The sequence below is a fragment of the Cornus florida genome, unplaced genomic scaffold (assembly GCF_030987335.1).
Source record: "Cornus florida cultivar Cherokee Brave unplaced genomic scaffold, ASM3098733v1 CherokeeBrave_3.0.0_Hap2_Chr02, whole genome shotgun sequence".
NCBI classification, from domain to species: domain Eukaryota; kingdom Viridiplantae; phylum Streptophyta; class Magnoliopsida; order Cornales; family Cornaceae; genus Cornus; species Cornus florida.
Genome location: NW_026775572.1, coordinates 12,165,408 through 12,223,034, shown reverse-complemented (window position 1 = coordinate 12,223,034; position 57,627 = coordinate 12,165,408). Strand labels below are relative to the sequence as shown.

General features: G+C 34.1%; 4 protein-coding genes across 5 annotated transcripts; 3 read left to right on the top strand and 1 right to left on the bottom strand.

The window, feature by feature from the left end:
• The first annotated feature begins 6,243 nt into the window (after nucleotides 1–6,243).
• LOC132285405 (transcription factor MYB54) lies at nucleotides 6,244–8,490 on the top strand. The gene is made up of 3 exons (XM_059787590.1): nucleotides 6,244–6,768; nucleotides 7,090–7,518; nucleotides 7,634–8,490. The coding sequence occupies exons 1-3, from the start codon at nucleotides 6,654–6,656 to the stop codon at nucleotides 7,816–7,818; spliced, it is 729 nt and encodes a 242-aa protein (XP_059643573.1). The 5' UTR covers nucleotides 6,244–6,653; the 3' UTR covers nucleotides 7,819–8,490.
• A 3,623-nt stretch (nucleotides 8,491–12,113) lies between these two features.
• On the bottom strand, nucleotides 12,114–26,126 carry LOC132293636 (uncharacterized). Of its 2 annotated transcripts, XM_059791188.1 has the most exons (9): nucleotides 25,773–26,126; nucleotides 24,809–25,204; nucleotides 23,951–24,667; nucleotides 21,669–23,034; nucleotides 20,764–21,043; nucleotides 20,188–20,295; nucleotides 19,821–20,099; nucleotides 15,726–15,869; nucleotides 12,114–12,779 (listed from the first exon to the last, which is right to left on the bottom strand). In XM_059791188.1, the coding sequence occupies exons 2-9, from the start codon at nucleotides 25,152–25,154 to the stop codon at nucleotides 12,591–12,593; spliced, it is 3,429 nt and encodes a 1,142-aa protein (XP_059647171.1). In that variant the 5' UTR covers nucleotides 25,155–25,204; nucleotides 25,773–26,126; the 3' UTR covers nucleotides 12,114–12,590. The 2 variants fall into 2 exon arrangements, with proteins under 2 accessions (XP_059647171.1, XP_059647170.1); XM_059791187.1 differs by having other exon boundaries at nucleotides 23,951–25,204.
• Nucleotides 26,127–29,000: 2,874 nt separating this feature from the next.
• On the top strand, nucleotides 29,001–37,109 carry LOC132293635 (uncharacterized). Its single transcript, XM_059791186.1, has 11 exons — nucleotides 29,001–29,198; nucleotides 29,285–29,363; nucleotides 29,674–29,761; nucleotides 29,857–30,009; nucleotides 30,252–30,383; nucleotides 31,831–31,963; nucleotides 32,070–32,108; nucleotides 32,188–32,262; nucleotides 33,091–33,155; nucleotides 35,613–35,703; nucleotides 36,832–37,109. The coding sequence occupies exons 1-11, from the start codon at nucleotides 29,091–29,093 to the stop codon at nucleotides 36,883–36,885; spliced, it is 1,017 nt and encodes a 338-aa protein (XP_059647169.1). The 5' UTR covers nucleotides 29,001–29,090; the 3' UTR covers nucleotides 36,886–37,109.
• Nucleotides 37,110–51,689: 14,580 nt separating this feature from the next.
• Nucleotides 51,690–54,716, top strand: LOC132293634 (zinc finger protein SHOOT GRAVITROPISM 5-like). The gene is made up of 3 exons (XM_059791185.1): nucleotides 51,690–52,204; nucleotides 52,300–52,699; nucleotides 53,609–54,716. Exons 1-3 carry the CDS (start codon nucleotides 52,096–52,098, stop codon nucleotides 54,462–54,464), a joined length of 1,365 nt encoding a protein of 454 aa, XP_059647168.1. The 5' UTR covers nucleotides 51,690–52,095; the 3' UTR covers nucleotides 54,465–54,716.
• The last annotated feature ends 2,911 nt before the right edge of the window (nucleotides 54,717–57,627 follow it).

The following is a 57,627-nucleotide window of genomic DNA, read 5'->3' as shown; positions in this document are numbered from 1 at the left end:
TGAAAACAAAGAGCGCGAGGAATAGTACACTTGGATATTCCTTCAATTACACGGAGATGATGCATGATAATTTCTAGCTTTGTGGGATACACCGTGGCATGGTCGTACTTGAACAATTCAAACTCTATCATGGAACTTTGCGATTGGGAAGTAAATGTGTCGCCATTTTACTGGCCTTCTTCAAGTGATTGTCGCGACGCTTTTGAGTAATGTTGAAGAATCCAACTTTTTCCCTGAGTTTCTCTCAATGACGGTTGTTATGAAGGAAAATGCGCTCCATCAATCAAATTTGAATGCGACAAAGTGTTGCAATCATCTTGGACTAGTGAGTTTGTGTTGCGCTAATCAACACTTGAGCCGAAAGAAATGGCTTTCATCAGTGGATTTGTTCTTCATGCTATTGATAGAAATTCCTACATATAACCATAAAGTAAGTGATTTCTTCATTTCTACATCAAATAGGGTTTGTGGAAGTATTATATATTATATGATAAATTACTTGTTGATGGTTGTTGCAAATTTCTTTTTCACATTAAAGAGATAGTTTATTCTTAACATACCATTCACATATTTACTAGATTAAATCTGTTCTTCTAGTTTCATATATAGAGAGAGATCATATCATTTTAAATTCTACGTTCAGACAAAGAGAGAAATTAAGGCATCAAAATTTTAGTAGAGAATGTAAAGGTGTTATATTCCATCAAGGTTAGTATAAAAAATCCATTTGAAGTAATGTATCCATGCCAACAATGACATTTACATCCCTGTCTTCTACCTAATACCCTCCACAAGCTCAAAAGTGAGTTACACTCAAAAGAGCATTTTCATTCTATTTTTTTTTTTTTTCCCTTTTTTCCACAACTTCATAAGCTTTGAAACGAACTTTATTACTATTATTATTCTAAATAAGGCAAGAAAACTGTGGTGGAAAACATGGAATTGAAATTTATGTATAAGCAATGATGACCAAAATAAGATAAATTAAAGGTACTAAAACAGTGAGGCATTAGTACTAGTAATAGACAAATTAGGTGTGGTAGGTGTACACATGAATTGAGCTTAAGAAACATAAGTAATCTCTTTGAATGGTTCGGATGTTGGCTTTCGTTGGTTTTACAGTTGAGAAGTTTAGATAACTTCCATAACCAGAAATCCTTTATCTGATATCAGTGAATGAATGTGTGTCAATTCATATTAACTAATTAAATAGTAGAATCTGATGGCTTTAATCTAATTTCTTCCAAAGTTTTACGCGCTGCATAAGAAAGATTTGCTCAAGTATAGCAGTTGCTGTAATATTCAGAAACAACACTCTCACCAATTCTAATAATTAATTTGTCATGGGATTGTTTCATTTTGAATTCAGATAAAGAATGGATGGTTAAATATATTTGTGAAAAACTGCATTTTTTATGTTGAAACGTGCAGCATACTTCATCCTTTGAGAGCAGTATATAGGTGAGTATGAAAATTTTGTTGTGAATATTCTTTGATTATTATTAATATTATTCATGTTTACATATATATATACACGCATGTAGTACAAGATTTCAAATTCTGGTATAGCAACTGCAGTGGCACAAACAAAACTAACTCTTAGGGCATTGGGAAAATCAACCAAGGTTCAGAAGAAAGTAGGTAAAACTGGTGAACAGTCCATAGATGACACAGTTGTAATTTGGAGAGACTAATTTTGACCATGAGAGTGTTGTTATAAAGGAGAAGAAACGCATAATTAGTTTGGACTAATTAACACCACAGTGCCCTTCATTTAAAATTTTGTTTGTGATGAAAATTATAGAATTCAAGATGATCCCATTATGTCTCCAAGGTCAGAATTCACGTGTGTGTAGTGTGTGTGTGTGTGTGTAACAGAAAAAAGAAGGCAATAATGTAGAGAGAGAGAGTAGAGGGAGGTTTGTTAGTTGAAGAAAACGGCTAAGTTAGTAGTGACAGTTACCAATCTTATGGACTGCGGGCTGTTTTTATCTTGGGACAAATGGTGGGTGAAAGATGGGAGAGGCCTCTGCCTCCCTTTTCCGACAAGCAATTTCTCCAAACTATGAGAATGGTAGGCCAACGGTCAAAAAGATTTTTAAAATAATAATACTTAAAAAATAGAAATGGTCAAAAGAAGACTCATGTCCCCTATTATAACTATTTGCAAAAGGTTTTCTTAATAAGGTTTGTTTGTACTTGGATGTTGGATCCGAACCAGTTTTGGTTATCCAAAGTTATCAATTTAACAATCAACGGAGTTACAAGTGAAAATTTGTCCGACATCGAAATCAGATGAAAAAATATATAAGTATAAATAGATAAGTATGCAACATTACTTGATCGTTTAAACTTTTAGATAAATAATCAAGCGATAACCCATTATAGTTGGTATCAAAGTCGAATTCAGTTTTTGATCTGATATCATGCCATACGCCCGACCCAAAAGGCGTCCGTGTGAGCAGCCCAAGTAGTTAAGGTAGCCCGACCGCAACGAGGGAGTTGCGAGTTCGGATGGTTACAAGTGGGAACTTGTCCCACATCGAATCCGAAAGGAAAAATGTATGAGTATAAATGGGTGGGTATGTAACACTATCTAATAATTTACTATTTTAGGTAAATAAACAAGCGTCCACCAGTTGCACAGGGTAGGGTTATTTATTTTATTTTTATTGTTCTTCTTTTACACATCCCGCTTTATTCCGTTTAGAACATTACGGAGTTTTGAAGTGAGACGGAATTTTAGATTGAAAATCTGCGTACTTGTGTAATGGGATGGGAAAATGTCATCCCACCCCATAAACAAAAATTTTGTTTTTATAATTTATTTAATATTAAAAAATATTAAGTATATAATTAATAAACCCTAGATTCTTTTATACCAATCACTAGATTTCTTTTTGTATTTTTCTTATTGAATTCTAATGTTCTTATAATAAAATATTAAATCTCAAGTTGAATTGAGAATTTAAAACTTATTATTTATATTTGTTAATATTTTTTATACTTATAAAAGTACTATCCTAACCTCGTCCCACCACCCCACCCCACCCCATTTAATAAATAATTTTGTACGAACAGGGATGGGTTGGGGTCCCCACGCCAAACCAGCGTCGTCTTCATTCCTAAGAGGCTATAATGAACCATCTATGTGTTCTAGGTTCTAGCTAAGGGAAGTTTATGCACAATTTTTTCTTACACACAATGAGCAAAAAGGTGAAACTAATACAATCAATCACTTGAATATTCACTTACCATTTAAATTTGGATTATCATTCACCTATTTTGGAGGGGGAAAACAGCGACCTTCAATGCGATTAGTCTAAAGTTGTAATTAGGGCCAAATTTGGGGTAACCCAAATCCAAGTCTGTTCTAACAGTTGAAATTCACCTCCAAGATTCGAGTTATTTTAGTAAACAAATCATATTAAGGGATAAACTAAAATCTAATTAATGGATTAACCAAGTTGTACAACTTTTTACCCCTTCAAATGGAAGGTTGAGGATTTGAGTTCTCAAATGATACAATAATGGGTGTGTGAGCCTGGACAAATAATCATCGTTATTATTTTTGTTTTAATCTTATATGAATATCACTCTCCTTCCAAAATTTTCTATTTGGTGTCATTCACCTTATATATTTAACTTTTTAAAATCAGTTCTAATCATGGTTCACAGTTGCGGCGTAACGGACTCAAAAAAATATCAGTGTAAACTAGTCTAACCGACCAGTTCATGGAGGTGTATAACAGTATCGGACGTATCGACTGATACGGCGAATTTAATAAATCGTTACGTATTAGTTTTGGTCGGCGTCTCTGTCTTCTACATTCTATCACAACTAGTTCTCCTTGTTTGACCGGAACTTTTCTAGGACTCGATATATGTGTTCAAACCATTTAAGTCTACACTTTCGAAATTTCTGACTAATGAGTATTACTCTTAATTTTTCTTTCACATTTTCATTAGCGACCATAGAAGATCTTCTAGGCACTCTAATCATTCATCTTTAACATTTTTTTTTTTTGGTTTCACAGGTGTTGATCTTATTATTATTTAAAGATTTAAAACTCTGCCCAATACAAGTATACAACATAGTTGGTTTAATAAATAGCTATAGGGGACGAAGAATGATCCTAAACTTGGATTGTTTTATAAATCACGAGGATTCTAAGTAACTGTATCCAAAAATCAAAATGTCATTTGTTCCTATATTTTTCAAAGGAAAATGCTGTTATTTCTTTTCTAAAATTCCGTCTTGCAATAATTAAAATCCTTCAGACTAGAATTGAAATTTCAAATTCTCTTTTTCAAGTTTTTCAAAATCTAACCGAAGAAAAGCTGGTCCACTACAACTCTTTGACAGGATGAATTACGCGTCACGTATCCCAATAAAAATAACGGAAAGAACGAAAAAGTTAAGTCAGATTTGGAATATGACCAAAAAAGCCATTGGTCAGTGGACTTATTAAATACTCCTAGTTCGAATGGATTAAGTATGAATTTAAAAATCGACATCTTATTTTCAAGATTTTTATTGTGTAGTGTATTTCCTTCATCTTTAAAAGTTAAATGTGAATCTTGAATATTCAAAGAAATAAAGTGAGTATGTAAGTGGTGTTAGTGTGTTATTGCCAACGAATAATAATAATAATAAAAAGAGCAACCATTCTACAACTCCACGAACGATCTTTTAAACAAAAAAGGTCAATGTGCAGTTTTCATTACTTAATAATTTAAGTTTTTGAGTGAAATAATAAGTGTTCGACCTATTAAATATGTAATTAGAATAGGTCTAGTCTTTGATCCAACCGAATTCTTCCTACCTAGCTAGGCTGTAAACGGATTGGATCAGGCTTGATTTGATTTGAATGAGTTATATTAATTTCATCTAATTTGATAACCATGTAGATTATTTATGATTGAATCCATTCCTGATTTCTTTCTAATTGGATATTAAATTCAAATGATATAATTTCAAATAGGAGAAAAGTAGGTATTTGACTTTTTATTAAAGAAAAAATAAATAAAGAGAGACAAAATAGAGATATATTATAACATTAAATAATTTATTTATAGCATATATACATACATATATATATATATATATATGATATTATATCATATCGGATTATATATTATAGGATCAAATCAACCATAATTCATATTTGATTTGTCTAACTAATGAATTATTGGATTTGGATCGCTAACAGTTTACCAGATTGAATTTTTTTTTTTTTTTTTTCCGATAAGTAATGATTGAATGTTCTAATTCATATTTTTATTTATTGACTCAAATTCGGATCAAAATCCAATCCGTTTTGACAAGTCTACCTCCACCATCAAGCTGGACAGGCTCATTGAGTCGAAAACTTTCAACTCTTTAAAATTTGAGCCAAGGCTCATTGTCTGTTCATGGAAGATCTTGCAAACGTTTTCAAGAAAGGAGGCAATTAAGTTGGGTTGTACCAAGTATATATAATGTTGAACCAAGAAATAGTACTATAGAGTGCATGGGAACTAAACTGTAGAGAGGTATTATGAAGAATGATGAATTGATTAAGGTTATAATTAAGGTAGTTTTGTAATTCTGTACCCTTTTTTTTAACAGCAACTTCACACCTAGAAGAGAGATCAGTTGTTTGACTGATAAAAGAAGCAGGTTAATGATGGGTGTCCCAATCTCCACGTGCACTTCTAAGGTTTTAAGCTAATTTGTTAGTTAGGTCTGAAAGTTGATCAAAGACCTAAAAACGCATTACATACGTACTTCATCACTAAGGTCTAACAATAATACCAACCTTTGCTAATATCATATCATTTCATATATATTTATATATATACTAGTTAATTATTATATATTAAATATATATCAATCCACTTAATTTAGATTAGGGTTACTGTTAGATTTTATTTAGGTTAGACATTATACTATTCAAATCCAAACATGCAGTTTATGGATCTAAATTAGTTTCACAATTAACTTTACATACACCAGTTTTATCTCTAATACAAATATAATAGTATGTATACATAAATGTTTATACAGAGAAATTAAAATGCTTTGGTGGGTTATAAGTAGGTTAGAAACTTGGAAAGACGTTGAAAGGAGAACGAAAATCACCCCACCAAGCAACCTTTCTCTCTCTCTCATATAGATATATATATATATATATATATATATATATATATATATATATAAGTACTTATAGGGTGTGTTTGTTAGCCTAGACGTTGCATCAATCGCTGGTAGAGGTCTGTCCAAACCCTCCCACTCCCTAACGGAAAACACTTCTCATCTCACCCTTATATTCTGTTGGGATCTATCTGCCTTTCGAAAACATATCACCACCATAGATTAACACACACACATATTCAATATCATGAATATATATATATATATATATATATATTCTAAATTACTAATAGATTATCATCGATCCTAGCTTCTCTCTCTTCCTGCAACCACTAGATCCATATATCTCTTTGATTTTGTCTTTCAGAATCATATTGTTGTTGATGAAGACTTGTTTTGTTGTGATAGCTAATGATCAAAAAGACAGTTAGAACACAAGGAAATAGGACAATTTAGGGTTTTCAGTTTGTAGTATCTATTTATATATATTTTTATCAAGAAGATCTCATCAGATCAGATGTGCACCAGAGGCCATTGGAGGCCTGCTGAGGATGAGAAGCTCAGGGAATTGGTGGAGCGTTACGGACCTCATAACTGGAACGCCATAGCCGAAAAGCTACAAGGAAGATCAGGTAATCATCAACATATATCACAGTACTGATTTTATATAACCTAGCTAGAGATATTGCCTTTTCATTTCTTATTGATTGTCACTGAATATTGATATTTACTAGTATATATATATATATATATATATATATATATATATATATATATATCAACTGTAAATACAATTCATATTTCTTACTATATACCAAGTTTTTAGTATCAACAATATTAAGCAAGTAGAGATCAGGATCTTAGAACAAATATAATTCATTAAATAAAATAACTAACCTTAACTTAATTTCTCAATATTTAACTAACACATGCACAAACATTCTTTTTTTTAGGGAAGAGTTGTAGGTTGAGATGGTTCAATCAGTTGGATCCAAGAATCAATCGAAGCCCTTTCACGGAGGAGGAGGAAGAAAGGCTTCTTGCTTCTCACCGGATTCATGGGAATCGATGGGCTATTATCGCAAGACTATTCCCTGGTCGGACTGATAACGCAGTGAAGAATCACTGGCATGTCATCATGGCAAGAAGATGCAGGGAAAGGTCGAGGTTGTTCGCGAAGAGGGCTGCTCAAACATTAGTAAGTGGGCCAAAATCCCCATCACAACAACATCTGCAGATGAGCTGTGAAGCCAGGAATTTTGTTTCTTTTGTTGATAATTACCCTAAAAGATTTGAATACCCTATCTCAGTTGATAATTATTATTCAAATTTTAAGGAGCTCAACTCGGACAATCTGATTCATCATGTGAAGATGCAAGAAGGTAACAATTAATTTATAGTAGAATAATTCACTCCGAAATGTGTTATATATAGTTTCATTTGTTTTTTTTGCCGTAGTTCTTTTGAAGAATTTAACTTTGTTTTCTATTGTTTCAGATAGTAGTCACCCTGCGGAGTTTTATGATTTTCTCCAAGTAAATACCGACTGTAATAGAAGTGAAGTGATTGATCATGGCATAAGAGATGAGGAGGAGGTGGAACAGGAAGCGGCGACACAGCAGAGCAGTTCCAGTGCCGGGGTCTCATTCATAGATTTCTTGTCAGTTGGAAGCTCTTCGTAACTCTAGTGCTAGATCTTGATGCATGGTATATGATAAATCATTATACAAGATTCACCTGCATATGCATATACTTCTACACATTTAGTGTGACTAACTAGAACTCTGCGTAGTTGTTATACATCACTTTAGTGAGAGAGAACTTATATATATATATATATATATGCATGAAGAGGCATATGTTGTATGTAAACTCAAATGAGGGATCGAGAAATTAATAGCAGCAGGAGAAGTTGTTGTAAAACCATGAGTATAACATCTCTATCTCTTCCTTTTTTGTTGGTTTGTTTTTAAAACCACAAGTATTGCAGCTAAGAAGTAACATCTAGGAAATTATTGATTGATGGTTTTCTTTTTTTTTTTGTTTTTTTTTGGGTAGGGAAAGAAAGTTTAATTTATAAATGTGAGAAAGCTAATACACTCAAGGCTTCGCATAGGGAAGTCGAGCATTTGCTGAAAGAGCTACAACAATGATTCATATGGGTTTTTTTTTCCTTATTTTTTTTCAGAACATTCAAGCAAATATGATTCATGGTTGTTGATCCATATGAACTATAATACTCTATACAGTAATGCGCGCGCGCGCGCACACATATGATACAGTGAGTGGCATTGGATAAGTTTGTTCCATGTAATCTGCTTTTAAAATACTTCTGTTGCTTGTAATATCATATCATTTTGATAGCATTTAACCAAGATTGAAACAAACAAAAAAATATTATTAAAGCTAGGTAATCCAATATTATTATCGATCAAATTTCAATTGCTTTAATTACCGAAAAAAAAATTCAATTGCTTTTTCTTTTCTTCTTTTTTAATTTTTATTTTACTTCTCTATTTCAAGGACGACCACATGTATGTCCCAAAATAATAATAATTAAAAATGGAAGATTCTCTCTCTCTCTCTCTCTCTCTCTCTCTCTCGTAATTAAGCTAGGACTTGTGATCTCCGGCATCTCTTCATGTGTACAAATTTTTTTCTTTTTCCTGCTAAGTTTTGCATGTAGAAAACAGAGTATAAGAACTACGTACATGGCTATGGTTGTAATGGTTCGCAGTATGATATCAGTCGCGATCACAGTGTAACGGACTCGATATGAGTCGAACTTGAAAAAAGATATGGCGAACCATTGTAGGAATCCATTTTTCCATTTTCTGGCTATATATATACCAGATTGTGCAAGCATTCATTCATTTTATATAGTAGTGCCTCAGTTGCCCACTACTTGCCCTTGACATTGTAGACAGTTAGGTTCTCATTGAGTTTTGCTTTTCTACCCATATGACACATCCATTTTTTTTTTTTTTTTGAAAATTATTTAATAGGAATTCATTTTGTGCTTCACTTGGTTCCTTCAAACCCTAAGTACTTCTCAGTGAACTCACTTTCCAGATACAAACAAAGTACTTGTTTTTGTTTCTAGTTCTGAAACTGTTAGATGTTGATGCATGAGATTCTAACCATCCACATAATTTTCAACCATGCATATATTTTCTGGGATCTCATTATGAAATTGAGCATTATAATTTTATATACTCCATATATATATCCTTACTAATTCTGACTTGGGATTAATTTCAAGATACAAGATAATGAAGCCCTGACCTAGTCATCAGTATAGACAATAGACTTAGACTATACACTATAGACTAATAGTTGTTCCGTACATGTCACCCTCTGAATTGTTCATGGAGCATTGAAGTGGTGTGAAACAACTTATACGTCATTTTGTCGCACATTTAATTAAATTCATCATGACCTTTCTTAGTGACATGGATACTGAATCCAATTTTCAGATGTTGATATATCTAATATATTGATATATACCTGTTGCTACAAACACCTGTGCTAATTATAACTCTATAAAAATTCCAAAACTCAATATTTGAATAGTCCAAATTTCGGGGCTCGAATTGTTCTAGATCTTTTCTTTCGAGAGGAAGAACTTGTACCATCTAGGTTAGAAGTTATGCTTCTTGACAGTAATTCTTCTTAGGACAAGGTGCTGATGATACTTCTTCATAGTACATGATTCTATAAAAATACGTCCTTCAAAGTTAGAACTAAAAACTGTGAAATATATTCTCACCTTCTTAAAAGTGTTTTCCTAATATATGAACACGAATGTTGGAAGGACGAATCTAATCCATTTTACCCATGCCATACCTAGTGAGTCCATCTTTTTCTTTTTCGTTTTTTTTTTTTATTTTTTCCTAGCAAATTAGAAGGAGAACTCAAATACGGGCACACTCGCACAGGACGTTAGACAATCTACCATCATATATATAGGTACCAAGTTTCAAACCTTGGTCCAATGGTTTAGGATTTTAGTAATAAACCAACAGGCTAGGTGAGTTGGCATTGGACGATCTACCAACTAAACCACATGGTAATAATCCTTAGAAAATCAATCATAGGTTGTTAATTTTACCTATATATATATATATATATATATATATATAGAACATTTGTCCACTTGATTCAATTACTAAGAATTTCAGAACATTTGATTAGATGCATGAAGCTTCGCATGATGATGATAAGAAGTTCTGACAGGGATCAATTCAGGCTAGGCCCAATGGGCACGCGAATGTTTGGCCCGAAGAGCTTTGGAGTTGGGTAGGCCTACGGGCCTCTTTCACGCACCTGGTTGTACAATACTCTGACAATATGTCTTGGGCCTCTTGGCCAACCCAAGCACAATTGAGCTCCGATTTGACAGGTTCCAACGGAACCTCGCCAAATCCAGCTTAATAATGTACTATGTTCCTGGTCCATGCAAACTGTTATGTCATATCTATTGTTTGCTTGTGTAGCATAACCTCTCGGGTCAATAACATCAAGCTTAGAGCATGGTTGTCTATATATATATATATATATATATATATATTTGTGTAAATTTGATGTCTTAGTAGATTTATACAAAAAAATTGGACTAATTATTTTTAACTCGAGTCATTGCTTGCCCAAGACCCCACACAACTTTTACAAACCTACTTAACATATGATTCACCCCACATAACTTTTACAAACCTACTTAATATATGATTAATTTGTTAATGAAATAAGAAAAAAGGGTGAAAGAGAAAATATGTTGATGTAACTATGTAAAAGGATTGTGCAAAATACACAACAATTTTACATATTGATAAGGGGACAATATATTAGAGGGGGAAAAAAAAAGTTTAAACATTGTATTTTCACACAAAAATAATTTTTAACACACTGTTGAAGATGCTCTTAGTATTTAGAGTAGGCAGCCACCGACCCCCAAAGGGCAGTCCTATTGAACGCTCCATTTGTATCAATTAAACGTAAAATACATTTTTATTTAATTTTAAAGTGTTTCACTTGCATCTTGAAAACATTTTCAAAATGCATAATATGGTGGCATAAGAAATGAATTACATTCACATACATGTATGCATATGTATATAATACATAGAAAGAGAGTAGTAAAAGTGACCTGTGGATTTATATTGACGATTAAGAAATTGAGGAAGCTCCTGCAGCAGAGGAAATAAGGGAATGACCACAATTTTTGTCTGTCTTTATATGTATATGTGTGTGTATTTATTTGTCTTGGTGAGAGTTCCGCAAGGTACAGGACGATGGCCAAGACAGCCACAACTGCTATTAAGTATAATGATCTAGGGATTTTAGATTAGCAAGTCATTTTTGCTCCAAAAGGTGTAAAATCTTATACAACTTTTCGTTCAAACGAACACTGGAAAATGAAAGGGATAATTTTTTTAAAAAAATATCCCACTTCTCTTTATTCCAATGATGTCCAAAAATACTGAAAAGAGTGCCAATTTCATCCTACTTGGGGTATCATGAAGCCCATGTAAAAAGTGAACCTCTCGCTTAGCTTTGAACATTTGAAGTAATCAATTATTGAAAAATAAATTAAAAAAATTAAAAAAAAAAAAAAAAAAATGAAGGGGACAAAAACATCTAAGGTGCGAACCAGTTTTCTGATATACGTACCTAATGGTTTCAAAACTTTATTTTATCCTTCACCTTTAGCGTCCATTACTACTACTGCAACAAGAAAACATACCAGCTCATGCCTTACCCTACTACATTAAAGCAACAAACATTTCAAGCTTCAACGCTCGGCCTTTCCACCGGGGAGGAAAAGCAACAAACATTTCAAATCAGTTGAGTTTACCCTACTACATTAAAGCAACAAACATTTCAAGCTTCAACACTCGGCCCTTCCACCGGGGAAGAAAAGCAACAAACATTTTAGATCACTTGAGTCAGGGACAGGGACAGGGCATGCTCCTGAATGTAGAGAAAGACCAAGAGCCCAGTTAAACAGGACAGCACTTCAAAACCATTAAATACCCAATAATGTTCTCACTGGGCTTGCTCCAAGCTTGAAAAAAAAAAAACTATTTCACAAGCTATTACTAAATAAACCTAAAGGAATTATCGCACATCATGTACAACAAGATTGATTCCCCTTTCCACCAGACCAAACAAATGAAAGAATCCTAGAATTACACGACGCTTGCAAGATCACATTCTTGATTACGGTAAATTGAAATACAACTCGATAATGGGGAAGGAAAGATAGATATCACCAATAAAATCAAACACACCTTTCAATGCAATTCTGCAGGCACTCCAAGGGGTAATCTGTAGACGATCGATTTAAATACAGAGCCAATTCTGATCAGGAATCAAGTGGGACAGCTTTCCTCAACAGTCAAATCCAAGGAAGGGGGAAATAGCAGCAGGTTGTTTCCACCACGGAAATCTTGGTTCAAGATGATATGGGTTCGTATGGGTAAGATAGCCATGGATGTTTTAGAGCCTCCAATGCAGAAGGGCGCTTCTTTGGGTTTATTTCAAGCAGATGACCAACAAAATCAATGAAACCCTGGTCCCCCATTGGCAATCGGTGCCTTAAGGATGTCTTTTTGGGAATTAGGTATTCCAATCTGTTGGTGTCCTGAAAAAAATCAGTAAAATGCCATCACTTTTAATAAATGAAAGAAAATTCCATCACCGCTTGAAATATTATCAATCTTGTATTTAGATTAATATTGATTTTTTTTTTTGTCCACATATCTGACCCACGCAATGGAATCAATGAAACCACCAACGTAACAACAGCAAGACTGAGGAAATATTATATCCTCTAAAAGGTCAAACAGCTACATTTATTCAATTAGATCCACATTCAAGGGATAATGTTTCCTCCAATGCCACCATCAAAATTACTATATGAATTATACATGAGGTTGGTTATGAAAAACTAAAAAAATCTTGTTCGCAAAATATCCAGAATTGATTTCTGATCCAAAACACGTGAAGATTTTAGACAATATTAGATAGGATACAGCCTTGAGTCTGACAATGAAATGTACTCATTGGAGAACTTATAAGAGAAGTGGACTCAGATGCTCATAGAAAAGGGGGCTGCATAATCTGGCTCTGTTAAATGGACTCTCCTATTTCCTTCACTTACTCGTGTCTACACGACACAACATTGGCATGGCCGCATGCGTACGGATAGATATGTATCAGACACACAAACCCAAATCGGACGCCCTATCCTTCACATGACATGATTGGAAAAGAAGAAAAATCTCAAATAATAGTAGAGATGACTTTCCCATCTATGAGAGATGGAAACCGTTTTCTTTTACTACATCCCATTTAATTTGGGTATGTTTTTATAAAACAATAACAAGACAAATAATATATTTACATCTGTAGTATTCCCCTGTCCAACTTTTGGACACATATCCTGTATCCTAAATTTGAGAATCAAGGAGGTCTGACACTGAAGACACACACCCACACCCAATACACATACCCGAGTCCAGGTAACATAGCTCTTTGGTGTTCGAAATGCTAACATGCCACAGTGCAGCTATTAAAAAGGATAGTGTTAAGTGCACTTATCACCCATCTACTATCCTTACAGTGCATCCCCTGATGTTCAATAAACTCCCTCAAGTTTAAAAGGCATGCAAATAAGGACCTCCTAACACATTAACTCGTGTTAATACCTAAATACCCTTACAACAATATTTCTTACATTATTTTAAAAAATATCCAAATGAGAAAGGACCAAATTGGACATTTGTCCATTTGATGTGGTTTTGGGTATCTGATCCCCATACACCAAAGCAGCTTTCAAAGTTCTATCTATATGGTTCCTCTTGTTTAGCCATTTTGCTCTTTTACGTTAGTCTTCCATTACCAGACCCCTCTCCTATATTTTATTCAATTTCTCAGTCCCTTCCCTCTATATTCTAGTCTTTCTAGAAGCCATCACAGTACACACCCAAGGACGCTCTCTCTCTCTCTCTCTCTCTCTCTCTCTATATATATATATATATATATATATTACAGTATATGTATACTTCTAGCAGAATTACATGCCCAAGGACGCATCCTCTCTCTCTCTCCCGGATGTATATAATCCACTAGACAAACTCTCTTCCCACACTTTCCTCGCCCATCTTTCTCTTTCATCTCTCTCCCCAACTCACTCCTCTAAAAGACTGAAACAATGGAAGAAGACAAGACCAACTCCACTTTCCAAAAATCTGAAGAAGACGAAGACATTCTCTCCGCAACCTCCCAATCCACGACCATCATGATCAAGACCAGAGTACTACTCCACGAGCCTCCATAGATCAAGATCTATTCGAATTTTTCGGTAACCTAACCTCCCAAAGCAACCACTCCGACAACATCATCTTCTGTGGAATAATCATCCCTTACGACGAAGACGAACTCAACGCGTACCTACCTAAGCGTCCAATCGGCATCTTTTCATAAATCTCAGACTGATCAGAGCTATGATAAATTGAGCAGTGAACCGGACCGGTTCGTTTGCAAGAACCGTTCCAACTCGTTCAGGTTTTGAGTTTGGAGGCGTACCAGAACAGGTCATACGGTGTCAAGTGTGAGCCGTCGCCGATTTGGAAGGTGAATATCATGACGATCACGTCGATGTCAGCAAAGTCTTGGCAGCAGGTGTTCCATGTTCGGACCGGTGAAGTTTACGCTGGAGCTGGAGATGAGTGCAATCAAGAAGAGGCAGAGCTGACGCGCTCCGGTTCCGATGTCTTTGGTGGAGCACTGGCGGTGGTCAGCGGTGAGGTAGTGAGCAGTGGAGGGAGTGGAAGGAAGAGTCAGTGGGGATTGGTCAAGCAGTTGAGATGTGGCGCCCACCTAAGCAAACGGGTTAGCAAGGTTGTTTGGTTGCATTTCGGCTTCGATGGTATAGAAACGACGGTGTTGCGTGGCAAAAATATATATTAAACTAGCTAGGGGTATTTTCAGAATGTTAAACGTGCAAAAAGAGCATAATACAATTACTATATGTCACATGTCACAAAAAGTGGTTTGAGGGGGATATTTGCACCTTTTTTCAAAATTAGGGGGTGATATGGATCATTTTAAAAAGTAGGGGGTGATCGTGTAATGTGGCGTATACTCAAGGGGTGTTAAGTGCACTTAAACCCAAAAGGATAATACTTAGTGTGCCAGCCATATTCTATTACATACTTCACCAAAAAAAACAGCTTTTTCAAGAAAAGAACACATTTCTTGCCGAGAAGTGGACCAAATAATGCAGTTGACACCATTGCAAAATCAATCATTGGCATGGGTGAATGTATACATATGAAAAGTGCATAAACGAATTTTAATGAGCTTTAAAAATGCAAGAAAAGAGAAATAAGACACTTGCTATTCAATCAGGTTTATGGTCCCCTTGTTGGATACCAAATCCCGAGGAATATCCTTCTTGTGCATACTCATAATATATCACAAAGCATTAAAATTAAATGCGATGGAGAAAGCTGACCAGTTAGATTTCCAAAAGTTAAAAAGAAAATTAATAAATAAAAACATAACAAGAAAGAAGGATTATTACCTGGTTCCGTTCATATAGCATGTGATTTTTGGAGAAATATTTGTATGTGTCTCGTCCTTTGGCAAGCATGTCTTGGTCAATGGAACCTATTATTCCAATTACCCGAGCAAGTAATGTAGCAGGTGAATCATTTTGGAAAAGGACCTGCACCATAGTAGACTTCAATTAATGTTTGAACCGTTGTGTCATAAATACTAACAGCAGGGAAATTTATCTCAAAACAAATTCAATTAAGATGAGTCTGAAGATGCTCTATATATTCATCTACATTCGGATATGAGAAACTATGTTATATTAAGACGATCCATTTCGGTATAATCCTCATTATTCTAAGAGTCAAAACATGCCAGTTACTTTCACGGTTCATATATTTGCCGATGTGAGTAGTCATAACACTAAATGTACCGTAAAATTGGCACGATATGAAAGGAATTTGTTTTACAACACATAATAAAATAGAACTCAGTACATCAAAAATTGAACATTTTCTTGGTGCTTGTTTACGTATTGCCTGTCAGCTTTTTAAACTTTTTACAAACAGGAAAGACGATGTAACAGTAGTTCTAATTTTTGACAATATATAGAACTTTAGGGGTAGGGGTCACCCAATGCACGAGTATCCCGCCATTGCAGCATCTGGGGAGGGTCAGATGTGCACAGCCCTACCTCTGCATGGAGAGGCTGTCTCCGGTTTCGAACCCATGACCTCTAGGTCACAATGGAGCAACATTCCTATTGCACCAAGGCCCACCCCTCACAGAATTTAGAACTTATGAAGTAAAATCTAAGATTTCTTAGTTTAGCAATCAATAAAAACTTTAACCACTCCAAAATTATTACCAAGCATTGGTGCCCATCAAATAAGGATACAAATATAAAAACAATTTTTTGCATTATTTTGCAAGTGACTCTCTTTAGACTCGAACCAGCAATCTTAAGCTTGGCACCATGAGGTTTAAACACTCCATAATCAATTTTTAAATTTTTTTTTTTTTTTGATAAGTCATAATCAATTTTAAAATTAATGTTCACTTCTTCTTTTCTTTTCTTTTTCTTTTTCTTTTCCTCCTTTTTTTTTTTTTTTAACTTTCTCATTCTGTTTTGATATTTTGGTGAGACAATTTCATAGAAGTTGAAAAAGAAAGCTCAAAGAAGAAAACAATCATGGAAATTGGTTGGATTTCAAAGGTAGACTCACTTGGAACCTTGCTTAGCCCAGTGCTAGTTTGATTTGAGTTGTTTTTTATGTTTTTTCTTTTTCCTTTTCTTTTTCTTTTTCTTTTTCTTTTTCGTTTTTTCGTTTTTTATTTTTTCCTAGTTAGTTAGCTGTTGGTTTAAATTTACTCAAGTGTATAATCAGTTTTAAGAGCCAATGATAATTTGGTAAGCCAAGATTTTCTTATTCCAGTAAATAAGCATAAGTATGTCAAGATTTGCTGATGTGGGTCGTAGTAGTACTAGTTTCCTTGGCTCATATTCTGGATGAATTCTGATATTGGGTTTTCATATATGCTTTTAGTAGGTATGTATAGGTTTTACCAGTCAAATTAATTCAACATCGAATTTTGAGAAGGTTTTTTGGGATTGTTTGATACATTTCTAACCCCATATGTGATGCCCTATGAAATCAAAGTGTGATACCTGACTTCTTTCTTCTTATTTTCTTTAATTTTTCTGATCTTTTTAACCCTTAAAAATCCCACAACCCAATCTGTATTAACCCCTTTCCTACCCTTAAAAATCATCTCACAAGCCCAACCTCTTCCACCTCATCATCGAACCACAGCATAATGCTATAAGAACCCAAAACTACTCTGAACTGCTATTGTTACAACACCAAGAACGGTCCCCAAACTTCTCCAGTCTAATTAAAACCTCAAAACATCGCTATTTTTTGAATTAAAGCCTCAATACCTCCACCAGCATTTAGTCAAAAAAACCAATAGAAAGTAACCCCAGAAAGCCCGTTATAATGATATCCTGATTCAAATTTTGATAGTATGCCTGAGAGAATTGCTATGCACTTGTTCTACATTAGTTTGGTATCACAGCAGATTCTGGAATCATGTTTACGTGTTTAAAAAGATTTGATTAAAGGGAAATTGACTTTTAGCCATAAAGATGAGATTCTTTTTTGAATTATAGAGCAGCTTAAGGTTATAACATGAGAGAAAAAATCTTATGTCAAATTCTTTAACCCATTGATGACGATGCAGCAGCATTCAATGCGCAAGGAGAAAATCCCAAGTAACAACAATGGTAAGAAAATTAAAATCAAAAGGACCAAGAAATCAACTACCATGCACATCCTTCTCACAGGAAACAATTCGAGGCTGCTCAAGGCAGTAAAATAAAAGAATTCCATGCTTGGACAAGAGACTTTGAAAAGGACATATACTGGAAATAATATCACACACACACACACATATATATAAAATAATAAATGAGGAGTGAGAGTTAAGAGAGAGAGAGAGATTCTAGATTTAAAGTGTTGATTGTTACTCCAGGTCGCTTGCTTCCATTGGGTATATTGGTTTGAACAATATAACGGATGAGTGTAGAATGTGGTTTGTTAAATTGAAACTAGTGGGATCAGCAAAGATGGTGGTTTGACGTTGATGAATAAGAAGATCAGGACAGTCCCGTTGAGCATGTGGCAAAAGATGAAAGCTAAGCTCCATAGAAGTACATATCCATGAATTATCACGATAACTTCTGTGAAATTTTAAACTAAAAACAGGACAGCAAGTGGATAATGGAGCATATTAAAAATATATATATGTTGTACCAAAGACTCTAAGTCAAGTTGTGCAGGACCCCTGGCAAACACCGGTTCGATTCGAAGCTGATTTAATATAAGGTGAGAGTTTCTTTGGCTGCCATTATAGAGTATGGTGTACATTCTTGGTGGTGTTTGGCATTGAGAAATATTTGAGATTGCCAATTATTAGAATATTTAGTGTCTCAATTTGGAAAAGGTCACCTAAAGTTAAAAGGCTTGATGATGCAAACTGAGGTACAAGGGTTTCATTTCTGCAACCACTAAATCAATCAAATGGATCAAATGATTCTTCTTCTAGTGTAAATTGAAACCCAAAATTACACACGTTAGGTGTTAAAATTGAAGGAAACTATTTAAAACCATTCTAAAATGAAAAGATCAAGCTACCAAGGATCAACACGGCTTAGATGATGAACCAAAAGCATCTTCAGCTACCAGCTACTATTAGAAGGAAGGTCGAAGTTGAATCACTACATTGTTACAAAATAAGTGCTAAAGGAGGCTCAATCCAAGATTGTTGATGCAAGTAGAAATATTCAAAAGGAACATGAATACAAACCAAAACCCTAACCATACTCCCTCTGTTTCCTTTTCTTCTTTTCTTTTTTCCCTTTCCTTTCTCTTCTTCTCCTTTTCTAATCTGCCCAAACCACTTTAATTGTAGAAGTAGGAAAAATAAAATGAACAAGCATACAAATAGTGTGCAGACACAGTGGGACCCATGTGGTTTAACTCTAAATCCTATGTTTCATCCCCCTGCTAAGATAGTTTTTATGGTGTTCGATGTGCCAAAATCCTAATTTCGTAGGCTCAACCTGGTTATGTTGGCAATCACAGTTCTTTGCTACTGTTAATGGAATTTCAGTTGCTCCAATGAGTTCCACAAAACATGCTCAATTTTTTTAATGTTCAAATTTCCATATCACAGATGTTTTGAAATAATCGGTGAGTTATCCAATGTTCTCATCGCAATTTTGTATGCTCTTCTTATTAAATCAGCTCTGTACGGCTTGAAAAATGCTTTTAATTCTGGTTGTGTATGTTTAGTTTGAGGCGATCATGATTCGATGTCATATCTTTATGTGGTGTAATGAGGTTATCCGGTGTATACCTATTATCATATTTCTTTTCTTATATGTGAGATGCGAATTTTTACACTGATAAGTTGCATTATAGTTCACAAGATTATTAATATAAGAAAAGAAAATCAAAGCAACAATAATAACTATATCTAATAGATCTTACAGCTCAAACTTCACGGAGAGACATAAATAAAATGCCTAAGTAAATAATTTTGGATGGAAAGAACTTACATTGCCAGTGCAAAGTTCTGCCAAGATGCAGCCAAGTGACCAAATATCTATCTTTTTATCATACGGAAGTCCCAAAATAACCTCTGGTGCACGGTAGGACCTAGATTGAACGTATGAGCAGAGATGATCTGTTTCAAAACAACTACTTCCAAGATCAATGACCTTCACCTCACATCTACTGTAGCTTTTCACCAAAATATTTTCAGGCTTCAGATCACAATGTATAAGGCCTAGACCATGCAAGAATTGAAGTGCCTCCAGACACTGCCTCGTAATCGACTGCACAGATCAATTCAAAATGAAGCTAACCACATCAATGGGGAAAAAAGATAAAGAAAACCCTCAGAAAAATTAGCACCCAACAAACCTGTAATCTTGGCATTGTGAAGTAAACCTCCCCTCCAGATTCTCTATTAAATTTATGAAATTCATATAAATTTGCCTTTAAAAGTTCACATACAATTAATAAATGCTCCTGCACATATAAAGGAAGTTAAGTAAGACAAATTTGCCATGCAATAAACATTTATAATATACTTGGAACTGATAAACAAATAAAATCATGCAGCTAAAATGCACTAGCATGAGAGGCATATCCAAACAACGTCACATGAATTGTGATTTCAAAAGGCAAATGCATTCAGAAGAAAGCAGTCAAAATTGCAATTCTTTAGTGAGCAAAGATAAAATGTGTTTGCCTCTGAGAAGCAAAATTAGCAGTAAATCGAATAGGTCAACCCTATTGGAGGTGGATGACAATACAAGTATAATATGCACCTCACCCTCACATTAAGTGCCTACTAAAAGAGGAAAAGGGATGGATCTAATACATACAGCACAAGGAGTGCATGGACAAGTACACTTACATACAGTACAAAAAAAAACATTAATGAGTAAAATAACCAAGAAGTTGTAATGGTTAATATACTAAATCTCAACTTACTCTATAATAAAAGTAATCATACAATCGGAGAATATGGTACTTGTCACCAGGATCATGCTTGTTGACAAACTTGAGGAGCTTTATCTCATCAAGGCTCTGATCAAAAAAATCTTTGTTGTTCTTTATAATCTTCACACAAACATCCATGCCAGTGTGAAGGTCGTGTGCTTGAATAGCTTTGCTGAATGCAGCGGATCCAAGATACTCAGTAACATGATAACGCCCAGCTATGACTGAATTTAAAACAACATGGAAATTTTTGTCCTCCTCGAAGCCAGTTCTGAACATCAAATAGAAGAAAACCTTGAGTTCCCGACAGAAAAATCAGTGGAAAAGAAGACAGTTAAAAGTGAGTAGCTTCTTCATTTGACAGTGTGAGAAAATCAATATAGGAGAGACGAGTGGGCAAGCAAGTATTTAGCACACACTGGAGGCACTTGAAGAGCCACATTGGTTGCAAATGTAATTTGTCCCATTCTGCTGAGAGTAGTGGACCAAGTGGTAAATCTAATCCTCACAAAAAAAAAGGTTATAATTTCGGAAGCCCTCACAAACTACTTTCAGTTTTCAGTAAATGATTTGTGAACGTAGCAGCAGCCTTAAGCCTAATATGCAAAATTATCCAATATGTAACCACAATTGTTACCTTCAGAGTTTCGACGACTTTTATAAATTTTTTATGCATGTTTTAACATGATTTACACGCACAAAAAGAAAGAAAAGAAAATGAAATTAAGATCACAATTTCAAAATCGATGAAGAGATCGTTTTGCAAATTTATGTAGATGGGGTTCAGTTCTTGTAAATGGTAGACGTTCTACGCCTAGTATGGAAAATTTCCCAGCAGATAACAAGGATTAATTAATTTATAATTCAGATGAATTTGTAGGTTAAGGAAGCCATGCCTGTTTTTCCTATGCACAATCTTAAGATTGAAGGTTTCAAATTCCTCCTCCTGAGCCTTTATCTGCTTTACTTGCTCTTGCACAGCAGTTGCCTCTTCATCCTCCAAAACCCCAGGATCTTCTTCTATTGCACCAGTAATTTTTTCATCCACTTCAATCTTGATATGCTCTCTTTCAGCATAACCATAATTTGAAAGTGTTGAGGAGGTAGAGTTTGCTGATACAACAGCATTGGCATTGTTTTCATCCCTTGAACTCCTGACAGGTGAAGAATCATTGCTTTTTCGCTTCCATGGAGCAAGCATGTCATCAGTCCCAATCAAAGTATTCAAACAGTCATCAGTTTCCTCGCTTATAACAACAGCATTGCACTTGTTTGTCCATAAAGATTTACCAGAGCCTGTCTGCACCAACTGCCCATCTCTGGGAGGCGGAAATGAAAACCCCCCATCTGTATGATTTTTTGTCTGGGTGCATGCACCCTTATCATTCCCCATTATATACTTATCAGAATCATGGCTAGTTATTCTCTGTTTATCCTTGTTTGATCTGTCAAGATATAACTTCTCTGAGTCATTTTGTGAATGTCTGGACCCACCAACACCAACATTGTGATCGTGAAAGTACTCTAAGTCTCTCTCACTACTACCTCCAACCAAACTATCCCGTGCTTCACTGCCAACATCAGCAGCGTCACTGTTAATCCCCACACCAATAGATCGAACTGAACCGTGGTGATCATCGTCCAAACAAACATCATCACGTCGAGGCCTTCCATACTCATTCAGAACTTTCCCATCTCCTAACATGATGAATTCATTTGTCTGAGTGACAAAGCCCTGCCAGACAGGTTCTGCACGCATCAAATTCAGTTCCTCTTCATCCATCAACTGTCCATCATACTGAGCTATTAAATCATTTTCATCAGTCCTCCCATACATTTCAGTCACTGACAACCCAATAGCATCATCAGAAGCATTTACTGGATCGACATTTTTGGGCTGGCTATATCGCTCACCAGAGAAGTAGGAATCCTCCTCTGCAAATGATTGATCATCATCCTCATCTTTAGTTGGACCTCTTTCTAGAGGGTCGGGAACACTCCCATGTCCCATTCCTTTTTCATTGTCACTTGGGTAATCAATTTCATGAGCCAGAAACCAGGTCTCATCTTCAATAGGTTGTCTCATGTAGCCAACATCATCGTCATCCTCATATTCATCAGAGTCCCAATACTCATTTGCATAGTCAACAGATTCGCTCAATCCATCACCAATAGTTGCAAACCCAGAAACAAGATCCGAAGCATCCTCCGCAATGCCCTGACTTACAGATAGCCAACTGCCTCCTCCAAGCCTTTTTCCACCTGGATCATCATTTCATGAATCAATACTTATTTCTTCAAATAAGGAAGGATGCAAAAATTACAATAAATAAAAATAATAAAATAAAATAAAAAACTACTGAGGACAGGAAATCTGAAAAAGGTTTATTATAAACTCTAGCACCCAATCATCGACTTTAAAAGAACATGTAACCCTTCCGGATGGAACCCAACTCGTCCCAAACAGAAATAATCTAGAATGATTTTGATTCAAAAATCAATCACAAACCTGCAACTTTATTTATCTATTTATTCTTTTGGTTTTTTTTATTGATAACAAACATCATATATTGTATGAAATCCCACCATTTTAAGTAGCCAAGCACCAATACTGATTAAAAAACATGTATTTACCAACTGACACTTAAGCTTTGTGGTTATAATTTGTTATGTAGCACAATAGATGCACACAATAAGAATGCAGAAATGAGTAAACAATTAAAATAGAAAATAAAAAATGCGGGATATGCTTATACTTCAAGTTGCACTATGAGCTATCAGGAAACTTAGACTGGTGTGAGATTCAGCATTCATAACATCTTCCACAGATTTTAACATATGATGATACCTCACACTCGTAGAAATATCAATTGTCCGGCAAGACAAAACTGCAACATAAAAGAAGTAAAACAAGAAGCAAGCACGAGCAAGTAAAGATGAAATTTTAAGTGATTTGTTTATACAGTTATACTACAAACTGCAACACAAGCTATCAGGAAGCATAACAACTCAGAGGTAAAAAAAATCATATCGCAATTACTAAAACCTAATATGTTATGACTAGAATCAAGAAGCCCGTGTAACCAAAAGACAACTGCTGTTGCTAGGTTAGAATGCAGTTCGAGGACCTCTAAGTAAGCAATAATTATGGCTGATAATATTTATCATGCGAGTAAACCTGCAGAGTTAACTTCTTGTCCGACAGGAACATCTAGAAATGACCCCATAAGGAATGTGTTGTCAGCAATGGTGAGCTTTGAACCAGGTCCATCACGCTCAAAAGTTTCCTCCCAATTAATATTCAATGGCTTGTCATCCGACTTGAGTTTAACAGGTGGCAACCTAGGTAACTCTTCTTTCTGATTCTCAGATGCAACTGTAAATCCTAAGCTGCTGATAGTCTTTTGCTCATAACTTCCTTGAGTCTTCCCAAAGTACAAAGCTCTTCCAACCTGATCCACTTGCTCTTTGATTGCAGACCTTATGTCACTGATCTCAGCTTTCTTCTTTCCTTCTTTCTTGTTACCAGTACCAAGGGCAAGGTCATAACTAGTTGATGCATCTCCTTCGGAAAATGGGAAGACGGTTTTGACCGAACAATCTTTCCATGGGTCTGCTGATGGATGTGCAGGTTCATCGCTTCTTGACCACGGGTTATCCACAAAATCATCTTTAGAACATGCACCACTGGTCTTATGTTGCTGATCAAGTTCCTTAAGCTCACTAATTTCAATTCTCTCACGCTTTTGTTCCAGATTGACTTTGAGAGTACTTCCAAGCCATGATGTTCTCCTTTCACCAGAAAATTTTATTTCTTCTCCAGATTTTGCATTGACTTTACCCATATCAGAAACCTCAGCTGGAAGAATCCTTGATTTTCCAGAAACCTGAAACTCTGAAAAATTGTTTATGTTAGTGTCACCATCATTCGGGTAAGGATTAACCGAACCATTGCTGGGATTGAACTTCCATGAATACAAATCAATCACAGTATCCTCTAAACCTTTAGAAAATACAAAGTTCTTCTCACTCGTACCATCAAATTCATTAGGTTTAATTCTGTCCCCAACAGAGGCAACATTTTTCCATTTGGTCTCGGACCCATTTCTCTCAGTCTTACATTCTATCTCTTTAACAATAAGTTCCTTCGAAACTTCACTACCGCTTCGAGAACTTTTTCCTTGGTTTTCCGCAGCTGGTTTGTCACCATTCTCTTCTCCCAACAACTTAACCGAGTCCTCTTCTTCAAGGGCAAGTTTTCGAAGGGATTCGTTTATATCAGGGCGGTCACTGAGCTCACTGCGCAAAACAGCCTCAGCCTTCGTAAACTTGTTCCTTCGCAGAAAGTCTAGGATGTGGTCAACCGAGCTAGAGTCTGTCATAGTGAACTGTTAGAAGCCTTTGAGCAGGTACTAGGAAAAGTCCAGCAAATCTGAAATGAACCAATAATAAGCTAACTGTATTACAAACCCAACTCAATTTCAAATTGTATGTTACAGTAACAGAACCATAAATAAATAGGATAAAATCAACTCATTGTTGAAGAAGCCACAAACCCCTACTAATCAATCAATATATATTTTTGCTTACATTGCAAAATAGATGGTACAATTGGTCCACTAAACTGTCACTATTTCCCTACTATAAGTTGTTTGTCCAGAAAATGGGAGAAAATCAAAAAAATCAAAATCAAAAAATCAAAAGAAGCGAGCCTCACCGAATAGCCTAGAGATTTGGATTCCAGATTTTAAAAAGCTAAACTTCAAGCTGTGTGGAGCGACGGTGAGTGATATTTTGGAATAATAATAATAAAATCCAATATCGTACTTCAATTCTCTTTTTCAGACATTTTCTAGGTAACAGACGGAAAACCCTAGAAAATTTTCCGAGCAATAAACACAAGCAGCAACACAAATCCATTAGATTTCAAAGATCTACAAAGAATAAGCAAAACCCTAGAAATTTAAAACTCAGACAATAAATTTGATCAGAAATCTTACAGATCGATGGAGATGTATGTGGAGTGCGAAAATCGAGGAGGGTACAGAAAGATTTCTCTGATGCCAAACAGGGAGGAGTCTCGTCGGCTATTGATTCGGATTCCATCGCCAGCACAAACCAACAATGTCTCCAAACATTGATTTTAGTGACAATGTCTCAAACCACTTCAGACTACGAACGCAATACAATAAAAAATGAGGGTTTGGTTGTCTTGATTTTCACCTTCTTGGTTATGAGTTTGTTTGGTTTGTGTTTGGTTTGGTTTGGCTTCTCTTTCCTTCGGCCTGCAATTCTCAGGCCTAGCATGGCATTGGAGCCAAAGAAAATAATTATTAAACAATTAAAAAAAATTGAGAATTATGAAAACAAACTGTGATAGAATAGTTAACAGGTGGTTGTATTCCTTGGATTATTACCGTTGGATTTCTCATTGTGATCCACAACTGATGATGGTAGTCTCATCCAACGGCGGATTATGTTTGAACTTTATTTTCCTTTTCTCTTTTTCTGTTTTTAACTATTCTTATGGATTAATTAACAAGTACTAGTAAAAGATACTAGGATATAAATAAGTCCACCATCCGTATATTCCACTATCCTGCTACATTTAGAATGAGAAATAAGTCGGATGCCATTATGTCACCAAATTTTTTCTTTTCTTTTTCTTTTCCTTTTTTTTTTTTTTTTTTTTTTTGTGGCCATTTTCACTCATCTTTTGTTATTTTCTTTTTTCTTTCCTTTTCTTTTAAGGATTAAATTATGATGATAATTTTAACTACTGAGAGGTAACACTTTAATAAATGCGTCTCATTGCTTAATACAATAAAGCTTCATAACATTGAAGGATATTAAATAATGTGAGGTTGGGGTTGTTGAATTTAAATTAGAATAAATTGCACTAACCTTTTATGAGTTTTAAACAAACCTATATATTTTAACATTATTATTTAGACCAAAAAAAATAAAATAAAATAAATTACTGAGAGTTTAAAAAGTCAATTATATATTTATATTTATTTTGTTATTTTGTTATAAAATATAAAATTATTATTGTCTTTTTATACAAGTGATGAGCAATTTGTCATTTTATAAAATTTTAGAGGTGAAATCTTATGGGAGGTCAAAGTAAAAAATGTTGAACACTCTCCATGTGTGTAAGGTTTTGTAACTCGAATTCGATGTGCAAGTAGTGTTATAGGATAAGTGAATAAGTTTAGAAATATTTGGAACTAGTTCAATTATTTCTTTAATAAGTTAGACGTGAAAGTTGAAAACTTGTATAGTAACTCGTTGTAAGTAAGTGAATAATTGCTGTCTAATAAGGAATCGGGTATGAAAACTCTATAAATAGATGTGGTGTTGAGAAGAAAAAATAGTAGTGATAAATAATTGCAAGTGGAGTAAGTGATTTGAATTTGTGAGATGAGAAAGAGTATGTAACCAACTTATTGAAATAAAAATTATTGTATGTGTTTTTATCTTTTATATTGGTCAACATCTCATAGTCATTTACCATTAAATGACCATATTGTAAAAAGTGCAACCATAGTAGATAAATATAGAAGTATGATATTAATACAATACTCCGAGCTATTTTTATCCATTTTGAAATTACTTAGATAAAATTTTAAAGGAAAAATTTATTATTTGTTTATGCTTTTTGCCTTGTTGTAAGTTTTAAGTAAAACTAAAATCAAAATGATATATTTATTTGTGAACTAAATCAGCGTGCAACAATTTCATCATTGATCTGAAAATGATACAAATATACAAATATAATAATGCATATAGTTGTGTATAGAGTGTTAAAGCTGGCTTAACCTATTCCACCAACATCCCATTTTTTTTCTTAGAATGAAATAAATTCCTCCCAATCTTATCTTTTGATAGCTCCAGTCAAACTTATTTTTGAATAAAAGCGATATATATATATATATATATATATATATATATATATTTCATTTATTTTAAATATAATCCTCACCCGATTCATGTTTTTATCTTATTCATTTTAATGGAATACTTTATAATATTATTATAAATTTTTAAGGTTGTTCTCGCCATAAACCTGCATCGTTAATGCTACAATTCAAAATACTCCAGGAGTATATATTCAATGAATAAGTATGAATGCTAACAATGTGAATATCCTAGTGATAGCTTATTTCTTGATTGATTTGTCAAATTGCATTATGAATTAATTTCAAAATAAGTTTTTATAATACTTCATTTAAAAGTTTTTTCAAGTAACATTTTTCCATTTTGTAATGACATAGTTTACAATCTCACCCCTTGCCTTTTCTTATATTTAACTTATATGACATGTTAAAATTTTGTAAGTTAAGTAACAATGGAACTAATGTTTATATAAAATATAGACAAGGCCGGGACGAATTCACCGCCATATGATTGATCAGCGATTATTAACAATTTTATTCAGTTTTAGCCAATTCATCAATTATTTTGTACTTTTAGACCCGTTTGACATGTGGTTTGATATTGATTTTGGTGTTTTGTTATTTTAAATACATTAAACAATAGAAAGTCACATGAATTTTTTTTTTTTATAATTTTACAATAAGATTCAAAATTATAAAACTTTAAATATCTATGATTTAATATAGATTTTCATTATATAAATATCTATGATTTTTCCCACACTTTAGTAAGGGTAAAGTGCAAAAAATAAATCACCGGTATTAAAAAAAAAAAAAAATCTATATTAAGTAAATAAGAGCATTTTATTTTATTTTATCAATTTGAAGACTAAAATGCCTAAGATCCCCTTAAGTAAAAAATAATAAAATAAAATAAATAATTATTAATTATTAATGGTATTTTTGAGTTTTAATAAATCAATTTTTTGATCAAAATTGATAGTAAGAGATAATTTTTACATATTTTCAAATGTTATTAATTTACATGCACATAGTTTTTTTTTTTTCCCAAATTTTTACACAACAGATTTTATTTATTTATTTATTTTTGCACTTTACACTTTTAATAATGCATATTTCAGGAAATTATTGTGTTTTTGGCCTCTCAGAAGGTTTAAGGCGCCCTCTGGCATTGTGTTCTTTTGTTTATTTGCGTTTCGCTCCCTTTTTTAGCGTTTTTAATAAAATCTTACTTATAAAAAAAAAAAATAATAATGCATATTTCTTTCAGTCCATAAAACAAATTACTATATTTTACATAACTCACGTAGCAGAAATATATTTTTCGCTAATAATGCGGATTCATCCTGGGCCTATTGTTGGCGTTGTGGACTCTAGTGAGTCGCAGGCTCACTCTCACTTCCAGTTCCAGGTTTGAAGATGGCCGCTGCTACAGCACCGCCCCTATGCGCCCTTCAATTCCATCATCATCATCACCGTCCCCTCTACTCCCTGGCTCCCCCAACCCCCAAATTCATCTACCACCCAGTACTATTCACTAACCTCTTTCTTTCTTCTTATTTTCATGGAATATATTGTCTCAATCTAAAGAAACAATGCTTAAAATATTGCAGATTTTAAGGTCACCTTGGCGTTATAGTGGTCTTGGGCTTCTGGGTTGTCCTCAGGCCGCCATTTCAGCACAAGCACAAGGTTATTGCATTCTTTACCGTTCCTTATCTCTCACACATTTCTTCTACTTTCGGCTTTTGGGTTTAATTTCCCCTCCGTTTGTTTGCCAAGATAGTGGAGGAAAAGGAAAGAAAACACAAGTTTTGAGTCTCTTAACGATTTTCTGTTATGTCTGTTTACTTGAAATCAGGTTAAAAAAAATAAAAATAAAAAAAATAACCCTTAATCAAGTCAAATTGTGTATTAGCCTAGTTGGTTATTGCGAATTAAAATTTTAACATTTCAATGCAAATAAGATAATCCCATAGAGCTTTACAAATAAAGTTTACAGGTACTTTTGATCCTGAGCTTCGGTCAGTGCTTCAACTTGCAACAGACTCCGAGTTGTATGAGCTTGAAAGAATCCTTTTTGGTCCAAGGTTGATATGTGTGTATATTTGTATTGTTTTCCGTCAGAATATACCAATAATGTTGTTTCATATCATCTTATAATGACATTATTTACCAATTTCAGTTACTTCAGTCCTTTGTTAAAGTCGATAACACAACAACAAGCAGATGTTGACTACCACATGATCAAAGAAGACCCTGAAGAGCGAGATGATTTCATTGCAATTCTTGAATCACGATTCCTGTTCCTCGCAGCTGATGCCCGCTCTACATTAAGGTTATTGAATTACCAAGCTAATGATAGGCTAGTTTTGGGCTATTTAATGACTAACTACCAAATTTAGTTTAGTCAATGCCAACTTGTATTTTTCTTGGGTGAATTTGTACATAAATACGAATCTAAAGTTAATTTTCAAGTTTATTTTAAATTAATTGTTGAAAATTTTGGTGATTGTTTGTGGAATTTTATTCTGAATTTTTTTTTCTTAGTAAACTAGATACATTTGGTATTCTTGATAGGGGTTGGAGGCCATCATATAGAAATGTCTTGCTTGGTGTGAGGAAAAAATTAAACATTCCCTGTTCAAGCAAATTATCAACGGAAGACTTAGAAGTAGAGATTTTTCTTCATCTGTTGCAGGACAACTCAAGGTACTTTTCGTCATCGGGTCTAATTTATTTTTATCATGATATTTGTTTCAAGTGTTTGTTCTGGTGATTTTTAATGACGGAGAGCTTGAACCGTAAGTGGCCTTGTTTTTCTTTATTTCTTTCTCTCTCTCTTTTTTTTTTGATAAGTGAAGTTGCCCAAAGATTTTCATTCAGAATTATAGCAGGCCAATGAACATGTTAATAGCATGGGCAGAATTGAGACAGGGATGTTCATTAGATAAAATAACAGACTGTAGTATCAGCCAAATTAGAATAAAATGACAGTGAGTCATTCAAAGGACTGCAAGTGAGATTGTGATAAAAGATATGATGCCTAATGTTCCAACACGATATGTGATCCCACATATGATGACTTCTTGTAAAAGAATTCTTGGAGCTGACTACTAAAAGTTTTAAAAAGTGTTCATTTATTTATGCCTTATCTTGACTTATATAGGTTGACATTTTGGTTGATTTAGGTTTCTACAACATAGGCTTGTCAAAATTGATCTTGTAATTGCATGTCACATGTTAAAAGATTTAGGTTTGAGTAGTTTAAGTAATCAAACCAAAGTCATTCCAGTAGAATCAGAGAACTATGTTATGCATTTCATATTGATGTAATTGTTCTAAATTGGTCCCCGAGCTTTGAATATGCAATATATACAGGCAATAACTAGATCACACTGCATAATAGGCACACGATGACTAGTTTCATCAGAATTAGTTCTTTTGGATCATCGGTTCTCCTTATTATTGTATCCCAATCTAAATCACACATAAAACTGTAGTGATTTTAATTTTAATGCATCGATATACTAATTGGCTGCCAATTTAATTACATAAACTGTAGCCACTCATGTGTTTGTTCTAATGGGTATACATTGGATTTATCCTTTCTCTTTTGCTTCCTTGTTCTAATAACAAAACATTATTTTTCATAAATGAAAAACATATATTGAAAGATAAAGAATCGGACACTTGTTTGGAATTTGAGAGTGTTTTGACTAGAAAGGGAGAAGAATGAAAGAGATGGGGGCTGTGACCTTCTATTATTATTATTTTCTTCTTATTCCTTTTAACTGAATAAGTTATAGTGTCTCAATTTTGCATAGAAACTGATATTTGGCATCATGGCATGGTACTGGTCATACCAACTTGCTTCTAGCTGACAGTGAGATGCATTGGTCATTACATTTTGGCATTTTCAAAACTCAGCCAATATCCTAATAATTTGCAAATAACTGTTTAGAACGTGCTATTATATTGTGAACCTCTTCTTTTGTCACTTTCCCTCTTTTGTGAATGCCAGAGTTAATCTTTGTTTTCCCCAGCTACTGTGATATTTTAATGTGCTAGCTTCGCTATCACTTCCTAAAAATGCTTATCAGCAATTTTGTTATGTATAACCTCTTTATGATTCAGCGCATGTTATTGCCTCATGTAGGGAAGAATCAGGAACCTTCCCGAAGTCTCGGGAAAGCTACAAGACTTCTAGCAATCATAGTAGCTTAGAATTTGGACTTAGTCAGTCAAAGGTACAATCTGTTGCTGAGGAGTTCCGTTCAATTATTTTGAAGGTATGGCCACGCACGCTATAATGATTTGGTTTAGTTTATGATTTTTTGTGACTCTCTCTTGTTTAACTTCTTTTGGTCTCCGTTTAACTGGATCTGTGTATTCTAGGGTGGTGGGATACTTACACTAGGGAAAATATATCAGTTGGTAAGAGAATGATCCACACGATTTTACTATAGTTTGGTTCCTTAATTGCAATTATAAGCTTGTTTCCTTGCTGTGGTAGTTTGCAAGGAGATTGTCCGGAAAGATGGTCTTAGAAGCTGCTAACTATCGGATAAAGAATGAAGTTATCAAAAAGGTATGTGATTGACATTGTAGCTATTTGAAGTATAGATGAGAGTCATGTTCTGGTAAAGTTAAGTGGGTGTTCAACCACTATTCTATTTATCATGGTCCTAAACTATATTCAAATGCAATTTTTTTTTTACTACATAAATATCCACATTCTATGCAATGGATTGATTAGGGTTCTGCAGCACACATGAGATTTATTTATTTTTTCTTTTCTCATTTGTTTGTGTCAAGTACATGCAACAAGTAATGGATTCGGGCAGCATTCTTCATAATGCGATTATTAGAATTTTCTGAAACCCTGAAAGTTTGTGGATCTCTTAATAGTTCTAGACAAACTATAATATAAATTCATTACGACTTAATTGTTTGCGAAGGATTTTTCCTCCCTCCCTCTCTTTGTTATTTCTTATTTTTTAATAGGAGTTCCTGAAGGATTTTGTTAGTACATAGAATACGAAGTTCTATGGCTTGACCAGAAAAGATAAAACGAACAAAAGGTCTATGGTTAACCATATATTAATAATACAAGGCTACAAGCTAATGGATGGTTGTAAGTTTTTATCAATTTTTGCTGATATTGTTAACAAGAACTTGTTCTAATGTTGTAAATTTTTTTTGTATTTCAGTGATCATTATAATATTATTTTAGCAGCTCCACAAGAGGAAATCTAACCGTAGCATAATACGTGCATATTTTTGGTTACATACTTCAGAGGCAATTAATTTCCAAAATAAATAAATAATAATAATAACAGAACTGTAGAGACAATTTTTTTAGATGTCTGATTGCATTTTTTATACTCAGATTTCTTATGCTTTTCATTATGAACAGGGTGCTGCAGGTGCTGCATCACGATATCTGGGGCTTAGGAGCATGATGGTGTTACTTGGCCCGATGTATTGGCTCTTCTGTGCTGCTATTATTGTGATAAATTTCTGTGTCCTGAAGTTAATTTTTTGTTTTCTCATGCCTTCCCTGTCTTTTAGTTTGTCAATGCATCATATCGGCTATTTTCTCTAGACTCTACATATTAAAAACTAGGTGAAGTTCTTGTTAACAAAGAGGATTCTTTTTTAACGAAGAGGATATCATAATGATGCAAATCCATGTGCTGAACAAATTGTTCTCACAGGGACAATAATTAATGTGTTTGTAACTCTTTTTTTTCATTGTCTTGACAAAGAACTCCCACAATGCTCTTGGAGAGACTCGACCCGCTGCCTTTCACTTTGAAAGGAGAGGGGTTACAACTAGGTAACCACCAGGCCACAGACCTTGGTATATAGTAACTTACCTAACAAAAGTTAGTGCTGGACTATAGTAGGATATAAAGCTTCTAGAATCCGTTGTTGGAAATTGGAACCTTCTAAATTCTTCTCCCCTTTTAGTGCTTTCAACATAGTTCTTTGAACTTTTGGACTTAATGTGGATGATGGAGGCTGTTTTTAGTTATGGTGTGGCTTTACAAGTTGACCTATAAACTGATGTAATATGATTTGCGGTGGTGGTATGACACCACCATACCATGATGCAGGAAAGTACTTAAATATTTTTTAAAAAAATGTTTCTTATTTATTTATTTATTTTTATGGTGGATTAAGGTTAGGTTAAGCTGCTAAAGATGTTATAGCACAGTAGTAAAATTGTAGGCATAATATCTAAATGGGATTTGGTGTAGGTTAGGGGTTCAATTCTTATCAGGGTCTATGGTTCTGGAAAGCTTGTTGAGTCGGCATTTGAAAACGCTGAAGAAAGCTTGCAGATTTTACAGATAAAAATAATTAAAATAGGATTTTTGATTTGAAGGTGATAGTTATTGGATCTATAGAGCACAACTAATTATCAATTTGAGTACTAAGGCTTAGATGGTTGGGAAACAGTTCGATTATGGAACTAGGATTTTGGGACAAAAAGCACTGAATGGTGCATTTGAAAATTCTATGAATGATATGCTCGTGTGCTGTAATGGGAGCTGATATTTGCGTGCATATAAAGTTGGGGATTATGTTTGTACCATTCCATCCATCCTAACACTTTGCACCAATGGCACCAACACATGATAATGTCTCTTGTGCATGGTTGTCTGTGTAGATACATTTGATCCTCGAATAATTAATAAGTGATCTTTAGTAATTCTAATAATTGATGATTTTTGGGGGAACCAAATTGGTTCAACAGTGTAATTTCTTTTTATTACCTAATAAAATTTAATTACATATCAATTATTGAAATGTAAATATACAATAATGTGAAAAGACACAAAAAATTCTACTAATCAAACACATAATATGAGTTGCCTAGTTGATTACTAGATAATGTTGATTTTTCTTTCTTTTGTTTTTTGCCTTTGAATTTGCTAGAGTTAGTGAATATGAAAATGTTAGAAATTTTGTGGAGAAGATACGTAATATTTTATTCATTTATGTCTTGTAAGAAGTTAAAAGTGTTTTTGGCTAATCATAATTGGAAAAAAATTAATACTTAATAATTCTACAAATTTTATGATTTAGTTTCCTATTATTAATTGTCAGAGATGGCACAAACGCTTGCACAAGTACACATGGCTGAATGTAACATAAATGACTTTAGTGAACATGCATTCTAGATCATGTCAAATCTTACTTCAGCATTTTTTTCTGGTAAACCCCACCCCACTTCCCCCTCAAAAAAAAAAAAAATAATAAATAATAATAATAATAATAATAATAATAATAATTCAAATCATGGGTCAACCCTGTTGTCCTTCTCGTGTTTGACCTATTTTTTCATCATAGGGATGACTGGAGGATGTACTAGACTTTTAACCACCGAAGAGTCCTTTTACTCTGCTGAAATCTTTTTAATGCCATGCACACTGCTTAAAACGGAATCCATATTGACTTGTTCTCCGCCTCAAGCTGTGTTCTTATTGGCTTCACCATGATAGCCTTGGACTAATATGGTATTACTCTTTCATCATGTCTGCATCACCAGTGACAACTTTGGTCTTCATTGTGATGCTTGACGTTTTGTTTGTTGAAAATCTAATGTGGTTTGATACTCAATTGGATATAATGGCATTGGACCTGAACTAGCATCAATTGCCCTTTGTATTTAATTTATGTATGATTTTTGTGTGAAGATGCTCATTTGACATCATTTACTAAACTTTATCCTTATCTAGTTCACAATAGGTATGCAATAGCCAATTTGAAGATATAATTTTAGTGTTTTCTTGCACCTTTTGTTATCCTTTTGAGTTTAGTTACTTGAGCCTAATGTTTCAAAAACCAAAAACATACATTAATTTTTTATTCAATATCATGGAAGAAAAACAAGAAAGGCGCTGACAGCCTACTGGTTGGCTCCTGCAGGCTATGGGGTACATTTCTGGCAGATGTTGTCATTCAAATGCTTGGAACCGATTATGCTAGAATCCTGCGAGCAATTTATGCATTTGCACAGGTAATCAATTATCGTCATACTTATATAGTTATATGCTCTTAGATTTGTCAGCATGTGCGAGTTGAGGTTTGGTTCTAGTAGAGGTATAGAGCCTACACTGATCTGATAATAATTGAGGATGATGTAGCTGTAAGCCCTCACATTGTTGGACATATGATCCTCAATTTTGGGCCATGGGTCCAGCTGTGTGGTTTCCAGTGTGATCTAGGTGTATCCTGATAGATCTACTCTTGTCTAACCCTGACTTCAATTTCAATGCAGGGTGACTAGACCTTATATAAGTTTTAATTCAGTTATTAACTTGGGGTGTGTTTGGTTGTGCAGAATTGGGACTGATTTGGAATTCCAAATATGTAGAATTGCAATTCATGGATCAAGTTTGGAATTCATTTGGAATTAAATCCTAAACCCAACTTTCTTATTTGAAGAAACTGTTCATTTGAAATTGAAAATCAAAAGTTTATTACTAATCCAACACACACACACACACCCCTACCTCTTATATACAGATGCAGCTCGCACACGCATACAAGTACATTTACACAATAAATTTTTTTGTTCTCTTCTTTCAGAGCTGTTGACCAACTTAATGTCTAACACCATATAAATAAATAAAGATCCTAATTCTTAATACAGATACAAACAAGATTCATTTTGTCAAAGAACACCCGTCAATTAAATTGTTTCACTTTTACCCATCAAGGAGTACTAGTTACTTTTACCCATCAAAGATCCTATATGTGTATATGTATATGTATGTATGAACGTATACCTTAGCACTATATATGTATTTCATTTTGTGTTCAAATAATTTTATGCATGTAAAACTTATTATTATTTGAGTTCTAAGTGGGTTTAAAATTAAAACATCTGCCTTAGGAATTGGGACGTGTGCGTTTCAAATTGAATTCCAATTCCATACCTAATTCTATAAACACCAAACAACATATTGAAATTAGGATCTCTGGTTCCAATTCTAAAGCCCCAATTCTATGCAACTGGATGCACCACAATACATATTGTCATTTTTTAGATGTGGTTAGGACTAGTTCCAAATCAAAATCCTTATATGCTTGTAGATATATTGTTTTCTTTTTCTGCTACTGAATTAGTTCTTTTTTGCTTCAGATTCGTATCACTCGCACATATAGGTTACCATCTGACTTCAACGGAGGAAATTAGTCTTTGAAGGTCGGATTCTAAACCTCTTCCACTATTGAATTGAGAGCTTCATTTGATTCTTGAGCTGCAACAGTGAGTAGAATAGTTTTAGGGTTCTGTGAAAATCCTTTTTGTCAATATTGTATATATTGTTAAAATTAAGAGAGGCTGATGACCATATAATGAATTGTACAAGTTACTAATCTTGTTTTTAGAATAATATTGGAGGATTGTTGGTGTACAAATATATGAATAATGTCTTTCCCGTCTTCGTGGACTCTTAGCAGAGAAAAAAGAAAAAGAAAAAAGGGAGGACCACGCTTCACTTTAAGCCAACAATGGGAGTGTTATAAGGCATTTTAGCACTTACTTGCCTAAACCAAGCAGGAATAATCAATCCATTCTTAGACATAACCTTACCTTTAATTTGAGCGGTTAGGACTAGTTTAATTGGAAAAGGCTTAGCTTAACTTACCAAAAAAAATAAAAAAAATAAAGGCTTGGCTTAGCTTAGCTAACAACCAATCTTTATAAAGCACTAATATGGTTTACTAATAATAATCATAGCATATAAAGGTTTATTCATGCTTGTTTTGTAAAGTCAAGCTTTCTTCTCATCCATCCATTAATGCTTACATTTCATCTTCATTATTATCCTTCTTGTACATTTAGGTTTTGATCTTCAGTCATTTATTTAGTCCTTACCATTCAAATATTATTCTTTAATAATTCCTTTGAAATATGCAAGGTGTGTGCTTTATTTTTTTTATAATTTTTTTTCCTTAATGGGACATATGCAAAGACATTTTGATGCGTCTTCTTTACCTTAGTACACCCATCATTGTTGGTATGAAAAAGTTCTCAATTCAAATTTATGATACGTCATATGTGTGTGTGTGTTTTGTGTGTAGGTAAGACATATTTGTTATGTAATAATGAAGACTAACATGTTCCCTAACAAAAATCTGAATCACTAAAAACAAAGCTAAAAGAACACACAGGTGGAGTGGGGAGGCCAAGAGATAAGGAAAAGGAGCCAAAACAGAAAAAATCAAAACCTCTCACAATCGGAATCAAAGAGGTGGGGAACACAAAATCAAAGCACAAATAATCAAATATCAATCTGTCAATCTATATATTATTTTGATAAGGATGATTACTTCAATTATGATACATTATAGTTCCACGTCTATAAATATCCTATTATTATTATTATAAAGAGCTAAATGAAATCTTATTATTGGTCCGCCGTCTATAAATATCCTGTATTATTGCACCCTCCTCGGTATGTTAAAACTCTTTTTTTTTTTCTTTTTTTTTCTTTTTTTTTTTTGTCTCTGACTTCATTATTGAGCCAAAACTTTGAGGGATATAATAAAATTACAAAACTATTATTTACTACTACTATATCATACATGGGCTGGAAAATAATCAGGATATTTTCTAAAGAATCTGGGCCAGCGCCACAATACACTACTATGCTAGACCAAGATTTGTGGGTTGGGCTAATTGAAATTGGGTTCAAGATTTGTGGGTTGGACTAAAATTTCAAAATTCGGGCTTGAGTACACACTATTGTCAATGAACATACGACCAGTTGCGTGATTCATATTAAATGTATCGCACAATTGTGTAATTCGTATAAGATGTAGCAGCACAGTATATGGGAAAAATATGACAAACATTAAAAAAAAAAAAAGTGCATGAATTAAGTGTCATGTAATTTTTTACTAGTATTAGGTGGACTTGCTCACAACATGATATAATTGGTTGGTGATGGGCAAAATGAAAGTGCTTTACCATGGTATTGAGAATTTGAGAATTTTTGACTTCTTTTTACTTATGTTAGTTAGTTTAACAGTTAGGTGTTTGTCCAGTTATTTAAAAATTTAAGTCATTAGATAGTGTTGCATATTCACCAATTTATATCAATTTTACTTTTTATTCGGATCTGATATGAGACAAGTACCCCTCCCACCCAAACTCGCAACGTTTTCGTTGCGGTTGGACCACTTGCCTACTAGGGTGGGCTCACCCAGACGCCTCCGGACCGGACGCTTGGAGTGATACCGGATCAAGAACTGAATTTGGTTCTGATACTAACTGTAATAGGTGGACGCTTGCCCATTTAAGCTTTTAGATAGATAGGTAAGTCTTCACTCGTTACAATTAGCTAGCACGATAGAGGGGGAACTCAGTGAAATGGTAAGGTTGCTTAACCCCAAGGATTGACTCAGTGGGAAGGTCACTTGGCTCTAGTACATCATAAAACATTAGGTTTAAGGTTTAACTCCCATTGACTTTAAATAATTCCTTGGGGTTACGCCTCTGTAGCTATACTTCACGATTTACCCGACTCAGGATGGGGAGGCACCTTTCATAGATCTTTGGGAATTAGTTGGGGCAAAGCCCCGGATACCTCATACGCCAAGCTAATCTAAAAAAACAATGGCCTCTTTGCATGTGAAGTTAAGAGTGCGTACATTTAATCCTTCTCAGACCTTACAATAATAGGAGCCTCACGTGCAACCCTCCAATGATGAGAGTCTCATGCATTTGATTTGCTCTTCATGTGTCTTTAGGAATTAGTCGGGGCAAAGTCTCAAATATTCCATACCCCAGATTAATCTTAAAAAAATTGTCTATTGGCGAGTGACGTTAAGAGTGCATATATCTAATCATTCTTAAACGTTACAATAGTGGAACCTTATATACGACCCTCCAATGATGAGAGCCTCATGCATTGAATTTGCCCTTTACCCTATTAGCACAATGGTGGGTTTCAGCCTAAAAAGGTTAGGGCCTTAGTGTGTGTGTGTGTGTGTGTGTAATGTTTGGTTGTTGATGTAGTTTTGGTTTGTGCTTGAAAATGTTGTTGCTTTTGAGTCTCTCTCTTCTTTCTCTCACTCATGATTCCTTCATTCTTCTCCATTGAGGAAAACTAAAAAATATGGGTTGAAAGTACATTTACCTATTGGGACAGGGAGCATGGGTTGTTCTCCTTTTTCTCCCTTTATTTTCTTTTTATTTTTCTCTCTTCTTTTCATCTCCTTTCTCTTTTTCTTTTTGGTTGTAATGTGTACCCTTTTCTGGGAAGATGACCTTTTTAGTCTCCATGTGCCTCCATCAACTTCACCAATGCTAGTGGATCATCTCATATGAAAGACAAACACCCAAAAAGTATGCGCTTACAACCACCACCCGGTGCACCATAATCTCCCACACACTCATGTCCCAGCGCTCGACACGCGTCCCTTTCCACGTTCTCACTCCACGTGTCTCAAATCTAAACCAAGTAGCATGGAAGTCCCATGCCCTTGTTGGTGTTGGAGCGTTTTTGGAACAAAAAAAAAACAAAAAGTAGGGTGAAAAAGGATTTCAAATTGGTAACATGTCACATACTGGAAAGAATAAAGATAAAAAAGTGATTTATTTACAACCAAAAAGCTTGAATGGAATTGACATATGCTTTGCAAGGAAGGATCTAAAGAGAGCTACTATGGGGGGTTACTACATTATATATATATATATATGTATGTATATACATATATATATATAATGAGAAAAAAAGTTAGACCAACAAACCCTAATCATCGAATTGAGTAGTTGGGTCCCTCTAAATTTCGGGGAATCTTTTTGATATATAAACCCTAAGATAGTTATCTTACAGAGTTGGATTTGTGATAAGTCAAGAAACAAACCATGTGAGTGGGGGTGACTTACCTTTAAATCCAAAAAGAGAAGTTTGCCTGCGCTAGTCCAAAAGTCAAAGCATCAAATCTTATAGATTAAAAATTAAAATAAAAAAAAGCCTACTGCTTTACAAAAAGAACACCAACGTGCAGTTATACGTTTAATATTGGCTCATTTTCACGTACAAAGTAAAACTATATATATATACACACACACACATTTGTACAAAGGGTGGGTCAGATATAAGATATACGTAATATATCTACATTTTTTTTTTTTTGGATCTTGGTGGATCAAGGGGTTGGTTAAATGTGACTTCAATACTAGAATTAGGAGGACATTGATTGACAGCAATAAGAAGACAGTTTACAAAACAAGGCTAAACATGCCCTCTTTAGCTCTGTAATTTTATGTCTAATCAAATTCTTACTTTTTACCAAAAAACAAAACAATGCTAAACATATACAGTATTTCTATACATGTATAGATTTCGCATAGTGTGTTTTTTAGCTTGGTTGTTGATTAAAATTGTTGGAGTTTAGTACTGCTATTATGGACAAGAATATATATATATATATATATATATATATATATATATATAATATATGGTACTATATGAATTTACTTTTAATTATTCGAGAGATGGTGGCAGTGCAATATGCTTTTGAATTTCTTTAGGATTTTAATTTAACAACAGTATATATCCTTTTCGCTGTCATATTGATAGCCTTTGCTGGGCTTTTTCATGACTCTTACTAGGCTTTGCTTTCTTTTAGCTTCTTCCAAGCGTTGAATACAGTGGCTAACTGTACCAACCTTTTTTGTAGCTGCTCCGGGAAGAATTAAAAGATTATATTTTATCATTGATCAACCTTGAAAACATTAAAATCTAGACCATAAATTTTATGAAATTTGTAGTGATAATACATGTAGACTCGGAATAAATTTTCATAATAACTTTTTTTTTTTTAATTTAAAAGATGATGGCACAGTGATAAGTTACTTTTCTATCTAGGTGAATATTTTCATGAACAAATTTTCCACCATCATCTCTGGTGCTCTATAAGAGGGTGAACCTTGGCGCAACAATAAGGTTGCTCTATTGTGATGTAGAGGTCACAAGTTCGAATTAAGAAAACAACTTCTTTGCTTGTGAAAGCAAAATTGCGTATATTTGACTCTCTTCAGAATCTGCAATGACGAGAACCTCGTGCATTGGACTAAGCCTTTTTCTCATTTTCTCTATAGACTCTCAATCTTCTCATCTTGAACTATGGCTATCACTTTGAAGTGTTCGAATACTATATTCTTTTCTTCTTCTTCTTCTTCTTCAATACCATCTTCATCTACTAAGGTTCCCTACTGTGATGTAAATGTCATAGGTTCGAATTAAGGAAACAACATGTAGAAGCAAGATTGCGTATATCTGACCCTCTCCAGAATTCGCAATGACGAGAACCTTGTGTACTGGACTAGGCCCTTTTTCTTTGTTTCTCTATAGACTCTCAAATCTTCTCATCTTGAACTATGGCTATCACTTTGAAGCGTTTAAATACTATCTTCTCTTCTTCTTATTATTCAATACCATCTTCATCTCCTTACATTTAATAGTGTTAAAAACAAGAACAAAAAAAATGAATCAATCCATACATGAGTGTTGATTCCCACGGACAATTACTAGAATAGAAACAAGGACTACCCCACAAATTCTCTCCACCATGCCTTCATAATGAGTTGTTTGATAAAATTCTGAACAAGTTGTATTTGTCCCATACAAAGCTGTCAAGAGAGCTTGACAAGTTCAAGATATAAATATATATATATATACCCACTGAGAAGGAAACCCAAAAAAAAAAAAAAATAAAGGAAAAAAATAAAAAAAACAAAGGAAAATGAGGAGGAGAGGAGACAGTAGAGGGAATTATGAAGATGGAGTAAGAAAGACAATGGGGGCACCAATGAGAACATACTTCCAAGAGAATACAATGGGGGGTATCATATACAGGAAAAATTAATGATGAAATAAGCCGGGGGTGCTCTGAGACAAGACAATCTCAGAATATTATGTTTGGAATCATTTCATTTCTACAATTTTTTCCTGCCAAACCAGTCCCCACCTCCCTACTCTCCCATCTCTTTTCTGTCCGCATCTTTCACTGGAGATCATGACTCCTTAGAACCAGATATATTCCCCAATAAGAGAGAGAGAGAGAGAGAGAGAGAGAGAACAATCCACAACCATTCTATTTCTTTTCTACTCATCTATCTATATATATATACATATATACAATTCTTTAGTTTTATTTCTTTGGCACTAGCTTCTTCAATCATTAACCTAACATCATTGATTTTCTTGGTTGATCATTCTTCATGACTGTTTGGACACTTACTTAGTTATATGAACAATTTTCTATTTTTTAAAAATAAAAAAGTAAAAAATTATTATGGTACGAACACTTGCTGAATTTTTTTTTTTTCTTTCTGAAAACTCAATTTTTTAAAAATATTTGTTTTCAGACAATTATAGAAGTCAGTGTTCTGAAAATTGATTTCTGTTTGCCGACCTAGAATTTCACTGTTAATTTTCTTGATTTTTGGATTATAAATGAATATATGGAAAATATATTTTAATTTTAAGCCTTCAGATAATTTTTGGTCTTATTCATCAAACTGTTCAGGGAAGAAATTGTGTGTTGATACTTATCCAAATCCCTCATTATTGAATTATTGATGTGATTCAAGTCGATCTTCATATGTTTCCTCGTGGCTGTTTGGCTACTTTTTATAGTGGCACGGACAAGATTAGTACTTTAAGGGAGATCTTTTTTTCAATTTATCTACTTTTTGGACGCATGATCGAATGCATTTATACATACACACATGTATAATACAAATAATAATTTTCGTATATTCTTATTTATCAAATTCCTCCTGAAAAAATTAATTTCATACTGCTCAATCACACTTATGTTATAGGTGAAAAGCCAATCAACTCGATGACCAAAAAAAAAAAAAAATGTTTTATATTTATATTATTTATTTTTTGGGGCGAAACGCCCATCCTTCAACATAATGGATTTGTGGGCCTCTCAATATGCATTATATATTACAGGCATGTGACAAAACATTCTTGCAGTACAGATATTTTATTTAATTTCATATTACTATGTATCTTTTTGGATATTCTCCATGAACTTATAATCAATAATTACACAAAGTTTTAAATCGTTTCAGGTGATCTCTCACATCAGCTGGACAAATGATGGATTAATATGCCAGAATGCGAATAATTTAATGATTATATCCTTAACTATCTTATTCTCATTAGTCCGGACATATACTATATATAATAATATATGTATACCAGACTACTCCAACACGTATATCTCAGATGTAGAATTATATTTAAATGGCCAAAACAATTTCTCCCCATGCATGCAATGTTAGTATAGATACTTATTGTATTTAGCTAACAATAAATAAAATAAAAACATTAGTATACACACTAGATACGAGTTGAAATCTTGTCTCACATCATGAGTTTTAGATTTCTGAAGAGTGAATAGGGTTACCACCTTATACATCAAGAAGTTTAATTATCGAAGTTTTTGTACTATTTACATGGGAAAAAAGGGCATGTCATGCACATGGGAGATGACTCTATTACAAGCTGTAATTGCTACGACAATCGATTGTTGCAACATGCATTATTATTCTTTTTTAGAAGAAAATTATATTTGTTGTGATAGCATATCCGCTATCACAACACTCAAAAAATCAATATAGGGACTTACCATGAGTGATAGACTTCATTAAGAATTGTAAGCGTTGCGACAATCGATTATTGCATAGATGTATCATTGTTGTTTGTTAGATTGACTGGCGGAAATAACATCATAATTAAGAAAAGCTACATTATAAACCATCTTCAAACTCGTTTTTGTTTCTTCACTTTTTGGGCTTCTTGTTTGGTTTTGGTTTTAAAGAACAATCATGAAGGTGAGATAAAACACGACCATAATGTGTCACCTTTGAGGTACATTGGAGGATGCTTAAAGTACTCTGCGTATGATAGCACGTGATTATGCATAATATGTATATGTATATATATATATATAGTATAGTAGACAAAGTAAAAAAACTTGGTTCACTTTCATGAGTCATGACACACGACACATGTTACTCTTTTGAGTAATGCCAGGCATCTTTATTTTTTTATTTACTTATTTATTTATTTTTTATTAGTTAACAATTTCAAAATTTTGTTAATAACTCATATCACTTTTATCTCCTCGAATAAGTTTAATAAACTTAAAGAAGATTCCATAGATTAGAAATTGTCCAAATTTCATCTAAATTTATGCAATAAATACCCTTCTTCAATCGACTTTAATTTTAGCCGTTCAATATTACTAGTAAAATTTAGGTGCACTAATGATCAAACACCTCAATAAAAATCATATAAAAATTGGTGGGGCCTGAATTTATGAGCCTTCTTTGAATCCATATAATTTATCTTTATGTAATAGAATGAAATTAAATGGAATCATTTAAATATTTGTGTATGCTTCACAAAATGTTTTCATGATAAGTAATTGTTGATGCTTGCTGGTGATGAGATGACGAGATCCTTCCAAGATCAATATTCGAGGGAGAATTTAAGTTACATAAAGGATTCCCCTTTTATGAGGAGATTAAGAAAGAGAAGACGGTTGTTTAGTCCTTTATGTTTCGTTCGGTAAGAAGGAAAAAAATTAAATGGTAGAGAGAGAAGAAAGGATGACTCAGACATCCCTAGGGATGATTAAACGTTTCCTCTTTTTATTCAGTTGAATGGAAGAGAATTAGAAAAAAACTGATAATTTAATTTGTTCGGTAAAATAAAAGGAAAGATAAATTTTTAAGTTATTTTTACCATTAAACCCATCATTTACTTTATTTATTAAATATTTTTGAAGGGTGATATAGTAATTTAAAACTTCTATAATAGACTCACTTGTTTCTCTCCTATTTTCCGCCCAAATTTGGGCGGATGAAAATTTGTGAAGGAGGAAATCCTTCCTATCATCATTTCTTTTCTTATATCATCTCTATCAAACGAAGGAAATTTGTTCCTTCCTTCCTATTTTCCTTTCACCCTTCTTATTTCCTTCCTACCGAACATAACATTAGGTAGTTCGAGCTCAAAAGTTTTTAAGTATGCCAGTTGTTTGGTCTTGTTTTAATGGCTAATTACCGTATTTATTTATACTATTTATTAGCATGGTCAAAGACCTCTAGTCACGAAGGTCAGCTTTCTCTTGACCAGTGGACTAATGACTTTACATCCTGACATATGTGACACCGGTAGGTGGCCCGAGGCAACTCGTGCCCTTTTTCGAGGTGGTAATGATGTGCCCTGCATTTAATGTGGGTCCTGTCACTGAATCAACGCATAATGCATCGCCTATCCGTTCTATGAGTTTGAGCATGGGTTAGGAACATTCTGTCCCCCTTGTGAAGACCTCGAAGTGAGGTGATTCCTTAGATTCCAATTGCCTATCCACTGTTCCTTAGATCCCCGAGACTAGAGAGGGGAAAGGAAAACTTCTCGAGGGTTTGCCTTATGTAGGCCCGAGGCTTCATCTTTCCTTTATGCCTCGAGCTCCTTTGCAGTGGATCTCGAGGTGGATGGTCTTCCTAGTAAAGTTTTTAAGACTGGAGTGGGGTATCTTCATCAAGAGAGTGAAGGGTGGTGACCCCTTCTTCGTACAGTGTTCGCATTTTCGGCCTAGTAGCTCGAGATCACTAGTCTTTTTAGAGAAATGTCAGGCTGGTCCTGACATGGTCCAATCAACACCGACCAAGTGTATTTTTGGTAATAAATAATACCAGATGGAGTTTCGCGTGGCGTGATCCTCTACAGTAATTTTTCTGGTTTTTTTCTTTCACTAGTATATGACTCTTAACCTCATAAAATTAGGTTGTTTTGGGACTGTTTTTTGATTGAATCCCTTACATAATTATGATTTTTTTTTTCCTCGAAAACTAAGGGGAGAGGACTCGAAGTCTCTAACACGGGCATACTCACTCAGGGAGTTAGACGCTCTACCAACTAGACCACTAGGTAATTCCCAAATGGGTATATATGATTCTCTTACAACAATAGAACAAGTAATGAATATCAGGATTAATGAAAAACTAGGTGCCATAATGCATATAGAAATTTAATGTGGTTCGACTTATAGTCTACGTCCACAAAGAAGATTACGGGGAGATTTCAGTATTTCTCTGTGCCAGTAAGAAATTAGTTACAGATTTGTCAACTTCTAACCTCAATACACCCTTTGTCTCTCTATCAAAAGTTTCAATAGCGTATGAAAAAAAAAAAAAAAAAATCCTTGTACTCTTATTTATTGAGTTATAGGTAAAAGAAATTAATGTCAAAATCTACGCACAACTCAACAAATCACTACCTTGACTTAACTTTCGATAATAGAGCCTGGGATTCGAGTTAAAATTTAATGTAGGTCAAGACTCGTGATTCTAAAACAAAATTGAATCATGACATGATGAAAAGAAATTTCAAATACTCAGCAAATTCTTAATTTATCCAAGTACATCTGGTGGAAGAGAAAATAAGAAAATAATCTAATCTAACTGACCTAGCTAGAAAAAATTTTAGCTTCTCAATGGTCTAGCCATCCAGTACTATCACTATTCATTGCAAAAAGTATATCCAAAATGCAAAGTCATTTACAATAGTGCAGTTTCGTGCGCCTCAAACGGAGTGGCTTGTTTTCTAATTCCTCTTATTATAGGAATACATTGTTAAGACCCAAATAAAAATATATAAAAAAAAGTCAAGCAACTAATTTTTCCTTTTTTTTAAAAAAAAAAAAAACAAAACATATTAAATATTTATGATGATAGTGATACTCACATAAACGTGTTTTTTTTCTCTCAAATTGAGTTTCGTATGAGTTGTTTTGAAGAATATGAACTCACGTCTTGAAGTTTAATTTGAATAAAATTTAGATCAATGCGATCTCAAACATGGTGTTACTTTTTATTTATTTATTAATTATTATTTTTTAAGCTTAAATAGAAAATTTGGGTTTGAAATAGTTTCCAGCAGCGACAGAAATAGCATTCTGTTGGTCGCAGGAATGATAGAGAAAGATGATGTAAAGAAAATAATAAATGACATTGAAAAAAGTAAAGCTGGGAAAATAATAAATGAGATTGAAAAAAGGTAAAGCTGTTTAATTTGTTAATTTATTGCAAGGAAAGGAATGGGAGGATGATGGAGTTGGATTCTCAAACACATGCAGCATCACACGAGTATCTCTTTCGCAATCACTTCGCCCAACTGTGTTCTCGATCCCGAATCTAATCATACTTTCGTTTATATATTATTAATTAACTACTTAATTGGTTTATATATCTTTAATTATGTGCCTAAACAAAGAAGTTTGTACGAACCACTATTTGATGAGTAGTTCTAGTTCATATTCTCTCTCCTAGATATATATATATATATATTATTATCTAGCTATAGTAATAATACCGTTTCATAAATATTTGGAATTCCTCTAAAATGTTTCACAATCATACTTTCTTTTAATTAACTTTGATGTTAATTAATTCTTAAAATAGAAAAGCAATTAAGGGCGGTGAGGTAGTGAAATTATGGTATTGCGAATGAGAGTGGGGCCCAGCGTCAGCCACCAAACAGGAGGCCACATTTTTTGTGTCGGAAGACCTCTCTTTTCCTATTTAGATTCTTCTATCCTTTGAGATATGATACAGTGTGTTGCACACTTATACAAAATCATAACAACTCACCAATCTTTTCATTCAAGACGAAGCTGATCTATCAATCACAACCCCTCCATTCTTTTATCTGATTGATTCGTTAATTAACAAAAATAAAAATAATAAAAATTAAAAAAGAAAGGGTTTCACAAAACATGTTTTAGTCCTAACGAGCTTGCTTTATTTAATACCCATCATAATGAATTTAGAACACCGAAAAGACGATAATTGAATTTTAATTAGTTAAAACATAGATGTCGAAGTGATGGACGATTACACATATATAGAAGTGAACAACAAATTTGAACCCTCTTGTATATGCAACCACAAACACTTCAAAAAAGTTTGGATCCTTTTTCTCTCTTTTTTCTTATGATTCACTCAATGGGCCACTCTCTCTCTCTCTCTCTCTCTCTCTCTATTATTACATAATATGAGTATATATATACACACACCTATAGTAACGAGGAGAAATTAGACACCACATATATATCTAAGGCTAAGCCATTATCAACTTTAAACCTTGCGTGCCTATATATACATGTCCAATTGTCCATATGTACAATTGTGACACATGATTAGAATAATTTATTTCCTACCCTACTAAGGTACAGCAAATATATAAAAGAATTTAGGTATTCGTCCACTGTCGTCGACAGTATTTAAAATTTTTTTTTTTGGTTATATTTGGGAGTATTCAATCGGCACTTTAGATTTAGAATTTTTTTTAAAAAAAATTAATATAAATTTTAAATTCAAAGTGCTACCAAATACAAAATGTAATTTTGAAATTAATTTGCAGATCAATACAACTTTATTGACAACATAATTATCCTAAAATGGTAATATTAAAAATATGTCATTAATGTTAAGAACATTACCACTTAATGATTTTAAATACCTGCACCCTAGCTTATTGATTTTAGATGAATAATAAATGTAATAATCATAGGTTTTCATTGAAATAAAGTTAAAGCTAGATATGAGTGAGTATAATATGGAATATAAAATTCTTTGTCCAATCAAATTAATTACTATGCCAATTGATCCAACAAGGCTGTGGGGCAAACTTTTATATGAATTGACTCTTACTCAAATTATTATTAGAGCCTGATAGACTCTTTTAAAATTTAAAAACAAGCCAAGAGAATCCTTTATCTGATTTTGGTCCGAATCTAAATACTCTATGGATTGAAGATTTAATTCAATAATCAGTAGCGATTGAAATTTGATAACAAATTATATATGAATTATGATCAATTCGATTCGACATAATATATTATTTCCTCTTCTTCTTCCCCTCTAATTTTTTTTCCTTACTCCCAAATGTTTATTTCTTAATACATAATAAAAGATCTAATTTTGATCCCATTTTTCTTCAATATTTTATTTATCTTCCATTTTCTATCATTTTTATTCTAATTATTGTTTGCTGATATTTTTTTGAACATTAATTTCTTTTTCATTTTTTTTTTTTTAAAAAAAAACACCTTTAATAAATTGAATTAGCAAATCAAATATTCGTTTAATAACAAATCGGATATAAAATCATTCATGAGTTATTGAGTTGGATCAAATCGAGCAACAATCTTATCATATTTGGATCAAATAAACCCTCATCCATTCAATCTGAGTCACTACTCACAAGCACTCACAATGGCAATGGGACGGGGATCTCATTCCCATCCTCGTTTAATTTTTTCACCCCCAAAATCACCCAAAATTCGTTGGGTTTTTCAAAGCAGCATTCATCCCCTTCCCCATGTACATAATCGATTACCCAAACGGGGCGGGGGCCCGTCGGGGTGTGAATTTTTGCCATTTCTACTTGCGGCTCTCTTTTTTTTTTTTCATAAGATTTGAGACATGAAATGAAATGATGGTTAGGTTTTCCTCCTGTTATATATATATATATAAGTATAAAACCTATTTTAGTAATATATCATAATATGTAGGGGTAATTTAATAAATTTATAGTATGTTCAGGGTGGGGTGGGGTTGGACAAACTGTCCCAAAACCCGCCGGATTTTTCAAAGCAGCCCCATCCTCATCCCTATTTACATAATCGGTTCTCCAAAATCGCAGCCCAGCCGAAATGGGGATATTTGTCATCCCTAGGTCCACAAGCCCTCTATCAATTGAAAAATATTAATAAGTAATGATACAGAGTCCGAGAGTTGCGAGAAATTATTAGATGATCTTGGTCCATTTAACACTTGAAGGACTAATCCAATGAAAGCTATTGGTGAAATTTCTTTGTAATATATTGGGGCCATCTTCTCAATCCGATAATCTGAATTTAACTGTCCAACATGTGTCAATGGGCCACGACCATTTTAATAATTTCTCGAGAGTTGCACAGACACATCTAACTAAAATTATATGAGTGAAGGATGATGTAAACGCCATCACGATGTTATCCTCACTCATATAAAACTGTGGAATCAATATTAATAACATGATATCATCATCACTAATTAAATGTAACTTTGGATTACTTATCTTTATTCAATATTAATAATATAGTATCTTCATATTTCTTTTTTTTGGAATGGTAACATGATATCTTCATTGATTAAGTGTAATAATAGAACTCAATAAGTGAATTCATTTTTATTATTCAGGTTTGTTAGAGACAGTTTATCGGGGATCGAATGGTGTTGATATATATATATATATATATATATATATATATATATTTGATAAAAAAAAATCAATCCTAACCTGTGTTGCTCCGTGAGACCTTTCGAAAAACAGATTCTACATTCAACCGAAACTAGTGTGTCTAATAATATTGATGGCTGCTGCTCACAATTTCAACTTCAAAAAAACCTAACACCATTCACCCAATTAGATAAGCAACTGTTTAGCAATAGTTGTGTGATGGTTGCTAGCAAACCTCTTTACTATTTGGTTTAGTTTTGAAATTATTTTTTAAAAATAAATAAACAATAAGTACAGTAGTTGAAAAGAAGTGAAATAAGTGGTCAAAGGACTGAAACGAGTCAACAATACCTTAAAAATGAGTCACCTACATATATTATCCTAGGGCACACACAGTGGCACATATTACATCATCCGGGTAACTAGAATGGGTAGATGTATGGTTGTGGTCGGTCTCTCTATCTAGCCACCTCTCATTCATATACTAACGCTAGTGTGACAGAGACTGACAAAAAGTGAGGATGCTTACCTGTACACATATATAGAATTGGCTTGTATTTATGCATGCAATTTTTACTGTTCTTTGAATAATGACTGTTTTGTTTCTTTGCGAGCCAGGATGTTTTTTTCTTTGGTCCAATTGTTGCTTGTGGGATCAAGTTTTTTTCAATCATCTGATTGGATCACACCCCTCTCCCTCTCTCTCTCTTCTGTCTACTCTCTCTCTCTCTCTCTCCTTTTGAAGAAGTTTATAAGGGAGACTCTGAAATAATACCTGATGAAGGTGAAGGTTAGAGAAAGAAGAGAGAGAAAGTAAGTTTCTCTAGCTGATGAAAAAAAAAAAGCTGAAAGTTTAAAGCTAAAAGAAAGCTGTTGTTAAACCGAAAGAAGAGCCTTTTTATTATTTTCCTTTCCTCTCATGTTGTAGCTAGCTTTCTTCTCTCATCACCCCACTTCTGCCCTTATATTAAAGCCCTCACAGTGAGTGATTATTGCTTTGGTGGGTTAGTCTCTCAACCTCATTCAATCAATAACAAATTAGCATATACAAGATAAACAACCCATCCAATCCATCTATGTTCAACAACAACAACCCCTCTTCCACACTCCCTCCTCCCGACCCTTTCTCTTCCTCCGATAATGGAAGTAATAGCAAGAGAAAACGACGACCAGCCGGAACTCCAGGTATATATTAGACTATAGATATATACATATATAGTGTTTTGATTGGTTCTCTAATTTGTAAGGTTTTGTGAAATTAATCATTTTGATGTGTATAGATCCGGATGCAGAAGTGGTTTCGCTTTCACCCAAGACGTTATTGGAATCGGATAGATATGTGTGTGAGATCTGCAACCAAGGATTTCAGAGAGACCAGAACCTGCAGATGCACCGGCGGAGGCACAAGGTGCCTTGGAAGCTGCTGAAGAGGGAGACGCCGGTGGCCAGGAAGCGAGTGTTCGTGTGCCCGGAGCCCAGCTGCTTGCACCATGATCCTTGCCACGCACTCGGCGATCTAGTGGGTATCAAGAAGCACTTCAGAAGGAAGCACAGCAATCACAAGCAATGGGTTTGTGAGAAATGCTCAAAAGGGTATGCTGTTCAATCGGATTACAAGGCTCATCTCAAAACCTGTGGTACCAGAGGCCATTCTTGTGACTGTGGCCGTGTTTTCTCAAGGTAATTAATTCATTCATTCTTCTATATCTCACAATCTAGACTAAGATCATTATTGGTATATATACTTCTTTTAATTAGATCATTTAAATTGGAATATTTCTATCTTGCACAATGAAGATTTGAATAAAAATATTATATAGTTTCTCTTCTTAATTCCTTCATTAGGTTGGAAAGTGTTGTTGCAAATTACAAGCCCGTATATGATTGAATCTTCTTGAATCATGTCTCACACCTTCTTCTTTGTTAACATTTCTTTTTTATTAGTATTATAAAATAAGAACTGGGTTTTGATTGGGAAGCCTAATTCTTTATCTAACAATAGTTAATCACCAGCTAAGCACAGTTCTCGAAAATCAGGTTACATTTGGCATATTGACATCAGTTTCAAGTTTTTTCAGCATCCCAAAACCCCAACACAGTTTTTATGTAGTTGACTAGGTATTGATTTAGTATATATATATATATATATATATATATATATATATATATATATTTATTTATTTATTCTCTGTGTATGAGATGACTATTCTTCATACAAATGATTTAATTAACTTGTGATTAGCATGTTTTTGTATACAATATTCCAAACTCAGTCTTCATTCTAATAATAATATTGCAGGACATTTATTTATGCACATTTGGATTCTCATTCCATTTTCTTATATATGTTTATTCCTAAGAAGATCATTATGCGGTTGTTTGCATCGATACGAGTTAATGACTTCATCTCCTAGCTAGCTAGTATCCGTCTTCATCAACAAAAACACCAAGATCATGTCATGGTTTTTGAAAATGTCCTTGCTCTACTTTTCCACTGCATCTAGAATCATTGCACTTGTTCATCACTTATTAAAATAAACTTTTAAGATATTTGAAAGGTTCTTTAATCATCCTCTTACCACTTTATAGGGTGGAGAGTTTCATAGAGCACCAAGATGCTTGCAACATGGGGCGGCTCGGGTCCGAGCCACAGTCACTGCATCAGCCGGCTTGTTTGTCCCGGCAGGCGTCGAGCCCGAGCCCGTCCAGTGACACCAATTTCAGCACAGCTCCTTGGCCTGGTTTGGTAATGCCAAAACCCAAAGATAACACCATATTCATCACCCCAGATGGAGAGAGTAATTCTTCAAAGAGCTTGCATCACCACAACTTAGAGCTTCAGCTTTTAACCACATCCAATCCACGTGACTCTTCATCACTTTCCCCCAAAGCGGACGAAAACCACTCTACCCAGTTGCAGCTCTCAATAGGGTCGTCTGATTTCGGCGAGAAAAACGACCCGGACATCGCCAAATTCAGCAACAACACAGGCTGCAGGAGCTCTCTAAGGGAAAGTACTATTAGTACTAATGAGAAGCCTACGTTTGCTGCCTCTAGACTCAGAGAACAAGCGCGAGAACAACTGAGGATGGCCATGGCAGAGAAGGCGTATGCGGAGGAGGCTAGACGGCAAGTGAAGAGACAGATTGAGTTAGCTGAGCAAGAATTTGCTAATGCCAAGAGAATAAGGCAACAAGCACAGTCCGAGCTAGACAAAGCTCGGGCTCTAAAAGAGCATGCCATCAAACAAATCAATTCTATACTTGTTCAAATCACTTGTCATGCTTGTCAACAACAATTTCAAGCAAGGACAGCAATGGCACCTCCGGATGAGAACTCGTTGGCATTGAGTTACATGTCATCTGCCATAACAGAAGGCGAAGTCGAGCACGATGATCGAACTGATCATAATCAATATCACCACACAAAATTTGCTCACCTGTAGATCTTGATGTCTCTTCATATATTCATGTCAATGTTACCTTTTCTTTTCATTTTAAAAAAAGAAAAAGAAAAAAAAAGATGGATCTATCAACATACCTAGAAATGGCCTATTAGGTGTTGTTGTGGTTAGTTAATTCAGGCATGTTAACGTTGATTAATGGAGTGTTGTATCAGCCAATTGGTGTGTGTTGTTATTTGTTCACTAAAATTGGTAAATGGTGACTATATAATATGATGGTTTTGGTTGATAGTATAGTTTTTCTTTCTTTAACTTTGTATTATTGATATGGGTTTTTTACTTGTATGTACGTTGGCTTAGTACAGTCTGGTCCCTGTTTAACATTATATTGATGATGAAGATATGCAATTATGGATTGTGATCTTGAGATCAAAATGGAGCTACTAACTATGTGGATATGAATTTTCATTAATACCCAGGTCATAATTTTTTCTGTAACTACTGCCACATGAAATGTTATAGACAAAAAAAAACAATAAATTGGTCTTTCTCATGTCTCAAACTTTTGGTAGTTTTGGATTTATCTGTTTGGACTATTTGGAGATCTTTGTTGGCCGAGGTGGTCAGGAAATGGAGGTGACCCCTACCCCGGACCATGCATTAAAGAGTAGTACTGACCTAAAATTATGACAAAAGAAGATTTAAAAAATTAAAATTGAAAAAGAAGGAGAGAGAAAGAGAGAGAGGAATCAGATAGTCCTTTCTCACTGCTGTTCTGTACTCTTATAAATGCTGAAGAAAACTACCATGTTTTTCAGTGCCACAGTTGTAAGGCTTAATGACATCCTCACTCGTCCCTCTCAACACACGGACACGAACTCCATTCACCCCTGTCTCTCTCTCTCTCTAAACTGTTTCTCTCTCTATCTTTAACTCTCTCTCTCTCATCGAAATCAGTGGTGGCTGGGCGGGGGCAGTGGGGTGCAGAAGAAAGCACAGCATCTTTTCCATTTATGCAGAGACCATTCACAAAAATCACATCTTTGAGTTGAAGAGAAATTTGACTATAACTTGAGTGTGGTTGCTGTTGTCTTTCTTGTGATGGACTAAAACTAAGCCCCAAAGATGAGCCAAAGAGTTTTTAACTTTGTTTACCTTTTTTCTTGGACCATGTGCTCCTCTCTTTCTTTTATGTGTCAAGTGAGACTCTTTACCTTATTGATAAGCCTTCCCCGGCTGACTTTGTTGGTGAAACTAGTGTCTAATCAATCACCCACAGCCATATTGTGTGTATATATAATATATATACTTATGCTATATCTTTCTTCTTTCTTTTTTATTATTTTTTAATTTTTATTTTAGGACTCCTTCATGACATAAAAATTGTTAAGATTCTACTGTATTTTATTTATTTATTTATTTTTGTTAAGAGGCTTCCACGGTGAAAACAAATAAGTTTGTGACAATGAATTAAATATCCCTATACAATGATTGTTGTTTTTGAGTTGTTACATGCGGTAGATTCTACGATAAAGTTGTGGTTATATTTAAAATTTATGAATTTTATCGTGTAACTTATATAATTTAAGAGTTAATATTGTATAGTTGTGGCAACACTGGCTGCACTTACATTTCGGCAATGATAAATGTCAGGTGGGATCCATTGCATCCAGCGCCAAAAAGCAATGGTTGCAACACACAACTAGCAGGGTTCACACACACACATGTGTGTATTTTGCTCGACTGATGCTGCCACTTGAATTATGCATACAGAAGTTCCCCCTCCCCAATTCATCCCCTACCCCAAGACAACAGGGGGTCCATGATGTCCCTATTGATTTTAAAGTTGTGTAGGGGAAAGGCCAGAGTGAGACCCTAACTGGGGTTGGCTATATATGCGTAATTGTGTATTATACCTACAGGTACAGACACACAGGCATACAATAAGGGGAAAAATGATTTTCAAAGTAAAATTTGACCGCATCACTTATAACTTTTTGATGCGTAAAAGTAAGTCTTTTAATAAGACCTACTTTAAAATATTTAATGGTAGCAATTAATTAAGTTAGACTATTTCATATGAAAAATATGTCTCTAAGTTTCATTACTCAAATAAACATTGTGCATTGGATTAGTTTTTTATTTCAATTTAATGATACGTGATTTAATAGAAACCTTCCTTCTTCTTTTTATTTTTTTATTTTTTTATCATAAAGTGTGTCAAACTACTTTTCAAACATGTATTTAAATTTCAAACATTTTAAAACTCATTTCAAAGTGGTCTAATTTATTTTAAACACATTTTATCAGTCGTGTTTTAAGATCATCTATTTTACTGTCTTATTCTAAGTTAGATGTAAAAAGAATAAAATCACCTAGAGTGAGAGGCTAAGAGTAGAGCAAGAGTGCGTGTAAAACAAAAAAAACATAAGCGAGCAAGAAATATGAGAGCACCACTTATTTAATAAATTTGTGTGACTTAGATTTTACTCTTCCGTCAGTCAAAATAGATATTTCCTTTGATAGTAGGGTTACTGATTTCATATCAACAATTGTGCAACTTGGTGAAATATTCGATTTAGCCATAAAATACGTACGTCTTCAATCACAACAAGCAACAAATTAACTTGATTAATAGACAACCCAATATTTGTAATGATAATTTATGGTTGTTATTATAATATTCCAATTAAACTAAAGTGTAAATAGTTGCAAAAATAATTTAAGGCTGGGTTACAACTTTACAACCAACTTCCTTTATGTATATCTTTGGACTCAAAAAATGATGTGAGGAGGACAAAAGTGAAATTTTATTTTATAATTTGAGGAAAAACATTAAATTTCCATAGGTATATAATTTTAAAAAGAAAAAATTACTATTATATAATAGGGTGAACTGCATTAAATCCTTTTTTCTATATGCATTTTGCACTAAACTCTCATGAAAGTACAAGGAATTTCCCCTTTTTACAGAGAGAGAACTTCTTCACTCCCAATCCTCTTTTTCCCTCTCGATTTCCCTTATTTATAGATGGTCACAACCTCCTTTGGCCTGGGCCTTATCTGCTTCCCTTTGCCTGGACTCAACTTCCCTCATTTTAACATGGGCTTCTGAAATGACTTTATGGACCTGGGCCCATCCCGCGCAAACTTGCTCCATCCCGTTTGTCCACCGACCCGTCCTCTACAATGCAGATCACACCAA

Bases quoted from the DNA above. Each gene is read 5' to 3' on its own strand.
- LOC132293636 (XM_059791187.1), bottom strand. From the start codon at position 25,154: ATGACAGACTCTAGCTCGGTTGACCACATCCTAGACTTTCTGCGAAGG. The intron at 21,044-21,668 runs GCATGGCTTCCT...TTTGATGTTCAG, and splicing joins ATTGTGCATAGGAAAAACAG to AACTGGCTTCGAGGAGGACA. The intron at 15,870-19,820 runs GTAAGTTCTTTC...ACTATGGTGCAG, and splicing joins CAGAACTTTGCACTGGCAAT to GTCCTTTTCCAAAATGATTC.
- LOC132285405 (XM_059787590.1), top strand. From the start codon at position 6,654: ATGTGCACCAGAGGCCATTGGAGGCCTGCTGAGGATGAGAAGCTCAGG. The intron at 6,769-7,089 runs GTAATCATCAAC...TCTTTTTTTTAG, and splicing joins AAAGCTACAAGGAAGATCAG to GGAAGAGTTGTAGGTTGAGA. The intron at 7,519-7,633 runs GTAACAATTAAT...CTATTGTTTCAG, and splicing joins TCATGTGAAGATGCAAGAAG to ATAGTAGTCACCCTGCGGAG.
- LOC132293635 (XM_059791186.1), top strand. From the start codon at position 29,091: ATGGCCGCTGCTACAGCACCGCCCCTATGCGCCCTTCAATTCCATCAT. The intron at 29,364-29,673 runs GTTATTGCATTC...TAAAGTTTACAG, and splicing joins CATTTCAGCACAAGCACAAG to GTACTTTTGATCCTGAGCTT. The intron at 35,704-36,831 runs GTAATCAATTAT...TTTTTGCTTCAG, and splicing joins CAATTTATGCATTTGCACAG to ATTCGTATCACTCGCACATA.
- LOC132293634 (XM_059791185.1), top strand. From the start codon at position 52,096: ATGTTCAACAACAACAACCCCTCTTCCACACTCCCTCCTCCCGACCCT. The intron at 52,205-52,299 runs GTATATATTAGA...TGATGTGTATAG, and splicing joins ACGACCAGCCGGAACTCCAG to ATCCGGATGCAGAAGTGGTT. The intron at 52,700-53,608 runs GTAATTAATTCA...ACCACTTTATAG, and splicing joins TGTGGCCGTGTTTTCTCAAG to GGTGGAGAGTTTCATAGAGC.